This window comes from Bufo bufo, chromosome 2 (assembly GCF_905171765.1).
Source record: "Bufo bufo chromosome 2, aBufBuf1.1, whole genome shotgun sequence".
NCBI classification, from domain to species: Eukaryota; Metazoa; Chordata; class Amphibia; order Anura; family Bufonidae; genus Bufo; species Bufo bufo.
In genome coordinates this window covers 343,435,071-343,507,159 of record NC_053390.1, presented here as the reverse complement: position 1 = coordinate 343,507,159, position 72,089 = coordinate 343,435,071, and positions in this window count along the sequence as shown.

The window sequence follows — 72,089 nt, the reverse complement described above, 5'->3', positions numbered from 1 at the left end:
TATTAAATAATAAATGGTGCACATTGTTTGATATTTCTCTTGATTATGAGTCAAACTGTTTCTCTTGATGCTGTGTCACATGTAAAAAGCAATGTAAATTGAGACTTTTACACTTCACACAGACCTATGCTACATTTAACTGGACATTTTTTTTCTTTTTCTTTTGCTTTGATATTGTAAACAAAGGAAATTATGGCTCCAGAAATATAATGTGAAAATAAGACTAGTGACAGCATATACACTGCTCAAAAAATAAAGGGAACACTTAAACAACACAATGTAACTCCAAGTCAATCACACTTCTATGAAATCAAACTGTCCAGTTAGGAAGCAACACTGAGTGACAATCAATTTCACATGCTGTTGTGCAAATGGGATAGACAACAGGTGGAAATTATAGGCAATTAGCAAGACACCCCCAATAAAGGAGTGGTTCTGCAGGTGTTGACCACAGATCACTTCTCAGTTCCTATGCTTCCTGGCTGATGTTTTGGTCACTTTTGAATGCTGGCGGTGCTTTCACTCTAGTGGTAGCATGAGACGGAGTCTACAACCCACACAAGTGGCTCAGGTAGTGCAGCTTATCCAGGATGGCACATCAATGCGAGCTGTGGCAAGAAGGTTTGCTGTGTCTGTCAGCGTAGTGTCCAGAGCATGGAGGCGCTACCAGGAGACAGGCCAGTACATCAGGAGATGTGGAGGAGGCCGTAGGAGGGCAACAACCCAGCAGCAGGACCGCTACCTCCGCCTTTGTGCAAGGAGGAACAGGAGGAACACTGCCAGAGCCCTGCAAAATGACCTCCAGCAGGCCACAAATGTGCATGTGTCTACTCAAACGGTCAGAAACAGACTCCATGAGGGTGAAATGAGGGCCCGACGTCCACAGGTGGGGGTTGTGCTTACAGCCCAATACCGTGCAGGATGTTTGCCATTTGCCAGAGAACACCAAGATTGGCAAATTCGCCACTGGCGCCCTGTGCTCTTCACAGATGAAAGCAGGTTCACGCTGAGCACATGTGACAGATGTGACAGAGTCTGGAGACGCCGTGGAGAACGTTCTGCTGCCTGCAACATCCTCCAGCATGACCGGTTTGGCATTGGGTCAGTAGTGGTGTAGGGTGACATTTTTTTTGGAGGGCCGCACAGCCCTCCATGTGCTCGCCAGAGGTAGCCTGACTGCCATTAGGTACCGAGATGAGATCCTCAGACCCCTTGTGAGACCATATGCTGGTGCGGTTGGCCCTGGGTTCCTCCTAATGCAAGACAATGCTAGACCTCATGTGGCTGGAGTGTGTCAGCAGTTCCTGCAAGACGAAGGCATTGATGCTATGGACTGACCCGCCCGTTCCCCAGACCTGAATCCAATTGAGCACATCTGGGACATCATGTCTCGCTCTATCCACCAACGTCACGTTGCACCACAGACTGTCCAGGAGTTGGCAGATGCTTTAGTCCAGGTCTGGGAGGAGATCCCTCAGGAGACCGTCCGTCACCTAATCAGGAGCATGCACAGGCGTTGTTGGGAGGTCATACAGGCACGTGGAGGCCACACACACTACTGAGCCTCATTTTGACTTGTTTTAAGGACATTACATCAAAGTTGGATCAGCCTGTAGTGTGTTTTTCCACTTTAATTTTGAGTATGACTCCAAATCCAGACCTCCATGGGTTAAAAAATATTTAATTAATTCAGATCTAGGATGTGTTAGTTTTGTGTTCCCTTTATTATTTTGAGCAGTGTATAACGTAGTTTCTCCTATTATATGCTTGGTCTCAATATATTTATTTTGAGGAATAACTCTAACACAAGATATAGGTATACACATTTTCTCATTTATTGTTGGGGTAGACATTCACAAAAGTAATAATTACCATTCTGCTAGACAAAAAAAATATTTTTTATGAGCTCCATCAATTTACTGTAGGTTGCACAACATAATTATGTCTTAAAGGGTTTTTCTGGTTTGCATCGACATCATTTATAAAGGTAGCTGTAATTTTGTAATGTATTTATTTTACCTTTATTGCTCCTATCCTCTGTTTTGGACTGTGGTCACATGACCATGTCCATGCAGCTCTTTCTTATTTCTTGTGATGTGATGTCCATGGTTGTGTCAACAGGGGCAGTGACAGGGGAGTGTCTATGTAACTGGTTGGGAGGAGCTACAGTATATACTAGCTGGGTGTTAGGGGCAGTGACAGATGCAAAGAAAGTGATGTGGAGTCGCTCTCACCAGAACTTATGGTCATCCGGAATGCAACAGCCTGCCTGGAGTCCTAGATCCATCAGGACTCCAGAATGTACAGTCCAATGAATGAAGATGGAGGCAGCATGTCCGGTACAAAAAATCCCTTTATTGGGAGCCGCTTAGGTGAACAAACGTGCAAAGGGTTGTTACGTTTCGGCTAATACATAGCCTTTATCAAACTATGTGTTAGCTATGTGTTAGCCGAAACGTAACAACCCTTTGCACGTTTGTTCACCTAAGCGGCTCCCAATAAAGGGATTTTTTGTACCGGACATGCTGCCTCCATCTTCATTCAAGGGGCAGTGACAGGGGAGTGTCTATGTAACTGGGTGGGAGGAGCTACAGTATATACTAGCTGGGTGTTGTTAGGGGCAGTGACAGGGGAGTGTCTATGTAACTATCATCATTGTTAGGGGCAATTCTGGAGCTGTGGCAGAGAAAGGAGAAGTGCATCATGGGTTTGGTTGGATGCAGCAACAAGAAGTTCTAAATATTTAGGATGTAAAGAAAACAGTGTTTGGTTTATATGGTGAAAACGGGTCAACGGAGTCCAAACTGGAGAAAAAGAACCATGGGGAAGATAGGCATGAGGAAAGCAACTGCATGAATTAGTCTGTTAAAGACCATAGTAATCCTGGATAACCTCTTTAAGAACTATTCCAAGACCCCTAAATATAATACTATACATTATATACAGGTTCATTGTACCTTAGGTTTAAAATAAAGGGTTGCTCTAACCCAAGAAGAAAGGACAGTCTAGAAAGCCCTAACTGCTTATAGCATGCCAAAGATTAGCACAACATTGATACATTATCTGCTGCAGGCAGATGAGATAAAAAAAAATGATACAGATACAATTTGTTTCTCCACTACTTTATATTCAGTCATTTTTAATGAAGCAACTACATTAAGCACAACTTGGTTCAGCTTTAATGTAGTTATGATGAATACATATGACTTGATTAAAAATGATAAAGCAATGCAGTTTCAAAATAATTGCCTTGTAAGATTAAACGCCGTAAATGACATGGCTGGGAGAAAGTTGGCCTTCTGACCTTCGGCTCTCTCCAACAATATATTCTAAATGTATGAATAATAATCACAGCAAGATGGGCAGATTTAGAATTTTACAATAGTTAATTAAAATATGGGGACACAAAAGCATAATCATCCTTGTACATTTAAAGAAAAAATAAGAAAAAATTTCCAGTGCCAGCGCATTTAAAACAATAGAGGATTTTATTTAGGTTCTGGGTAAATGTGTTATGGATTGATGACAATATAGGGAAAGAGCATAGGTGTATTCAATTCCATTTATCCACCCTTTTCCTTAATGTAAAACCATTGAGTATTAAGCACATTGTACCCTTGACTTTCATATCCAAAGTCACCTATCCTTCTCCTTACCGATCTGTAGCTAAGTCCCCTGATATACGATTACATAGAACCACTTTATATTAGAGTAAGATGGTTGCAGGGCAAAGTAAATTCTGGACACAATGGGGACAAGGGGAATACAGGCATATAGGACATTTCCCCTGATTCTACCAAACAATAGTCCATTTATTGAAAGGACACATTCAATAGAATCTTACTTCTTAATGTGTATTTTTCTATATTTGGTGGGAAATCAATATTTGTATGCTAATAGAAATACAATTTTAAGTACATCCAAGAACATCTGCTAATGTGGATGTTAATAGCTTTCCTGTACCCTGTATCAATATTAAAAATCTGAGCATGGCCAATGTCCATATTGTAGATTGACTCCTTTGACTTCCACCTTTCCACATCTACAATGACTTCCTTAAGAAACGATGCAGAATGGGAAAATGACCTATTTTTGCTTGCTACCAATATGAATGCAACCTTGGGCAATATACACTCACCTAAAGAATTATTAGGAACATCTGTTCTATTTCTCATTAATGCATTTATCTAGTCAACCAATCACACGGCAGTTGCTTCAATGCATTTAGGGGTGTGGTCCTGGTCAAGACAATCTCCTGAACTCCAAACTGAATGTCAGAATGGGAAAGAAAGGTGATTTAAGCAATTTTGAGCGTGGCATGGTTGTTGGTGCCAGACGGGCCGGTCTGAGTATTTCACAATCTGCTCAGTTACTGGGATTTTCACACACAACCATTTCTAGGGTTTACAAAGAATGGTGTGAAAAGGGAAAAACATCCAGTATGCGGAAGTCCTGTGGGCAAAAATGCCTTGTGGATGCTAGAGGTCAGAGGAGAATGGGCCGACTGATTCAAGCTGATAGAAGAGCAACGTTGACTAAAGTACCCACTCATTACAACCGAGGTATGCAGCAAAGCATTTGTGAAGCCACAACACGCACAACCTTGAGGCGGATGGGCTACAACAGCAGTAGACCCCACCGGGTACCACTCATCTCCACTACAAATAGGAAAAAGAGGCTACAATTTGCACGAGCTCACCAAAATTGGACTGTTGAAGACTGGAAAAATGTTGCCTGGTCTGATGAGTCTCGATTTCTGTTGAGACATTCAAATGGTAGAGTCCGAATTTGGCGTAAACAGAATGAGAACATGTATCCATCCTCTGATGGCTACTTCCAGCAGGATAATGCACCATGTCACAAAGCTCGAATCATTTCAAATTGGTTTCTTGAACATGACAATGAGTTCACTGTACTAAAATGGCCCCCACAGTCACCAGATCTCAACCCAATAGAGCATCTTTGGGATGTGGTGGAACGGGAGCTTCGTGCCCTGGATGTGCATCCCTCAAATCTCCATCAACTGCAAGATGCTATCCTATCAATATGGGCCAACATTTCTAAAGAATGCTATCAGCACCTTGTTGAATAAATGCCACGTAGAATTAAGGCAGTTCTGAAGGCAAAAGAGGGTCCAACACCGTATTAGTATGGTGTTCCTAATAATTCTTTAGGTGAGTGTAAGTGTTTTTCTGTTTGTGGCGAAACCAACCTCGCCACTGGGTGCTGGAGAAACCTGATTGCCAGCTTCTTGCCCGCATTATGGGCCCTCTCATCAGCCCATGCTAAACTTAAACCCCATGGCGATTTGACTGTGTTTGTGGCATCTGAGCTCTGTTCGGATATTGAGCGTTCAGATCCAAGCCATCTGCGGATATGTTAAATGTCTATGCTTTATGCAATAGCTGCACAGTTAAATATTCTTATTTCTTCTATTGTCTTTTGCTACCATGTGGCTAATAAAGTTTTGCCTCTGCCCTTGGAGATAAATTGGATTACTTCCCAATTGTCTCCAGGACAGAAGACATTGTGTAAAACTGTGTATTCCCCTGCCTGTGATAATTACATTAACCCATTGTGTAAGGTAATTGTATCACAGGCAGAGGGGAGGATTTTGTGTGGGAGTGTCTGAGTGTATTGTACGTGTTTACTGGTTGTTTTACAAAACCCTGTGGGTGGTACTAATGTGTATATAAGAACAATAAACACACAGCTCTGGCTGTCCACTGCTTCACCCTCAACACAGAGCTTGGTCTCGTTCTTGGGGGGATTCACTGTATGCTATTAGAGACTGATTGCTAGGAGTGTAAGCCGCTTGGGTGCATTTCCTATTCGTCTGCTATCAGCTATTTGTGAGGTTCCGTTCCGAGTTTGGAGCATTCCCTTGTATGCCGTTCGGGAGTTTGGTGTTCTGTAAGTAGCTGTGCCTGTAGCTCTGAAAGGGGAAGATCGCCTAAATGGTTTTAACCCCTTTTATGCCCGGGGTGCCGTAACAATTGGTGGCAAGCGGCGGGATTGTTCCCACAGGAGACACCATTCCATGGATTTTACAATTTGAGGGCAACGCATGTCCTAGTACAGCGACTCTGACAGCACCAGAATGGAACCAGCAGTGGAGTACGATGAGAGTGTCATGGATGACCGAGATGCAATAAGGAAAGGCATCTGGTACCAGGCACTGGGTATGGAGGAGTACCAGCAGGTCGGGAGGTTCCCCAAGGAAGACCAGCGGTTGCGGAAGCGAGTAGCCCTGCGGATGCACTTCCTGGTAGAGCAGCCCCTGGAGGAATGGGTGAAGGAACTGGAACACTTAGTATGGCAGGAGATGTGGCTGGAAGATGCCTACCAGGCGCTCTGGTGGTATGGGGCACAGTACCTGCCATGGACAGTCGAGCATGACAAGCCAGAGGGAGAGGAGTTGGATGGTCCTGGCTTTTTATGGGAGACTTTTTCAGAGCCGGAATTTGGGAGCCCTACACAAGCCCGGTTCAGGGACCTCTTTGAGTGGCGGGAGAGCAGGTATGACTGGGACGACACTCACAAAATTGAGCAAGACCTGGTCCACCTGGTGACCCGGGAGATGGAGCTGGAACAGGACTACCAGCAGCTGTTCCACTCCAGTGAGAGGGCTCAGAGAGAGAGCAGAGTGTCAGACCCAGGTCCAGAGCCCTTCAGCTGGGAGGATATTGTGGAGGTTTACTGGGAAGAACCCCAGGTGGCCGGTGGAGGTGGGACCGAGGTCTCTCCACCGATCCTGCAGGGAATTGGGAGCCCAGTCTCCATTCCCCAGTGGCAGGCTGATTTACAGGGGGCAGAGACAGTCGGTCCTGTCCCCCAGTGGCAGAGTGTCCTACAGGGAATAGAGAGCACAGTCTTCTTGCCCCGGCAACAGGACACTGTATTGGGAGCGGAGACAGTCGGTCTCCCTCCCCAGAGGCTGGAAGTACAGTACAGACCAAAAGTTTGGACACACCTTCTCATTCAAAGAGTTTTCTTTATTTTCATGACTATGAAGGCATCAAAACTATGAATTAACACATGTGGAATTATATACATAACAAACAAGTGTGAAACAACTGAAAATATGTCATATTCTAGGTTCTTCAAAGTAGCCACCTTTTGCTTTGATTACTGCTTTGCACACTCTTGGCATTCTCTTGATGAGCTTCAAGAGGTAGTCCCCTGAAATGGTTTTCACTTCACAGGTGTGCCCTGTCAGGTTTAATAAGTGGGATTTCTTGCCTTATAAATGGGGTTGGGACCATCAGTGGCGTTGAGGAGAAGTCAGGTGGATACACAGCTGATAGTCCTACTGAATAGACTGTTAGAATTTGTATTATGGCAAGAAAAAAGCAGCTAAGTAAAGAAAAACGAGTGGCCATCATTACTTTAAGAAATGAAGGTCAGTCAGTCAGCCGAAAAATTGGGAAAACTTTGAAAGTAAGGGCTATTTGACCATGAAGGAGAGTGATGGGGTGCTGCGCCAGATGACCTGGCCTCCACAGTCACCGGAACTGAACCCAATCGAGATGGTTTGGGGTGAGCTGGACCGCAGAGTGAATGCAAAAGGGCCAACAAGTGCTAAGCATCTCTGGGAACTCCTTCAAGACTGTTGGAAGACCATTTCAGGGGACTACCTCTTGAAGCTCATCAAAAGAATACCAAAAGTGTGCAAAGCAGTAATCAAAGCAAAAGGTGTCTACTTTGAAGAACCTAGAATATGACATATTTTCTGTTGTTTCCCACTTGTTTGTTATGTATATCATTCCACATGTGTTAATTCATAGTTAAGATGCCTTCATAGTCATGAAAATAAAGAAATCTCTTTGAATGAGAAGGTGTGTCCAAACTTTTGGTCTGTACTGTATGTATGGGAGAGGAGCTTGTTACCCCCTCTCCCCATTGGCAGTGTGATTTGCAGGGAATAGGGAGCACAGTCTCCATCTCCCAGCGGCAGGCTGAGTTACAGGGGGCAGAGACAGTCCCCCAGTAGCATATTGAGTTGTTGGGAATTGGGAGCCCAGTCTCCATCCCACAGCAACAGAAGGATTTGTTGGGAATTGGGAGCCCAGTCTCCATTCCCCAGCGACAGCTTAATGTACCAGGGGGAGACAGTAAGCCCCACAACCGTGCAGATGGGACCGTGGTCTCTGCAATCACAGAACAGGGGGTAGGGACAGTCGGTCCTGTCCCCCAGCAACAGGGCTGTTTAGCCAAAGGGGAGACAGTCTGTCTTCCCCCACAGCAGCATGGTGGTCTATCTAAAGGGGAGAGAGTCGGATTCTCCCTACAACAGCAGAGCTGTGTATCTAAAGGGGAGACAGTCGGTTTCCCCCTCCAACAACCAGGCTCCAACCAGGCTACTTCCTTGGTAGCGCTGGCACGAGGGCAGAGTACCGCTGGTCTCTGCCCACTCAGCAACCCACCAAGGCAGTCTACCAGTCCCCCACACAGCCGTGGTGAGGCACCTGGACATGGACAAGTTTATCCCTTGCTCAGGTGTAGTAACCATTTATTGTGAGTGAGCTGTACTGCTGTTTCTATTTTGTGGGTGGGCTGCTGGACTAACAAGGGCACTGACCGGCAGAAGGTCAGATACCCTGTTAGTCTGTTTGGAAAAAGGGGAGAAATGTGGTAAAACAACCCTCGGCACTGGGTGCTGGAGAAGCCTGGTTGCCAGACTCTTGCCCCAGCATTATGGGCCCTCTCATCAGTCCATGCTAAACTTAAACCCCATGGCGATTTGACTGTGCTTGTGGCATCTGAGCGCTGTTTGGATATTGAGCGCTCAGATCCAAGCCATCTGGGGATATGTTAAATGTCTATGTGTTATGCAATAGCTGCACAGTTAAATATTCTTATGTCTTCTATTGTCTTTTTCCACCATGTGGCTAATGAAGTTTTGCCTCTGCCCTTGGAGATAAATTAGATTACTTCCCAATTGTCTCCAGGACAGAAGACATTGTGTAAAACTGTGTATTCCCCTGCCTGTGATAATTACGTTAACCCATTGTGTAAGGTAATTGTATCACAGGCAGAGGGGAGGATTTTGTGTGGGAGTGTCTGAGTGTATTGTACGTGTTTACTGGTTGTTTTACAAAACCCTGTGGGTGGTACTAATGTGTATATAAGAACAATAAACACACAGCTCTAGCTGTCCGCTGCTTCACCCTCAACACAGAGCTTGGTCTCGTACTTGGGGGGATTTACTGTATGCTGTTAGAGACTGATTGCTAGGAGTGTAAGCCGCTTGGGTGCGTTTCCTATTCGTCTGCTAGCAGCTATTCGTGAGGTTCCGTTCGGAGTTTGGAGCATTCCCTTGTATGCCGTTCGGGAGTTTGATGTTCTGTAAGTAGCTGTGCCTGTAGCTCTGGAAGGGGAAGATTGCCTAAACGGTTTTAACCCCTTTTATTCCCGGGGTGCCGTAACACTGTTCTTCATACCTACCATGAAGAACATCAGTGGGGTAAATGGACCCTAAATTTTTGAACGGGCACCCGGCCCCCACCCATCAACCCCCTCCTCCCGTGCAACACTCAATCCTGTGGCCAGTTGAGATATCTCACTAGACCAGGCCTGGTAGCAGCTCCATCCATTTCCTACACATATACTGTATACTGTATGTCATGGCACTGTGTATACTGTCACTGTTTATAATGTCATTGTATAATACTGTTAAAGTGGCTCTGACAATAAAATCTTTCAGTCCTTCTCTAGGGTGGGCCCCTTCTAAGTTTGGCCCTGTAGAAGTCACTTCCCCTGCTTCCACTATAGTTAAGCCCCTGAAGAACATGGCATCTTTGTTTTTTTTTTGCAGATGTTATATTATCAATCTCATATTAGTCTACTTGGTACTGACTTTGAAGATTTATAGTGGTGAGCTTCTCTGGCATAATCATACCATACAATACATGGATGTTACAGCAGTTCATTGCTGTCAGTAAGGGAGGGAAGGCTCAAGGTGGTCAGTAGATCATTGCACCAGTTTCCATTTAAAAAGGGGTTGTTTGAAGAGGCTATTGTTCCACCTAAATGTGATAGCATAAGTGAATGTAATAAAAATACTTTTAATCAGGGTATAATGGGAACAATTAGCCAGCTATGGCTCCTCTCTATGACCTATGTCAAAAACTCATTTGCTTGGGTAGTGAAGAACTAGATTAAAACACCACAATAGGAATAAAATTATTGTGGATTAGTCATGCCACAGTGGTTACATTTTCTGAACTCCTAGATCCAATACTTTAGCACTAAGAGCTGGAACTATTAGTCACAGTGACAGGTCAAGGTTTAGACTAAGGATAAACAAATCAGTTTGGACCAAACCAGGTTCAGTCCAAACTATGTGTAACAGTGGCTGCTGTGCACCGCTGTTCCCCTGCTTATTGCCACGGTCTCGGGCACTGTGTTCAGCGGTGTTATGCGGACGGTGCTTCCCATTCACCTCTGCAGTCCTGGGCTCTGTCTGTGTGGGTGCTGTTGTTCTGGGATCCACTCCACAGTTTGCTCTCAGCCCTGGCCACAGCATGCTTGCTGCTTGTTTCCTGCAGCACTTCCTTAAGGGCCGGTGCGTGTCATTTCCTGGGCTTTATGGGTTAGGTTATATGTCTTTGCTGACCTATCCTAGCCCTCCTGCGCATATATAAGTGACTCACCCCCCCCCCCTTCCCAGATGCCTCAGTGTCAAGGTTCTTGTATCCTGCTAAGCTTCCTGTTTTCCGCTAGTGTTCCTGTGTTCCTGACTCGTATCTGTATTCCTCGACTCTGCTACCTGTTAGATCCCTATCTGCTTGTCTTGACTCTCCTGTTGCCGACCCAGATTGCCTGACCTGTACCTGTGCTGCCTGCCCTAACCTTTTGCCTGTCTGACTATGCCTCTACCCCATCCTTCAGTCCTGCACCTCTGATACCTTTCTCAGGTACCTCCTCATCCACCTGTACCAGCTGCCCCGTGTCCCTATCCTCCTCAAGAGGTAGCGACCTGGTGTTCCCCTCAGGAAAGTCCATTGCCACCATCAGGGGTACTGTGAAGATCCAGGGCTTCACTTAGACAACGCCTCTAGAGAAGGTAGGATACGTGGAACAGTGGGTTCACACCCGCTGGTTCGTGACACTTTGCTATTTTTTGGATGGCAGATGAAACCATATATTTTCAGGTTCGTTTTATATAAATCCACTAAAATAACATGGAGGGGATAAAAGCACTAGGAAGGAAGAAGAAGGGTTCTCAAATGACCCTTAGAGGTAGTGATGGGGGGAGCTTGCCCTGATTGGCTCCCAGGTTGACAGATAGCATAGATGAGTCAATCAGTGCTGCAGCAGGAAGGGAGGTGCCCTAGCAAAATGAGCAGAACACCTTTCTGTGCTGGAGGGGGCAGAGCTAGCGCCTGAACTGACTGGACACATGCAGCAGTAGCTTTGTCAGTTAAATCGCCCTTACAGCTTGGTTTTCAGCTTGTTTGATCCAGGATGGTAAAGATTGGAGGCTCTAAAGCTGGCGATTCTTCCAGCCAACACAGAACCTCAAATACCGAAGGGGAAATGGACAAATTTATTAAAAAAGCGGCCTCTGCCGCGAGAGAATCCAAGATGGTGCCGACCTCGCCGTACCAGACGGAGGCACCTGATACCGCTCACGGAGGTGAGGATGATGCAGACACCCTGCCCATCTCCCGTACGTACCTCAGAGAAGCCCTCACCTCCTCCCTGGCATCTGCTTTGGAGCCCCTGAGCTCCGATCTCCTGGCGATCAAGCAGGACGTCCGACACATAGGACGCAGGGTGGAATCGCTGGAGGAGTCACAAACCGCCATCATACAGCACCAAACTGCGGTAAAACACAACCTCCACGTGATACAATCTAGCATGAACTTCCTCTATAATGCTTTAGAGGACCAGGAGAATAGAGGGAGGCGCAACAATTTGCGCTTCAGGGGTATCCCAGAATCGGTTACCCCTGGTGACATACCCAACACTATTGTCCAAATATGCCTCTCCCTCCTGGGCCCAGACTCCGCACATGAAGTGCTTCTGGAAAGAGCCCACAGGGCCCTAAAGCCCAAGCCAGCCTCCACAGCCCCTCCTAGGGACATAATTTGCAAATTTCTACATTTTCCTGTAAAAGAGGCTGTCATCTCCAAAGCTAGAGAAGCAAAATTTGTCAAATGGGATGACCAAGACATCCTCATATTCCAGGACCTTGCCCAATCGACCCTGAGGAAGAGACAGGCGCTAAAGCCATTAACAGATTGGCTCAGATCAAAGAATGTCCCATACAGATGGTCCTTCCCTTTTGGACTCTCTTTTATGCATGAAGGTCGCAGAATAAACATCTCCTCGTTCCAGGACTTGGATCAAGTATTTGAACATCTGGGGATTGAACCACTAGGAATACAGAACTGGGACCCTGTCCAGGATTTAGCTAACCTGCCTAACCTCCCACCTCTTGTGCTCTGGGAAAAACAGCAAACCCCTAAACCCCAAAGGGGCGGAAGAGGAAACTCCAAATCAACACCCAGAAGGCTCACAATGGGAGAATGAGATGATCTCCTCCCAGCTGGTTCAATACCCCTCCATTGGGGCCATACCACCCCAAATTCATCTGCTGCCTTCTCTTTCTCCTCTTCCTGTCACTCCTCCATCTTTCTCACTCTTCTGACACTCCTCCTCTGATCCCTTTCTGGATCCCCATCTTAAACAAGGGCGATACACCATGTTACAGTATAACCCCCCTCCTTCTCCTTCTCTCCTTACTTTTACTGATCTCTTACTTCTCACCTCCCTTGCTCTTAAAATACATCACTGTAATGTTTTGTATAATGTTTAACCCCCACTGGGAGTTGTGCTGCTCTCTACTCTTTGATCAGCACACGCTCCTGTTTAATATGTTAAACATGGCAATCTGAATCTCTCCTTCTCCAAATTTCCTGGTTGGTACCATTGTGGGGCTGTGGGTGCCGCCTCGAGGGGGGTTAGTATTGGCTTTCATAAAGGGCTAGCTTTCCAATATAAATCACACATCCAGGACCCTGAAGGTAGATACCTTCTCCTAAAGGGCCTAATAGGGCTGACCTTATTCACATTGGTCAATGTATATGCTCCAAATAAGGACCAAGTTAGGTGGCTCTCCTCCCTCTTTTCACTGATAGAAGCTCACAGAGAAGGGATATTGATTATAGCAGGTGACTTTAACTTGGCCCTCCATCCTCTCATAGATACCTCCTCCAAGAGATCTTCTATCCCCTCAAGAGCTTTCAAATTACTACAAACCAAACTCTTTAATCTAGGGGTACTGGATACTTGGCGCTGTCTCAATCCTAACTCACTTGACTACTCCTTCTATTCCTCAGCAAATAATTCATATAGCAGGATAGACTACATCTTTATCTCAAGAGAACACCTGCAATCCTGCCCTTCAGCCAAGATTGATGATATGACTCTCTCGGATCACTCCCCAGTATTCTGTGATGTTCGTCCTGCTTCCAGGTCGGGTAAGAATATTAATTGGAGGTTCAATGAGTCCTTGCTGGGTAACCCCAACCACAAATTCCAAATCTCCTCCTTCCTAGACGACTACTTCTCTACCAACCACACCTCAGACATATCCCCCCAGGTTTTGTGGGATGCCCACAAACCCTATATTAGAGGTAGATTAATTGGCCTCTGCTCTTTCCTTAAAAAGGAATCGGAAAAAAAATGCACAACTCTGTTGTCAAGAATACACATTTTAGAAAAATCCCAAAAGCAATCCCTACTTGCTCAGCAGCTGGCAGAACTCTCTTCTCTCAGAACCGAATTGAAGAACCTTCTGAATGAACGTTCGGCCAAGTATTTTCTGTCTGCCCAACAGACGTTCTTCGCCCACGGTAACAAAGGATCAAAATTTATGATGCAGAGAATCAAACAGAGAAGGGGATCCCGCCACGTCCAGAGCATCAAATCCCCCCAGGGAGATCTTTTATTCAAAGCAGAAGAAATTGCCGAGCAGTTCAAACTTTTCTATGAGTCACTGTATAATCTACCTACCTCTAAACCCCCAGATCCCTCCCAGGGGGAGAGAAGCCAATATCAACTTATTCCTGAAATCCCTCAGACTCCCGACCCTTACAGTATCCCAGCGAGACTCCCTAAAAAAACCATTTACATTCTCTGAATTGACATTGGCTGTCAACTCCACCCCTAAAGGTAAATGCCCAGGCTCTGACGGCCTTCCTTTATCATATTATTCGGCTTTTAGAAATTCCCTCCTTCACTTCCTTCTAACCATATGTAATCTCTCTTTGTCGAACCACTCCATCTCCACTGATATGACTAGAGCCATTATCACAATCATCCCCATAGAGGGCAAGGATCCATCAATGTGTTCCAATTACCGACCCATTTCACTACTCAATGTAGATCTTAAATTATTAGCTAAGATGCTTGCCACTAGATTACAAGACCTTCTACCCAGCTTGATTCACCCTGATCAGGTGGGATTTGTCAGGGGTCGTGAAGGAAAAGACAACACCACAAAAGTCTTAAATGCCCTATACTATGCTACTCACAAATCCACCCCACTGGTCTTGATTGGCACAGACGCTGAAAAAGAATTCGACAGAGTAGACTGGTCCTACATCAAGTTGACTTTGTCTAGATTTATGATCTCCGAACCCTATATCAATGCAGTGTTCTCTATGTACACCCACTCCTCGGCGTCCGTGTCGGTCAATGGAATCTTATTCTCTCCATTCCCAATCAGGAACGGAACGAGACAGGGATGCCCACTTTCCCCCCTCCTCTTTGTCCTAGTGATGGAGACCTTCTTGCAAGCTCTCAGACAAGAAAGTAAAATTAGAGGCCTATCTGTGGAAGGTTGTGAGTTCAAACTTGCTGCTTTCGCAGATAATTTACTGATCCTTACAACTAACCCCTGTAAAGCTGTGAACACCATCCTCTCGATACTTAGCCACTTTGGCTCTCTATCCAACTTTAAAGTAAACCTCTCCAAATCCCAGGTGCTACATGTTGGCCTCTCACCCCCTGCTCTCTTGTCCCTCCAGAAAAACTCCCCATTTAACTGGCACACCCAACAACTAACATACCTTGGGGTGAAGATCACTCCCTATTTATCTGATTTATTTAAAATAAATTACAAACCCCTTCTACTTTCAATGGCCGCCCAACTGGATTCTTTGGACTTCCCATACCTGTCCTGGTTCGGGAGGAAGAACATCCTCATGTCTCTGGTAATCCCAAGACTAACCTACCTGATGCAAGTACTCCCTATTGAAATCCCTAAAACCTATTTTATCACCCTGAATGAGAGGATCCACAGATATATATGGCAGGGGAAAAGCTCACGTATTTCATTTGACACGCTTACCAAGCCTAGAACTCACGGAGGTATTGGTTTGCCTGATCCTGAAACCTACATGAAGGCCATCCAGCTCTCCAGGGCCGTGGACTGGATTAGAAGCCCCTCCCATAAAACATGGATTGTTCTAGAGAACACTTTTCTCCACACCCCTGCCCGGGCCCTCCTGCTGGCTGACAAACCACCTCCATCACCTAGCTTGATACCCAACTCCATGATCCGTAATACATTGAAGGTCTGGAGGTGGTTCTCGGCCAGTAGCGGGGCTTTGGCACTACCCTCTCCTCTCTTACTGTCACGGCTGAGGATGGGGGAAATCCTCAGCCGTGCGGTGACGGAAGATGTCCAGTCGCTACTCGCCAGGAACACAGAATCAGGGAGCAGGTCACCTCCTGTTGCATCCCTAACGCTGACCCTGTCTCCTACCTGCATGGGCCGACCTTGATGGTAGGAGGACCCATGCGCAGGAACCTCGGATCCCTGACTTACCCTCCGACCGGTCCCTGGGCTAAGGAGCAGGGTAAGACAACCCACTCCTCCTAGGCACGGAGGAGCAGGAGTCTCACTGGCCAAGCAGCATGAAGAAGGGGGGTACATAAACATGACTATGGATAAGACAGGTGAACCAAACAGTTCCACACAAACCTGTCTCAGCCTTGCTGACTGGAACCCGTGCTAAGGAAAGGCTGTCCACACAGACAAAGGTAAACAGCACACACATGAAGACACACAGGGACCAGGACATCCATAGCTGCACAAAAACCAAAGACACAAGACATCAACAACACATCACGGTATTAGAACTTATGACTGGAAGGGTGGCCCTTACAAGAAGATGGAAATCACAGGAGGCTGCAACAGCAAAGCATGACTGAAGCAACCTACTGAGCCATGCCAAAGTGAGAGGCTTTATAGGCCTAAGAGGCCACACCCAACGGTCAGACACACCCAGTGACATCACACACACTGGGAAGGGAGTTAACCCTTCCAGCACCACAGGAAAGGGAAAACACCAACTTAAAGGGAAAGTGTCCAACACGACAAACACACTGTGGTTGTTGCCGCAGGCAACGACATGGGTGGCAACCGTGTCCTGGGAGTCAGCCCGAAGGCCGGGACACTGCCACCACATGTACACACTACAACCAAACGTTGCCACGGGCAACCACAGAGAAGGGAAGATGTCAGTGCACACCAAACATAAAACAGAGTGCACACAGACATACAAAAGTGCATACATACACGCACACAAACTCCAAAGGGACCGCACACATACCTGTTGTCCGCGGCAACCGCACTTGAGGCAAACAACATCAAGCCTCAAGCTGCGGTTGAAACAACAACCCAAACCGCGGGCAACTGTATGCGGCTCCCAAGGAGTCATGGCCAAAACCGTGGCCGTGACACTTACTTGTTAAGGATGTTTTTGCTCTAGCCCCTAAAGAGTTAAGGTAAAGCTGTCCTACTTCTTTAAGGTACTCCAAGCTCCCCCTATCCAACATTTTGGATCCAGAAGGCTGTATGCCTACTGAAGCTGAGCTTCACTTGAAGCTGGTATTAACCACCCAAAATTATATGCCTACGTGTTTTCTTAGGTCGAAAACACTACTTCTCATAAAAAACACTCCCCCCCGAGAGAGGTTAGCTGGTTTGAGAGGCTGATAAGCAATCTGCTGCCCCCTCCCAAAACAATATCAACAATATATAAGTCTCTTAAGACATCTCCCTCTTGTCTAAAACCTGCTGCATTAGGTCTTTGGGAGAGGGATTTAAAGCAGACCTTCTCGATCTCTGAAACAGCTAAAATTTTGCTTGCGCCACACAAGATCTCCAGATGCATCCGCATACAAGAAAACAGTTACAAAATTCTACTACGCTGGTACAGAACCCCCGACAAGACCTGTCTTTATAGACCAGGATCTCCAGATGTTTGTTGGAGATGCCTCAAAGAAAAAGGTACCTACTTCTATGTCTGGTGGTCTTGTGAGCCTATCAAGGCCTGGTGGTCTGAAATAGTAAAAGTTAGCAATCGGATCTGCAAAACCTCCTTGCCCTGCACCCCAGAATTGGTCTTGCTTACTCTCGGGGTGGGAGGAACAAACTTACATAAGGTTTCTCTCTTCTCTCTACTATTGGCAGCGGCCAGATTGCTCTTGCCATCCCACTGGCTCTCCCCTGAAACCCCAAAGTTAGATCATTGGGTAAATAAGGTCGACCAGATATATAGATTTGAGGAAATCTCTCACTGGGAATTAAGGTCAAGGTCTACCTTCCTCCAGATATGGTCACCCTGGAAAAGTTATAGGAACTTCCCATGACCCCCCTCTCTACTCCACTCTACCTCACCTGAGATGTAGGAAACTTGCTTTACCACTAGTCGTACACTTACTAAAGTAATCACTCCAAAAAAATCCCATGTCTAACTGTTGTTACGGTTATGTTATTGTCTATACACACCCCTTTGCCTATGCTCTTCGGTTTACACCGATCATGATATGTATCTATTACCTTCATATGTGGTTACTACTTTTATGACTTTAATTGATACTATGCAATGTATGGCTATATTGAATTACTTGACAAAAAATAAAAATTGTTAATTAAAAAAAAAAAAAAAAAAAGAACACCATTCTGCGCTGGGCTGTGAATGAGGGTGATTGGGTGTTAGAGTGTCTGCCAGGAACACAATGTTAGGGAGTCAGGGACGGTGAAAAATCAATCAGAGACAGTTAGAAATCAATCAAGCTTATTGCCAGGGACAGTAAAGGGAAAGGCTTGTATTGCAAAGAAGAAGAGGAATTGTGTGCGTAGCATAAGGAGACAGGAAAGCTGTCAGCCAGGGAGGAAGAAGTGAGGAGCTGTGGCCACTGTGCCTAGTAGCAGAACTGCAGCTGCTGCAGTGCAGAACTCAAAGCCTTCAAGCAAATACTTAAATTTTTTCCCATTTTCACAGAAATCCTTTTTTTTGTGGGAATCAGTTTAATTAAAGGGGTTAATTAAAAAAATGTCCCCCATACGCACAGGCCCCTCACACTGAATCTACTTACCTGGCTCCCTGCTCCCTTTGCCACTCCTGGTCCTCGCACCGCCGCTGCTGCTTCTCCCAGTGCACGGATGAAAACATTCTGTGTTGGGGGGGAGCAGACATTGGCAGGCATTGATGGGGACAAGCCTCCTTAGCTTCACCCACGATGCTAGGGAGTCTTGTCCCCTTCACCACCTGCCATTCGCGCACGGTTAGAAGCAACAGCGGCGGTGTGGGGACCAGGAGTAGTGCAGGGAGTGGGGAGCAAGTTAAGTAGATTCAGTGTGAGGGGCCCGAACATATGGGGGACATTTTTTAGTCTCGGCTAACCCCTTTAAGCTGCATATATACAGTCAGGTCCATAAATATTGAGACATCGACACAATTCTAACATTTTTGGCTCTATACACCACCACAATGGATTAGAAATGAAACGAACAAGATGTGATTTAACTGCAGACTGTCAGCTTTAATTTGAGGGTATGTACATCCAAATCAGGTGAACGGTTCAGGAATTACTACAGTTTGCATATGTGCCTCCCACTTGTTAAGGAACCAAAAGTAATGGGACATAATAATAATCATAAATCAAACTTTCACTTATTAATACTTGGTTGCAAATCCTTTGCAGTCAATTACAGCCTGAAGTCTGGAACGCATAGATATCACCAGACGCTGGGTTTCATCCCTGGTGATGCTCTGCCAGGCCTCTACTGCAACTGTCTTAAGTTCCTTCTTTCCCTTTTCCCTTCAGTTTTGTCTTCAGCAAGTGAAATGCATGCTCAATCGTATTCAGGTCAGATGATTGACTTGGCCATTGCATAACATTCCACTTCTTTCCCTTAAAAAACTCTTTGAAGATAAAAGAGAGATAGGAGGCAGCGCCTCATGTGTGGTGTAGTATAATAATTGGTACAAGAGGTAAGTAAAAACTCTTACCAGACGATGTTGTGAGGAGTCACAACACCTATATGAAGCTTGTGCTGATTTTCCCGATCAGCGTGCGGGGTGCCTGCGCTGCTGCCTAGGTTCCAGCCCCGTGCCTTGGAAGCATTCGTCGGGGAGAAGTTCGTTGCAGAAGAAGAAAGAAAATGAACCTTTTGGATGGCGCTGTCAGCAGGAGTCAGAAGCAGGTAGGTATTGATAACACAATACTTTTTATTTTCAGTCAACGTGTTTCAGGGGCGGAGAGCCCCCTTCATCAGGACAGTATACAACATCCTGATGAAGGGGGCTCTCCGCCCCTGAAACGCGTTGACTGAAAATAAAAAGTATTGTGTTATCAATACCTACCTGCTTCTGACTCCTGCTGACAGCGCCATCCAAAACGTTTATTTTCTTTCTTCTTCTGCAATTAAAAAACTCTTTGGTTGCTTTTGCAGTATGCTTTAGGTCACTGTTAGAGTTAAGCGAACACCTGGATGTTCGGGTTCGAGAAGTTCGGCCGAACTTCCCGTAAATGTTCGGGTTCGGGATCCGAACCCGAACCGAACTTCGTCCCGAACCCGAACCCCATTGAAGTCAATGGGGACCCGAACTTTTGGGCACTAAAAAGGCTGTAAAACAGCCCAGGAAAGAGCTAGAGGGCTGCAAAAGGCAGCAACATGTAGGTAAATCCCATGCAAACAAATGTGGATAGGGAAATGAATTAAAATTAAAATTAAAAAAATAAAAATGAACCAATATCAATTGGACAGAGGTCCCATAGCAGAGAATCTGGCTTCACGTCAGCAGAGAATCAGTCTCTTCATGCCATAGCAAAGAATATGGCTTCATGTCAGCAGAGAATCAGACTCTTCATGCCATAGCAGAGAATCTGGCTTCATGTCAGCGCAGAATCAGTCTTCATGTCATAGCAGAGAATCAGGCTTCACGTCACCCACCACTGGAACAGGCCACTGTCACACATTTAGGCCCAGGCACCCAGGCAGAGGAGAGAGGTCCCGTAACAGAGAATCTGGCCTTATGTCAGCGCAGAATCTGTCTTCATGTCATAGCAGAGAATCAGGCTTCACGTCACCCACCACTGGAACAGGCCACTGTCACACATTTAGGCCCAGGCACCCAGGCAGAGGAGAGAGGTCCCGTAACAGAGAATCTGGCCTTATGTCAGCGCAGAATCTGTCTTCATGTCATAGCAGAGAATCAGGCTTCATGTCACCCACCACTGGAACAGGCCACTGTCACACATTTAGGCCCCGGCACCCAGACAGAGGAGAGCGGTCCCGTAACAGAGAATCTGGCCTTATGTCAGCGCAGAATCTGTATTCATGTCATAGCAGAGAATCAGGCTTCACGTCACCCACCACTGGAACAGGCCACTGTCACACATTTAGGCCCCGGCACCCAGACAGAGGAGAGCGGTCCCGTAACAGAGAATCTGGCCTTATGTCAGCGCAGAATCTGTCTTCATGTCATAGCAGAGAATCAGGCTTCACGTCACCCACCACTGGAACAGGCCACTGTCACACATTTAGGCCCCGGCACCCAGACAGAGGAGAGCGGTCCCGTAACAGAGAATCTTGCCTTATGTCAGCGCAGAATCTGTCTTCATGTCATAGCAGAGAATCAGGCTTCACGTCACCCACCACTGGAACAGGCCACTGTCACACATTTAGGCCCCGGCACCCAGACAAAGGAGAGCGGTCCCGTAACAGAGAATATGGCCTTATGTCAGCGCAGAATCTGTCTTCATGTCATAGCAGAGAATCAGGCATCACGTCACCCACCACTGGAACAGGCCACTGTCACACATTTAGGCCCAGGCACCCAGGCAGAGGAGAGAGGTCCCGTAACAGAGAATCTGGCCTTATGTCAGCGCAGAATCTGTCTTCATGTCATAGCAGAGAATCAAGCTTCACGTCACCCACCACTGGAACAGGCCACTGTCACACATTTAGGCTCCGGCACCCAGACAGAGGAGAGCGGTCCCGTAACAGAGAATCTGGCCTTATGTCAGCGCAGAATCTGTATTCATGTCATAGCAGAGAATCAGGCTTCACGTCACCCACCACTGGAACAGGCCACTGTCACAGATTTAGGCCCAGGCACCCAGGCAGAGGAGAGAGGTCCCGTAACAGAGAATCTGGCCTTATGTCAGCGCAGAATCTGTCTTCATGTCATAGCAGAGAATCAGGCTTCACGTCACCCACCACTGGAACAGGCCACTGTCACACATTTAGGCCCAGGCACCCAGGCAGAGGAGAGAGGTCCCGTAACAGAGAATCTGGCCTTATGTCAGTGCAGAATCTGTATTAATGTCATAGCAGAGAATCAGGCTTCACGTCACCCACCACTGGAACAGGCCACTGTCACACATTTAGGCCCAGGCACCCAGGCAGAGGAGAGAGGTCCCGTAACAGAGAATCTGGCCTTATGTCAGCGCAGAATCTGTCTTCATGTCATAGCAGAGAATCAGGCTTCACGTCACCCACCACTGGAACAGGCCACTGTCACACATTTAGGCCCCGGCACCCAGACAGAGGAGAGGGGTCCCGTAACAGAGAATCTGGCCTTATGTCAGCGCAGAATCTGTATTCATGTCATAGCAGAGAATCAGGCTTCACGTCACCCACCACTGGAACAGGCCACTGTCACACATTTAGGCCCAGGCACCCAGGCAGAGGAGAGAGGTCCCGTAACAGAGAATCTTGCCTTATGTCAGCGCAGAATCTGTATTCATGTCATAGCAGAGAATCAGGCTTCACGTCACCCACCACTGGAACAGGCCACTGTCACACATTTAGGCCCAGGCACCCAGGCAGAGGAGAGAGGTCCCGTAACAGAGAATCTGGCCTTATGTCAGCGCAGAATCTGTCTTCATGTCATAGCAGAGAATCAGGCTTCACGTCACCCACCACTGGAACAGGCCACTGTCACACATTTAGGCCCAGGCACCCAGGCAGAGGAGAGAGGTCCCGTAACAGAGAATCTGGCCTTATGTCAGTGCAGAATCTGTCTTCATGTCATAGCAGAGAATCAGGCTTCACGTCACCCACCACTGGAACAGGCCACTGTCACACATTTAGGCCCAGGCACCCAGGCAGAGGAGAGAGGTCCCGTAACAGAGAATCTGGCCTTATGTCAGCGCAGAATCTGTCTTCATGTCATAGCAGAGAATCAGGCTTCACGTCACCCACCACTGGAACAGGCCACTGTCACACATTTAGGCCCAGGCAGAGGAGAGAGGTCCCGTAACAGAGAATCTGGCTTTATGTCAGCGCAGAATCTGTCTTCATGTCATAGCAGAGAATCAGGCTTCACGTCACCCACCACTGGAACAGGCCACTGTCACAGATTTAGGCCCAGGCACCAAGTCAGTGGTGTAGTACAGTCGATATGAACCACATGAAGTTTCACCAAATATCCAGTCTGCAGGTTTGCAATAGGGTCATACCAATATACAGGAGCTGCAGCAATGATCACTTGTTAAATATAGTTCCATATATTCATAAGCTGTTAGCAGAGAGTTAGGACATGCTAAATAAACCTCTTCAAATGTGCTATTAGATAACTGAGGAAAGTTTTAACAGACAGAGTCTTTACAGTGGACTCTTCCAGAAAGCCCCCTGTGTATTCTGCTACTTGGTTTGGTCTCCTCAGTGCAGACATTTACTGTGAAGGAGGTAGGATCTCTGTCTAAGTTCTCTAAAGCTAAAGTTCATTTATCTATTGTAAAAAGTTATAATATATACCCATAATAGTTCTGTAGAATGTAAAGAGGTGACTGTATGTTTTTTAGCAGCCTTTAAACCCTGCAGCACATGCTAGGCTGAGTAGATGATGTACAGTTAAAGAGACATGTGTTCTTCCTAAAATGGCTGCAAGACATGCTGTATTCCAGGTCACCCTGCTGCAATATCTTTGTAAATGATTTTCTCTTGTTCATTTTTCTGTATGCTTTGTTATATCCTGTAACATGTATGTGGGAATGTAATATAATGACTGCCTGTTATGATATAGGTGGGCTGGTGACCTGGCTGTATACCACATAGTGGCAGTGTTTCCCTGTTGTATTACAGGCTCCAGCCAAGTGCACTACACCTCAATAAAGCTTTAAACCACAGAAGACCTGAGTGTCGTCCCTTAGAGTCCACTTAGAGTTTATGCCTGGAGGAGCTGGTGACCGAGTGAGTGTGAAAGCTGGAGGTGTCGCAGATGGTGCAAGGAAAAGAGGGTTACATTTGGTGCCGTGACTCGGATGTCATCATTCTGCTCAAAGTGACCAGTGAAGATACCTAAAGTCACCAGTGTGCGAGTTCTGAGGTGATTGTGCCACGGCGGAGCTGCTAGGCGGCAGATTGACCTTATTAGCGGTTTATATCCTCTCAGGAATAGAAGATGAGCCAGAGCCCGTGGAAGAGCACGTGCCAGGGGGCAGCCCAGCCAAGGACAGCCTGGACAGGAGCAAGAGGCTCAAGAACCTAGACGCATTGAAAGACCCCAGCAGCCACCAGCCGAGCCTTTGCTTGTGGGAAGAGGGCGCCAGAGAGGCCCGCCAGTAGTGGAGAGACCTCCGACTGATGTTCTGCAGCTTTCACCTGGATTTGACTTCCATGACCTTGGAGTGAACACCCGGCAGACCATTGAATAGAAATGTGAGACCTGTTTTTTTTTTGCACTGTGTGACAGGTTAAGGTTTAATCACAGAATCAGACTTCTATCTGCACGGTAGCGTGTGTCTTAGGTTTTTCTGAATGACACTATCAGTACCTTCAATGTAAGATATCCTTTTTGGGATAGATTTCAAGTAGGCCTCAAATACCAGAAACTAGTTATTTTGAGAATGGCAAATTTGGGAATGCTTTTTCAACCCAGAACAAAAAGTCTGCTTTGACGGTCACTACAAATAACTTGACCAGCTAAAACTGTGCAGATTTGGTTGAATAGAGATGTGAGACCTGTTTTTTTTTGCGCTGTGTGACAGTTATAGGTTTAATCACAGAATGACACTTCTATCAGCACGCTAGCGTGTGTCTTAGGTTTTTCTGAATGACACTATCAATAACTTCAATGTAAGATTTTCTTTTTGGGATAGATTTCAAGTAGGCCTCAAATACCACAAACTAGTTATTTTCAGAATGGCAAATTTTGGAATGCTTTTTCAACCCAGAACAAAAAGTCTGCTTTGACGGTCACTACAAATAACTTGACCAGCTAAAACTGTGCAGATTTGGTTGAATAGAGATGTGAGACCTGTTTTTTTTTTGCGCTGTGTGACAGTTATAGGTTTAATCACAGAATGACACTTCTATCAGCACGCTAGCGTGTGTCTTAGGTTTTTCTGAATGACACTATCAATAACTTCAATGTAAGATTTTCTTTTTGGGATAGATTTCAAGTAGGCCTGAAATACCACAAACTAGTTATTTTCAGAATGGCAAATTTGGGAATGCTTTTTCAACCCAGAACAAAAAGTCTGCTTTGACGGTCACTACAAATAACTTGACCAGCTAAAACTGTGCAGATTTGGTTGAATAGAAATGTCAGGTCTATTTTTTAGGCGCTGGGTGACAGGCTCAACTTGCCCCTGATGTAATATATGGCCAAAAAATAACCACACTGTTGATGGTTAAATGCACTTGGGTGACACAGGCTCAGCCTGCAGCTGATGTAGTATATGGCCAAAAAATAATCAGACTGTTGATGGTTAAATGCACTTGGGTGAAACAGGCTCAGCCTGCAGCTGATGTAGTATATGGCCAAAAAATATCCAGACTGTTGATGGTTAAATGCACTTCGGTGACACAGGCTCAGCCTGCAGCTGATGTAGGATATAGCACAAAATAACCACACTATCGATGGTTAAATACACTTGGTGATAGCTCGTGCTGGCGCACCACAAGTCACAAAATGGCTGCCGATCACCCCAGAAAAAAAGTGATCTAAAAACGCTCTGGGCAGCCTCAAAAAAGTGAGCAAGTCAATAATAGCACTTCAATGATCCACAGCTGCAGATCGATCACAGAATGAAGTCTTTTGGAGGAGTTAATCTGCCTAATCTCGCCCTAACGTCGCAGCTGCAACCTCTCCCTATGCTTGAATCAGCAGAGTGACGTGCAGCGCTACGTGACCCAAGCTTATATAGAGGCTGGGTCACATGCTGCACTGGCCAATCACAGCCATGCCAATAGTAGGCAAGGCTGTGATGGCCTCTTGGGGCAAGTAGTATGACGCTTGTTGATTGGCTGCTTTGCAGTCTTTCAAAAAGCGCCAAGAAAGCGCCGAACACCGAACCCGTACCCGGACTTTTACGAAAATGTTCGGGTTCGGGTCCGTGTCACGGACACCCCAAAATTCGGTACGAACCCGAACTATACAGTTCGCTCATCCCTAGTCATCAATATCAGATCTGCGGGGGTTCAACATCTGGCACTCCCACTGATCAGCTGCTTGAAAAGAAGGTGGCACTCCATGCGAGTGCTGTTTCCTGTTCATTATGCTAGACTTTGTTTCAGAAGTGCAGTGAAATAAAGTGTAATACAATAATTACTAGCTCCATTCAATTGGATTGTAATTACACTGTGCCACTGCTGCAAGAGAGATAACAAAGTGTAAGGGCTCATGCAGATGAACGTAAGGGCTCCATGCCCATGCTGCGGACTGCAAATAGTGTTCTGCAATGCACGGGTAGCGACCGTGTGCACTCCTGGTGCGGATGCAGTCCCACTGACTTTAACGGCCCGTGATGCGCAAAATATGACAAAAAATAGGACATGTCTTATCTTTTACAGTGTGGAAGCACGGACACGAAATCCCACTGAAGCACTTCGCAGTGCTTTCATGGGCTTCTGGTCCATGCCTTCACACTGCAAAAAATAGGAGATTACCAATGTATGGCCGTATCTGGCGCATCACTGATCCATTCAAGTCAATGGATCTGCATCCGCACCACGAAGTGCACACGGCCAGTGCCTGCTTATTGCGTACCGGCCTTTTACAGTCCGCAATACAGGTGCAGAGCCCTTACGTTTGTCCTGATGATAGGTCATCAATATAAAACCCCTGCACAATCCCTTTAAATGTCTTGCCCTTTATATTGTCTGCCTGGTACCTGTTGTCCAGCTCCTAACTCTGACCCTAGAATACACTCCCTGCTATGCCCACATTTTTTTATCCTGATATCTTGCATTCTGACTACTATCCTGTTCACAATTTCAGGCAATATTCCTGATTATACTACTACTGTCTCAGGGCTACTGGCCACTGATCCATAACTGTTCTAGGGATCATGACCTGGTGATCATTCTGTGATAAAGTCCAAACCAACCTGTGAGGGTTAAGGGTGAAAAACAAAGATCCCTTTGACTCTCAACCCCAGTTTAGCCAGCAACAACAGGTTGCAGTATTCAATCTGCATTTGTGGCACTTAAACATAGTTCATAGTATACTGTAGTTTGAAGCACTGTAGCAGAATACTAGAGTATGGTATTAGTCTTAGTATAGTATAGTATTACTAGAGTATAGTATTATGTTTTTGTATTTATTTCATGCTAAGAATGTCATTATCCACTTATTTGTTTTAGTTCTTATTCCGAAGAGTGCCGTTTTTGAGAGAAATTATACTACTCATTTTGGTACACAAAACTGCACTGTATTGTATGGTGAAAACCAAAGTGCCTTGAATAAAAAGTTTGCTAAAAGCAAGAAATTTGAGCAGTTCATTACATGGTCAAATATAAAATACACACACAGTCTAAGCCATGCCTGCTGGCAATGCGAGCGCATCCATAGTTAAGGAGTACTCGCTCTGTTTCCCCCCACATTAAGCTATTGAGGGTTCAGGAGTGTTTGATTATTGCGGGCTAAGTGACTACTCAGCCTGCCTATTATAAAGGCAACTGGTGTCCTGGTCCAATGGTGTGAAAAATCCCTGTACCTATTGTTTCTGATCCAGGAATCTGCTGGCAAGATACCTTTGCCAGTTTTAGGTTTTATTCCTTTGCTGTGCTCACTCCTGATTCTATTCTGTGCATATTGGATTGCTATTTGTTTTGACCTTGGCTTGTCTTTGACCACTCTCTGCCTTTGATTTGGTACTGTGACTCCCCACTGGTTCTGACTTCAGCTTAGCTTTTCTGACTATCCTCTGTCTTCTGATTTGGTACTGTATTTTCTGCCTGGTTCCAGCCCAATCCCATACGACCACATTTTTGTGTTTTCTTGTTTGTATGTGTGATTGTCTTGCACTTAGCAGAACAGGGAACGTTGACCAGTTACCTGCCTACTATGCTGACAATTATTATTATTATTAGTTATTTATTGATTTTACACCTTGTGTCCCCCATAAGGTCATACAAGACATTTGGGTGACTTTTAAAATTACATTTGTTTCTTATAGCTGATTTTTTCGAAAACTGGGGCAGACATATTAACAAGTACAAGAAGAGTACAGACTCATGACATGTACTGCAGTGCTGAACTAAGTATGGTAAGACCCAGCAGCTCATGCAGTTACCCGCGACCCTGTGTTCACGTGATCGCTAGGACCCTCAACAGGATGCAGCTTTGCCACCCCCTGATCTGTGTACACAGTGCTAATGAAGAGCTGTGTTTACATCAGTGAAAAGTGATAGGAAGGTAAAAATGTCTCTGCCTTTTCAAAGGGGAACCCAGCCTTCACTGTTGTCCATTTTCCAGGAAAAATGAGCAGCCAACTGCAATTACTAGGGATGAGCAAATCGAACTTTGCATCCAAGATCCATAGTCGATTCACTTCAAACTTTGTTTTAATGCTGTATGGAGATACGTCTCTGTACAGCATTAAAATTTATGGGCTCCAGGGAGGAAAATCTGTTATTTAGGATTTGGGATTTTATTTTTCAACTTGAAAAACATTTTAAAATTTGGTTCTAAAGTCGGCTTCAGAACCGAGGTACCAGTTGGTAACAAACCGACTTCGGATTCCTGTTTTAAAATGGTTTTCAATTTTAGAAATCTAATGCCAAAGAGAGTGATGGGCTCATAACTCACTGGAGCCCATACATTTGAATACTGTACGGAGATGAATCTCCATATAGTATTCAAACGAAGTTCTGAGCTAAACGACTTATGATCTAGGATACAAAGTTCGCTTTGCTCATCACTAGAAATTACCCCAGCAAAGTTAACCTTTGCCTTAGGTTTTGGGAAAAGGACCTGAGGCAATCAGCTCCTAAGGAGAAATGCATTGGTACACGCCTCTTAATCATTGAGTTCAATTGTTTCATTTAGTCCCATTGCCTCAGGTGTATAACGTCCAGCCTCTAGCCAAGCAGTCTGCCTTTCTAAACGTTTGTGAAAGAATGGGTTTTTCTAAAGAGCTCAGTGAATTCCAGCAATATTAGGATATCACTGTTGCAACAAGTCAGTTAATGAATTTGATCCTCTGCTTGATATCCCTCTACCAACTTTAAGTGCTATTATTGCAAAGAGGAAACGTTTAGCAACTCAGCCATGAAGTGGTCGACCATGTAAAGTTATAGAGCCGGGTCGCCGAGTGCTGAGGAGCATAGTCCATAAAAGTTACCACAATAACTGCAGAGTTACAAACCTCCTCTGCCATTAACATCACCACAAAAACTGTGAGTCGGGAGCTTAATGGCATGTGTTTGCATGGCTTAGCAGCTGCCTGCAAGCCTTACATCAGAGCACAATGCCAAGTGTCAGATGGAGTGGTGTAAAGTATGCCACCACTGGACTCTGCAATAGTGGAAACATGTTCTGTGGAGTATTGAAACATGCTTCTCTATCTGACAGTCTGATCGATGATTCTGGGTTTGGTAAATGCCAGGAGAAGGTTACCTGCCTGACTGCATTGTGCCAACTGTAAAGTTTGGTGGAGGAGGGATAATGCTATGGGGTTTATTTTTAGGGACTATCCTAGGCCCCTCAGTTCCAGAGAATTCTTAATGTTTCAGTATACCAAGACATTTCGGCCAATGTTATGCTTCCAATTTTGTTGGGTGAGTTTGGTCTGGAAAAACTTGACTGGACACAGAGTCAGACAGGCATCTGGACTTCTCTGCAGGGAATGTACCAGTTTGCTACCTCTTGTAGTTGGCTGCTGACCCACAGGGATCAAGAGACACTAGTGCGTAGCTTGGAAAGGGACCGGAAAATCTCATAATCAGTAACAGGCCAGGGTCAGGGCAGGCACTCACATGTGAATCCATACAGTCAAAGCAGGCAGCTCTGGGTCAGTACGATAATCAGGAACAGGTCAGGTCAAGCAGCAGTGGGTTAGAAACCAGGAATTGGGCAGTGGTTGGTACACGAGCAGACAAGAATAAATAGAGTACCTTTGCAAGATCTAGTAAGCTAGTAAACCTATTACTCAGGCACCTTCTCACAGAGGAAGATGCCTTAAGTACTCCAGGGTTGCCACCTTTGTCTGATGAAGATTAGGGTGCATGCAAGCCCTTTAATAGTCATGGAGCGTGTGTGCCCTACAGGCATACTGGAGAGGCCTAGCTGACAAGCGCAGGCTGCATCCTGCAGAAGGAGACTTCACATGGGATCTGGACCCACTGCTGGAGGGCAAAGGAGGGCCAGTTGTTCCAGACCGCCGGAACAGAAGCAGCGATGATAGCACAGTAAGTGGAGCAATGTTCTTGTCTACCTGGGGAAGCAGAACAACAATGGGCACAGGCCCCCAACATGACACAGCCAAATCGGATCTGAAAAGAATTTTAAGAAATTCCATCATCACTACTAAGAAACCAAAATATGTTATACTAGTTTTGTTATGAGTAGAGTTCCTGGTACACTAAAGAATTGGTGCATGACACAGATAATCACATTCAGCTCTGCTACATTTGTATATAGATGAAAAACATCTAAATTAAGACATGGATCAGTCTTTGCAGACATTCAGAATTCAGCCTCCAGTTACACTGCTTCTTTGACTATTGTGACTTTCGACTTTTCCTCATGTCAGAGAACTGTCACAGTGAATTGGTTTGATTGCGGCAGCTTTCTATCTAGGGTTCCCACTATGACAGGAAAGGTCTCTGCTCACCCTCCTTTCAGTTTCTCAGCAGAGAATTTAGTGGCTACCCTACGGATTTGCTGCTTGCCTGGCACTGGGAGGAGATGCCAGATGCTGCATGACACTGTGCAATATGTCTTCCGTTCTCCCTTCACTGTGCTCTTTGTGTCAGACTACATATTTTCACTAGAGAATTTGAGACATAAAGAGAAACAACATAACCCCTTGCTGCGGGCAGTTTGGTCTGAGTGCCTCAGACATTAGACTGAAATAGCGTTATGGGGGTAGTTTCTAGCAACACCTTATAACATCATTTCATGCTGCTTCATTATCATTGTCAAGGCTCCCATAAGATACCCAGCTAGATATTACTTTGTACAGGGTGAGATTTTGTGATACAGACAAGCAAGATTTTAAATTTCCTCTTCTCTAAGCTATGTCAGAGCAGTTAAGACAATTGGTGCCTTCATTACGTATTTCTATTTGGAGTCCATAATTATCAGTTATTCCCATTATGTCAAATCTTTTACTATTTTCTTTTTTTTCCCTAATGTACAGCTCAACTTATTAATCACTTAGTGACTCAGTTATCATTAACAACAGTTAAGTAAAGTACAGTAGTTACTACATGGATATTCTAGTAAAGTATAAGAAGGAGAACGTTAAAGTCTATGTAGACCTTTGGAGGCAATTTTACTCATTTTTAGCTAAAAAATCATATTTTCAATTGTCTTTAAAAAAAAAAAAAATATTGAGCCATTCTGTCACAAAGGGTTAACTGTTTTTCTAACTGTGTCACTGGTACTTTCACTTTGTGGTGTCATCTAGTAATCCTTAACTCTAAACTGCTATGAGGTCATAGACACTTATTTAAGCCACACTCTTATTAGTAAGATAATAATTGAACTTTAATGAGTGTTTATAAGGTCAGAGAGCAGAGATAAGGAGCCCATCAGCTCCCCAACTGACGGAAAAGACACAAAATCCAAAGGCTGCTACTACAGCATCTCAGCTCTGTACAGAAAAAAGGATGCCATATTTTTAATAAAGAGCACCTGAAAAAATGATTTTTTTGTTAAAATAACTACAATGCAATAATAAAATTTAAAAAAAATTCCCCAGCCCAAATTCAGCCTTTAACACCTTAAGGACCTAGGATGAGAATGCTCATCCTAAATGGCCGATACTTTGCACCCCAGGATGAGCATTCTCGTCCTGCTGTCCTTTTTCCCCCCCATGTGCGGTGCCGCGATCAGCAGCACGGATCCGGCTGTTACTGACAGCCGGATCCCTGCTACAACCACCAGCATCGGTGATAACGCCGATGCTGGTGGATCAACCCCTCAGATGCCGCAGTCAGCGCTGACCACGGCATATTGGAGGTTTGCGCTCCCTCTCCTTAGCCATTGGGTCCCCGCTCTGCGGTGGCGGTGACCTGATCGTTGCCATGGCAGCCCCAAGCGTTTCCAAGGCCTTGGGACCTGGCATGTACGGAGGCCTAGCTCCCAGGCTGGGTCTCATAGGCAAACTATCAGTGTATTAGGAAACAAAGAGAGGATTTGCACCAACAAGAAATGCTACTGACTAAACAGGGGAGTCATACATGCAGGTATTAAAAGCTGAGACTTCCGCCAATATGTTCCAGTAAGGAAGATATCAGAGCCCATCACTGCACCACGTCACGGTCACTCAGCATGGCAGAGGGTCCTAGCCGCTGCTCTAACTATGGTGTGAACACAGTCTGGGGGTGTTGTAATTCAGCACACAGCCAAGCCTCCACACAAAGGCCCAGCATGAATACTGTGGCAGTGCAATGTGAATGAGGCCAGGCCGTGAGCCACACCTATACCAGACCATGTGATGGAGGTTACCAGGTGCAACAGAGTGTCCAAACACACCCAAATCTAACAAGACAAAAACACAGAAATGAAGTGGCAATTCTGGAGGAGCTGCTCAGCCCCTGACACTGTGGCGTGTCTATTTAATGGAGGAGCAGCCCCACCGCATGTGGACCGCAATAATCGACTAACCCCAGCAAAATATGCATACAATGGAGGACGTCGACGCGGTCCACATGCACCACAAGAGCAAACTACACAGAATGTAGTAAATAAACATAGGAAACAAAGAGAGGATTTGCACCAACAAGAAATGCTACTGACTAAACAGGGGAGTCATACATGCAGGTATTAAAAGCTGAGACTTCCGCCAATATGTTCCAGTAAGGAAGATATCAGAGCCCATCACTGCACCACGTCACGGTCACTCAGCATGGCAGAGGGTCCTAGCCGCTGCTCTAACTATGGTGTGAACACAGTCTGGGGGTGTTGTAATTCAGCACACAGCCAAGCCTCCACACAAAGGCCCAGCAGTGTCAGGGGCTGAGCAGCTCCTCCAGAATTGCCACTTCATTTCTGTGTTTTTGTCTTGTTAGATTTGGGTGTGTTTGGACACTCTGTTGCACCTGGTAACCTCCATCACATGGTCTGGTATAGGTGTGGCTCACGGCCTGGCCTCATTCACATTGCACTGCCACAGTATTCATGCTGGGCCTTTGTGTGGAGGCTTGGCTGTGTGCTGAATTACAACACCCCCAGACTGTGTTCACACCATAGTTAGAGCAGCGGCTAGGACCCTCTGCCATGCTGAGTGACCGTGACGTGGTGCAGTGATGGGCTCTGATATCTTCCTTACTGGAACATATTGGCGGAAGTCTCAGCTTTTAATACCTGCATGTATGACTCCCCTGTTTAGTCAGTAGCATTTCTTGTTGGTGCAAATCCTCTCTTTGTTTCCTATGTTTATTTACTACATTCTGTGTAGTTTGCTCTTGTGGTGCATGTGGACCGCGTCGACGTCCTCCATTGTATGCATATTTTGCTGGGGTTAGTCGATTTTTGCGGTCCACATGCGGTGGGGCTGCTCCTCCATTAAATAGACACGCCACAGTGTCAGGGGCTGAGCAGCTCCTCCAGAATTGCCACTTCATTTCTGTGTTTTTGTCTTGTTAGATTTGGGTGTGTTTGGACACTCTGTTGCACCTGGTAACCTCCATCACATGGTCTGGTATAGGTGTGGCTCACGGCCTGGCCTCATTCACATTGCACTGCCACAGTATTCATGCTGGGCCTTTGTGTGGAGGCTTGGCTGTGTGCTGAATTACAACACCCCCAGACTGTGTTCACACCATAGTTAGAGCAGCGGCTAGGACCCTCTGCCATGCTGAGTGACCGTGACGTGGTGCAGTGATGGGCTCTGATATCTTCCTTACTGGAACATATTGGCGGAAGTCTCAGCTTTTAATACCTGCATGTATGACTCCCCTGTTTAGTCAGTAGCATTTCTTGTTGGTGCAAATCCTCTCTTTGTTTCCTATGTTTATTTACTACATTCTGTGTAGTTTGCTCTTGTGGTGCATGTGGACCGCGTCGACGTCCTCCATTGTATGCATATTTTGCTGGGGTTAGTCGATTATTGCGGTCCACATGCGGTGGGGCTGCTCCTCCATTAAATAGACACGCCACAGTGTCAGGGGCTGAGCAGCTCCTCCAGAATTGCCACTTCATTTCTGTGTTTTTGTCTTATCAGTGTATTAGGCTGAGTTCACATGGGCGAGATTTTCGCGCGAGTGCAATGCGGGAGGTGAATGCATTGCACCCGCACTGAATCTGGACCCATTCATTTCTATGGGGCTGCGCACATGAGCTGTGATTTTCACGCATCACTTATGTGTTGCGTGAAAATTGCAGCATGCTCTATATTGTGCGTTTATCACGCAACGCAGGCCCCATAGAAGTGAATGGGGCTGAGTGAAAATCGCAAGCATCCGCAATCAAGTGCGGATGAGGTGCGATTTTCACGCATGGTTGCTAAAATGACAGTCTATTCACTGTATTATTTTCCCTTATAACATGGTTATAAGGGAAAATAATAGCATTCTTTAATACAGAATGGTTAGTAGGTGGTCAATTGAGGGTTAAAAAAAAATAAAAAAATTAACTCACCTTCTCCTCTTGATCGCGTAGCTGCCGGTCTCTTCTTACTTCTTCAATCATGAGCTAAAGGACCTGTGGTGGCGTCATATCACATGGTCCAATCACATGATCCATCACCGTGGTATGTGATTGGACCATGTGATCTGACGTCACCACAGGTCCTTTAGCCGGCAGCTCATGATTAAAAAAGTAAGAAGAGACAGTCAGTTTTTTATCACGCAGGTGCAAAACGCATTGCACCCGTGCGATAAAAACTGAACAACGGAACGCAATCGCAGTCAAAACTGACTGCAATTGGGTACCTACTTGCGCGGGTTTGCCGCTACGCATCTGGACCTTATCCGGACACGCTCGTGTGAACTCAGCCTTAGGCCTCATGCACACGACTGTTGTGCGCATCCGTGTCCGTTGTTCCATTTTCCGTGATTTTCTGCGGACCCATTGACTTTCAATGGGTCAGTTGAAAACTCAGAAAATGCACCGTTGTTCATCTGCGTCCGTGATCCGTGTTTCCTGTCCGTCAAAAAAATAGGACCTGTCCTATTTTTTTGACGAACAACGGTTCGCGGACCCATTCAAGTCAATGGGTCCGTGAAAAAACAAGGATGTACACAAGATTGTCATCCGCGTCCGTGATCCGTGTGCGTAGACTACTTTTGCACAGACGGATCCGCAGATCCGTCTGCATAGAGCTTTTTCAGATCTGAGTTTTCACATTGTGAAAACTCAGATCCGACAGTATATTCTAACACAGAGGCGTTCCCATGGTGATGGGGACGCTTCAAGTTAGAATATACTAAGAACTGTGTACATAACTGCCCCCTGCTGCCTGGCAACACCCGATCTCTTACAGGGGGCTGTGATCCGCACAAATAACCCCCCCTCCCCTCCCCCCCTAATTAAAATCCCCCCCTCATCATTGGTGGCAGCGGAGAGTTCCAGTTTAATCGCTAGGGCTCCGATCGGTTACCATGGCAACCAGGACGCTACTGCAGTCCTGGCTGCCATGGTTACTTAGCAATTTTAGAAGCATTAAACTTACCTACGCTGTCTGTGACCGGCCGGGCGCTCCTCCTACTGGTAAGTGACAGGTCTGTGCGGCGCATTGCTTATAGCACAGACCTGTCACTTGCCAGTAGGAGGAGCGCCCGGCCGGTCACAGACAGCGCAGGTAAGTATAATGCTTCTAAAATTGCTAAGTAACCATGGCAGCCAGGACTGCAGTAGCGTCCTGGTTTCCATGGTAACCGATCGGAGCCCCAGCGATTAAACTGGGACTCCGATCGGAACTCTCCGCTGCCACCAATGATGGGGGGTGATTTTAATTAGGGGGGAGAGGGGAGGCCACACTGGCCACCAATGAATTTAATACAGGGGAGGGAGGGGGGTACGCACTGGCCACCAATTAATTTAATACTGGGGAGGGAGGAAGGGGGGCCGCACTGGCCACCAATGAATTTAATACAGGGGAGGGAGGGAGGGAGGGAGGGGGGCTGCACTGGCCACCAATGAATTTAATACTGGGGAGGGAGGGGGGCCGCACTGGCCACCAATGAATTTAAAACTGGGGAGGGAGGGGGGTCTGCCCCCTGCTGCCTGGCAGCACCTGATCTCTTACAGGGGGATATGATACACACAATTAACCCCTCAGGTGCGGCACTTGATGGGTTAATTGTGCGGATCACAGCCCCCTGTAAGAGATCGGGTGCTGCCAGGCAGCAGGGGGCAGTCATGTACACAGTTCTTAGTATATTCTAACTTGAAGCGTCCCCATCACTATGGGAACGCCTCTGTGTTAGAATATACTGTCGGATCTGAGTTTTTGATGATGGGGACGCTTGGTGACATGAAGGAAAATATACCATCGGATTGGAGAAAACTCTGATCCGATGGTATATTAATAGGGACTCCTGACTTTATATTGAAATAAATTGCACCATATTGTGTCAACCTCAAACGGATCCGTCCCCATTGACTTGCATGGCGGACATCAAAACGACTTTTTCCTTCATGTCTGGTGATCCTCCAAAAATCAAGGAAGACACACGGAAACAAAAACGGAAACGGATCACGGAACAACGGAACCCCGTTTTGCGGACCGTGAAAAAATACTGTCGTGTGCATGAGGCCTTACACTGTGTAATACACTGATAGTCAATGCAATACAATACAGATGTATTGTGCTGCATTGAAACAGGGATCAGACCCTGTAATGTTGATGTCCCATAGTGGGACAAAAAAAAAATATTAAAGGTGAAATCAAAGTGTTTTTAACAATAAAAATATTAAAGTTTCAATGAAAAAAAAAGGCCACTTTCCCATAAAAAGAGACATATAAAATTGGAAAAAAAATAAAATAAAATAAAATAAAAAACAGACATATTAGGTATGACCGCGTGCATAAAAACCTGCACTATAAAAATATCACATGATCCACCCTGTCTGGTCAACACCGTTAAAAAAAATGAATAAAAACTGTGCTAAAAACAGCCATTTTTGTCACCTTTTATCACAAAAAGTGTAATACCAAGTGATAAAAAAGAAGTAATTACCCTAAAATAGTACCAATAAAACCGGCATCTCAACCCGCAAAAAATGAGCCCCTACCTAAGACAATTGCCAAAAAAATAATAAAACTATGGCTCTCAGACTATGGAGACACTAAAACATGATTTATTTTGTTAAAAAAATGCTTCTACTGTGTTAAATGTAAAAAAGATTTAAAAAAAGTTGACATATTAGGTATCTTCACGTCCGTAACAACCTGCTCTATAAAAATAACACATGACTTAAGCCCTCAGGTGAACACCATAAAAAACACCACACATCACAAAAAGTGTAATACCAAGCGATCAAAAAGTGCATATACCCTAAAATAGTGCCAATCAAACTGTCATCTCATAACAAAAAAATTAGCCCCTATATAAAACAGTCGCCAAATAAAAGTAGTCATATTTGGTATTGTCGCCTCTGTAACAACCTGCTCTATAAAAATACCACATGCTCTAACCTGTCAGATGAACATTGTAAATAACAAAAAACAAAAACCGTGCCAAAATAGCTATTTCTTGTTACCTTGCCTCACAAAAAGTGTAATATAGAGCAACCAAAAATCATATTTACTCTAAAAATAGTACCAACAAAACTGCCACCTTATCCTGTAGTTTCCAAAATGGGGTCTTTTTTTGAAGTTTCTACTCTAGGGGTGCATCGGGGGTCTTCAAATGTGACATGGAAACTTAAAATTATCCCAGTGAAATCTGCCTTCCAAAAACCATATGGCATTCCTTTCCTTCTGTGCCCTGCCGTGTGCCCATACTGCAGTTTACGACCACATATGGAGTGTTTCTATAAACTAAAGAATCAGGGTAATAAATATTCAGTTTTTATTTGGCTGTTAACCCTTGCTTTGTTACTGGAAAAAATTGATTAAAATGGAAAGTCTGCTAAAAAAGTGAAATTCAGAAATGTCATCTACATTTTCCTTTAATTCTTGTGGAACACCTAAAGGGTTAACAAAGTTTGTAAAATCAGTTTTGAGTACCTTGAGGGGGGTAGTTTCTAAAATAGGGCCATTTATGGTTTCTATTATGTAAGCCTCACAAAGTCACTTCAGACCTGAACTGGTCCTTAAAAAGTGGGTTTTGGAAATTTTCGTAAAAATTTTAAGATTTGCTACTAAACTTCTAAGCCTTCTAACGTTCCAAAAAAGAAAATGTCATTTACAAAATGATCCAAACATGAAGTAGAAATATGGGAAATATAAAGTAATAACTATTTTAGGAGGTATCACTATCTGTTTTGAAAGCAGAGAAATAGAAATTTTGAAAATTGAGAATTTTTCTAAATTTTTGGTAAATTTGGTATTTTCTTATAAATAAAAATGAAATATTTGTACTCAAATTTACCACGTAAAGTGACACATGTCAGATTTGCAAAAAATGGCCTGGTCCTTAAGGTGAAAAATAGCAAGGTCCTTAAGGGGTTAAAGCATTTTAGTAACTACCAGAATGTTTAGCATGAGTTATAATGAGTAAATGTGAGCTAACAATTTTTGAACTTTACTATGATTTGAATGATCTATTTATTTTTTTACACTATTTTTACTGCTTATCACAATTTTCCACTTATCAGCATTTCCATAATACTTTTTTGCAAATTGCTAAATAGTCACAGTATATACAATACAGTATATGTATGAATAAATAGGAGGGAGGGATAGATTAAATACATCTTCCACATTGTTTCCTAAGAAGTGTAGAAACCATCCACCAGTAGTACTGTGGAGAGAAATGTAAAATTGGAAATCCGATAATTAGTACAGTAAGTGTGATTGTTATTGTTGTCTGAAGTGGTACTGAAAATAAAGAGACATTGGTACAATCTTTTCGTTACTATGTGTGTAAATTGCTATGCCACAAAAATTGCATCTCTGATGTACAGTACAAGTGCATTCTATTAAAAAACATATACAGTATGTTCTTTAAAGGTAAAATCAGGTATTCCACTATCCACCAAGGTTGACTTGTTAATAAGTAATCCAATCGCAAAAGAAATTTGAACCCACTGAAAAATAATACAGACCTGAACAGATATACATTTGTTTTTCAAGAATGTAATGAAATATTTCTCCACCCATGTTATGTTAACCTCTCATTATTTAAGCCTCACAGTTGTCCTAGCATTAGCTGTACAGTGTATGACTTTGGTAGCTGTTCCCATATCATATGTGATCCAGCTTTCAACCTAACAAGTTCTGAAGGTTGTTGCATTTGGTTGTCACTATCTGGCCACTGTTTGCAACCATTTGCCATTTTGTGGGCACTGGATAGAAATCGGAGTAATTTTTGGCTTAATCTACAGTAGGCAGGGGCGGACTGAGAACCCTCAGGGCCCCCGGGCATAATAAATCAAGGGCCCCCTTACAGGCCCCACCCATGTTCTGCTGCAAGCCCCACCCTTTTCCTGCCTCCATGCCCCGCCTCCAGCCACACCCTACACAATCTTTAATAAGATTTCAAAGTTAAAGTGACACAAAAGGCACCCAGACCACTTCAGCTCATTGAAGTGGTCTGGGTACAGTGTCCCTTTTGCAAATCGAGCTGCAATGTTCTAGAGAAACTGCATTGTTTACATTCCAGCAATAAGTCAGCCTCTAGTGGCTGGCAGCCACCTGAGGGCTTCTTGGATTAAAACAGACCTTTGGTCTGGTATCTGACGCTGGACGTCCTCACACTCTGCATTATGACCTCCTGGGTCAGATTTTTCCCCATAGGAAAGCATTGATTCAATGCTTTCGTATGGGGTGATCTAATCTCAGCGTCCATTAGTGAGCCTCTGTTAGAAACCGTCCCCTCCAGGCCCCAGTATAGACTACAATTGAGGGATAATGGGCCATGGAGAGGGGTCTTTCTAGCAGAGGCTATCTCAGTGTCCTTTAGAGAGTGTGTTTGAAAGAATCCCCTCCCATTAGAGACTACAATGGAGTCTAATGGGGCCTAGAGGGGGGTCTCTCCAACACTCTTGTTCCTATTCACAATATAGCAACACAACATAGCTCGCTGATACCTAGGCCAAGTTGGCTCCTCTTACCTCAATTACGGTTGCTGGCTGGCAGGCTGTGGGCTTGCTGGCTGCGGCTGGCAGGCTTTGGGCCTGGCTGGCTGGCCTGTAATCCAGAGAGGGATTGTAGAAGCTATGTAAGTAGTCATAAAAGACAGTAGAAGGGCCTGTTGGACAGTGGATGATGGTTATTTGGAGGGAGAATAACTATTGTGAGAGGACACATATCTGGGCATAACTACTGTGAAGGGAGCACATATCTGGGCATAACTACTGTGAAGGGGGGGAGGCCCTTTACAGTAGTTATTAATCCCTTTCAGCAGTCCCCCCTTGAGTGAATGGGGGACTGCTGAAAGGGGTTAATAACTACTGTGAAGGCCCTAGCCGTCTGGGCAACCCCACAGATCATCCCCCTACCCACCTTGTTCCACTGATCCGCTACTTGCGGGCTACGTGGGCATGAGTTCAGTCACTTCGGTGCGCAATCCCATCCTGCGGCGCGTGATCCCGCGAGACCCGTGACCTACAGTGGCGGGTCTCGCGGGATCACGCGCTGCAGGACGGGATTGCGCACCGAAGTGACTGAACTCATGCCCGCGCAGCCCACAAGTAGCGGAACAATTACAAGAGGGGTGGGGAATAGCCAAATTAAAAAATATTTTGAACCAAAAAGTGTGCTTTTGGTGGGTTTTGAACTAATGCTGGTCTGTGGATGGCACTGTTATGGGGGCTCTGTGGATGGCACTGTTATGGGGGCTCTGTGGATGGCACTGTCATGGGGGCTCTGTGGATGGCACTGTTGTGGGGGGGGGATCTGTGGGTGACACATATATAGCACCTTATGCTATATATGTGTCATCCACAGATACCCCCATAAAAGTGTCCCTGTGAGTTAATGACCCCCAATACAGGGTCTGGGGGCCAGCATCTCATGTTGTAATGGCAGCGGGGCCCGGTGCAGTCACTGTATTCTATTACACCGGGCCCCGCTCACTGTAATATTGAGGCATTAATGTAGGCAATAGGCATTAAACAAGAGAAATCCTCTGCGATCCTCTCCCTCTCTGTACTCACAAACTCCCGTAGCAGGCAGGCCGGGCGGCAGTGCAACTCACTGACGTCACGCGCCTGCTCCTCCCACTTTATGAATGAAGCAGGCGGAGCAGTCTGCAGCCCGGCCTGCCTGCTACTGAGTTTGTGAGTACGGAGAGGATCGCAGAGGATTTCTCTTGTTCACATATGAATATTAGTATTACAGTGAGCGGGGCCCGGTGTAATAGAATGCAGTGAGTGCACCGGGCCCCGCTGCCATTACCAGGCCAGCATAACATTCGGAATCGGGGCGCTGGGCATAACACATTATGTTATTCTGCGGCGGGCCCCCATCCCGGCCGGGCTCTCGGACCAGTTCCGAAGTGCCCGACCGGTCAGTCCGCCCCTGCAAGGAAGCCCATATGACTCCTCCTTTGATTTATGGCAACCTGTGTATAGTAGGAGGAGAAGATTTATGATGTTTTGGATGCTGGACATCTCCTATGTCAGAAAGAAGATAATTAACCTTTTATTGTCAAAAGTAGCAGAAGGACAGCATCTAGACAAGCCCCTGCCAGGGTTACAGTGTTGTCAAAGCACATGTCTGTGTGTTGAAGAGACTTCTTAGCTGTACAGGAGTCTATACTGCATCCCACCACTACTTACAGTGATGGTTGTGTGCGGGAGGGCCTGATGAGGACCAACAGCCTAAGTTGCTCATGCACTGGCTGCCACTAGAGAGAAAGTGCATGCATAGAACTATGCAAAAAGCACAAGTCGCTATTAGGAAGTGGCTGACTCCAATCAGAGAAGATGTTTCTGCACTTTAATCACGTTTGATTGTACAGAGCTGGTATCTGACCATTATTCAGTGTGAACCGAATATTTGCATGTCTTCTGTGTTTTATATCCACTCCTGCTTTTGGCTACCAATTCATAAGCCATTTCTGATGGGACCATACAGCCTTAAAGCTGCTACACAGACAGGATCAGTTGTGCTTTTCATTTTTCCTTCCTTCTGACAGATCAGAAGAAGTGTCAAATAAATGATGATGTCAGCCTGTCCAAAAGCCAAAATAGTGGACCAGTCATGAAGTGGGGAAGGGTGGGAACAGCATGAGAAGTCCACAGAGTGGACCCATGACATAGTGGTGAGGTGGAAGCAGCATGAGGAGCCCACAGAGTGGCCCAATTACAGGGTCTGGAGGTGGAAGCAGTATGAGGAGGCCACGGAGTGGCACAATAACCGAGTCTGGAGGTGGCAGCAGCATGAGTAGGCCACAGAGTAGCACAATGACAGAGTCTGGAGGTGGCAGCAGCAATATCAGGAGGAGGCAACAGAGTGGTAAAATGACCGAGTCTGGAGATGGCAGCAGCATGAGTAGGCCACAGAGTGGCACAATGACAGAGTCTAGAGGTGGCAGCAGCATGACTAAGCCACAGAGTGGCACAATGAAAGAGTCTGGAGGTGGCAGCAGCAGCATCAGGAGGAAGCCACAGAGTGGCACAATGACTGAGTCTGCAGGTGGCAGCAGCATGAGTAGGCCACAGAGTGGCACAATGACCGAGTCTGGAGATGGCAGCAGCATGAGTAGGCCACAGAGTGGTACAACGACAGAGTCTGGAGGTGGCAGCAGCATGAGTAGGCAATAGAGTGGCACAATGACCAAGTCTGGAGGTGACAGCAGCATGAGTATGTAGCGGTCAGAGGAGGGAGAGACCGCACAGCAGGATTCAAGTACAGTACAGCGGACAAGGGGACTGAAGCAAAAAACTGCTTTATTAAAGAACCAGATGTAACTGCCGGAAAATCGGATTAACGGTATAAACAGGTTTACACAGATTACATAATGTTGTACTGGAATACGCTTCTATACTCTTTCACCAAAAAAACTTAAAGTGAAGTGCGTATATATTTTTCTTCTAGTACTGAAATACGCCCCTATACACTTTCACTAGAAATAAATGCAACAGTGCAGTGTGCATATATTTTTCTTTTTTTACTGTAATACTAATGTTGGGCAGGAATATTCGAATTGCGAATTTTAATCACGAATATCGCCACTTCTAGAATTTCCAAAGATTTACAATATAGTGCTATATATTTGTATTCGCGAATATTCTATTTTTTTTTTTTAATCCATGATCCCTCCCTGCTTCTTGCTTGTTGGTCAATGAGAAGGCTGCAATGTCTTTGTCTGAGCTTAGCAACATCCCTAGCAACCAATAGGAAAGTTGCCTACCCCTTACTATATAAGAACCTCCCGAGCAGCCAATTTCTGCAGTTTTTTGCAGTTCTGAAAGAGACAGCAGTGTCATTGCTGTGCTCTGTGCTTTGCTGTGTCATTACATTAGTTAGTTAGTTAGCTTATATATATAATACAGAGAGTTAGTGGGAGATAGTCAGTGTAGGTTAGATAGTGATATAGTGTAGCTGATAGGGTTATTCAAGGTGTTAGGTAGTGTGATAGGTTCTGTTGTCCATACATACATGCTACAGACATAGTGCTGTGATGTCACAAGTTCACAACAATACTTGGTGCACCAATCAGTAATATGTAGTCAGACTTGCTAAAATGTGAAGTTGACCGTATTGCGTCAAAATATGTGCATTATTAATTGCCGATTTGCGCAATCGCAAATATATTGGAGCACTCTATCGGCATATAAAGCTATTGTAATGTTCTGCTGTGCCAACCATTTTCTCCAGTCTCAGGAAACTTCTAGCGAAGTTGCAGCAAAGTTGATTGATCCACGCCTGTATTATGCACGCAATACGCGCATATTACATTGCTGATTTTTACAATCAAGAAAATAATGGCGAAATCGCGAATTTATGACAAATATTCACCCAAATATTCGTGAAATATTGCGAATTCGAATATTGCCCCTGCCGCTCATCACTTTGTAATACGCCCCTATATGCTTTCAACAGAAATAACTGCAGAATTGAACTGAGAATATGTTTATCTTGTTGGACTGAAATAGGCCACTATAAGCTTTGACCAGAAAAAAAACTTAAAGAGTGAAGTGCGTATATATTTTTCTTGTAGTATTGAAATACACCCCTATACGCTTTCACCAAAAAAACATAAAGAGTGCAGTGCGTATATATTTTTCTTTTTTTACTGTAATACGCCTCTATATGCTTTCAACAGAAATAACTGCAGAAGTGAACTCAGAATAATTTTTTTTTGTTCTACTGGAATACAACCCTATACGCTTTGACCAGAAAAAAATTAAAGAGTAAAGTGCGTATATATTTTTCTTTTAGTACAGAAATACGCCCCTATACGCTTTCACCAGAAATAACTACAACAGTGCAATGCGTATATATTTTTCTTTTTTTACTGTAATACGCCCCTAAATGCTTTCAACAGAAATAACTGCTGAAGTGAACTGAGAATATATTTATCTTGTTCGACTGAAATAGGCCACTATACGCTTTGACCAGAAAAAACTTAGAGTGAAGTGCGTATATATTTTTCTTGCAGTAGTAAAATACTCCCCTATACACTTTCACCAGAAATAACTGCAACAGTGCAGTGCGTATATATTTTTCTTTTTTTACTGTAATACGCCCCTATACACTTTAAACAGAAATAACTGCAACAGTGTAGTGTGTATATATTTTCCTTTTTTTTTTACAGAAATGCACCCCTATACGCTTTCACCAAAAATAACTGCAACAGTGCAGTGCGTATTGTAAGAAGGTACAAGGAATCATAGTAGATCATAGGTACGTGTCACCGAGGTTCCTGGCCTCGGTGGAGTAAGAGCCGTTTTTTATGTGTCAGCAACAGTTGCTGTTTGACACCTTAATACTTAGTATGGCTGTATAGCTGATCCGGGACGGCTCTTACTGGGAGTAGTCAAAGTGCTGGGTGGGTGACTACTCCCCATGTACCAGGCTGGGTTTTTCCAGGCCTAAAAAACAGCCAGCACTGCCAGTTGAGGAGGATTACCTCAGTCTGACAGTGGAGCTCAGGAGGTGTGTGTGCTGGGATCTGAGGCTTGTGCCCTGCTGGAGGGCTGAGACCTGTCTGTAAGGGAAACGGGCCCCTAAAAGCCTGCTATGGACTGCTGAAGGCAGAACTGCCAACAAGGTGATTTTTTGCTATGTGGACTTTCCATTGTGTGTGAGCTAACACCAAGACTGCAAAGTGGCATTTTGTCTATGCTTTATGTGTGAATAAACACAGAACTTTGATTTAAGAACTGGTAATTTGCCTCTGTACTACGTTCGCACACTCTGTCTACCAGAGCGAATGCCCACAGTATATATTTTTCATGTTGTACTGAAATACGCCCCTATACGCTTTCACCAGAAATAACTGCAACAGTGCAGTGCGTATATATTTTTCTTTTTGTACTGAAATACGCCCCTATACGCTTTCAACAGAAATAACTGCAGAAGTAAAATGCGTATATATTTTTCTTGTCATACTGAATAAGATACTAAGATATAAGCCACTAAAGGCTTTTCAACATAACACTTGCAGCCCAATAACAAAAAGCTGGAATGACAGAGCTGTCTAATGACTATTTGGATCTCCAAATAATCGTTCCCTGCACTTGTAAATCACTTTCCTATCAATGTCTTTAGTGCCTTCTGACGTCTCTCCCTGCACTAAGATGCTGTGAAAATATTCCTATCCTTTCCCTGCACATATAAATCGTTTCTTTTTCCACAATTGTTTTTCCACTTGCTGTCCCTAGCGCCTTCACACGTCTGTCCCTGCACTCTGATTCCTGTAAAATAGCAGAATCTAAAATTAGTATTTATAGGGCTGCGATATCACAGGGCTGGCTGGCTGCTGATTGGCTGCATGCAGGCATGTCAATCTGGGTGATCCCGCCTTCCCAGAGTTCCTTGCCTCATGTCCTCAGTCCTCACACGTGTAGCGGCCATTTTAGGAAAATTGCGATTTATTACCATGAAGTGAGAGGAAATTCGCATTCGTTGCAAATCAAATTTTCCTGAAATTCGGATCGAATTCCACTTCATCAGCTTCGATTCGCTCATCTCTAATAATTATGCAAAGAAGGCAGTATACCACAACTGTGGCTAACATTGTGGCTACCCATAACTGACATCAGGGGCCATATGGTTAGCATTTGAGGTATATTGACACCACTCTTGGGGGTGAAAACTGTGCAAATGCATATTTGTGCATCTATGAGTGTATATACTGTGTATGTCTGCATATGTGTATATATAAACACACGTGCCTATATATGTGTGTAGGTACAGCTTTGGTACAGTAGGTGTGATTATACACTATATGGACAAAAGTGTTGGGACACTTACACATTATACCTGCAGGAGCTTTTATGACATCCCATTCTAAATCCAATAATATGGGATTAATATGGGGATTGTCCCCACTTTCCAGCTAAAACAGCTTCCACTCTTCTGGGAAGGTTTTCAACAAGATTTTAGATTATGTCTGTGGGAATTTTTGCTGATTCATCGAGAAGAACATTTGTGAAGTCAGACAATGATGTTGGATGAGGGGGCTTGACGCGCAATCTGTTCATCCCAAAGGTGTTTGATGTGGTTGAGTCCAGTTCTTACACACCAAATTCACCAAACCATTGCCTTTATGGACCTTGCTTTGTCCACTGTGACACTGTCATGCTGGAATAGAAGGGCCTTCCCCAAACTGTTCCTACAAATTTGGAAGCATGCAATTGTCCAGAATGTCTTGGTATGATGAATCATTAAGATTTACCTTTACTAGAACTAAGGGGCCTACACTCAGGGTTGCCAACCATACATAAATTTCTGGACAGTCCGTAAGAATAGGAGCCTTTTTTCCTGTGTCCGTGAAAAAAAAAATGTGTCCGTGATTTTTTGGGAGGCTGGTATTTGATTAGAATATTTCAGTGGTAGTTATCATTTTTTTTTACAGCTCACAGTAAATGCTGGTAGTGAGTTATCAGTATATTGAGTTATAGACAGGTATTATAGAAATGTTATAATTCATTATGGTTTTCCAATAAAAAATATTGTCTGTCTGTCTGTAATTTGGGGCAAGTTGTCTAGAAAAAAAAAAAAATTCTGGTTGGCAACCCTGCCTATGCCAACTACTCAAAAACAACCCCATAGCAAAAGGTCAGAAATTGATGGAAACACCACCGAAATGGTTCAGGAACAGCATGGGGAGGATGTCTGTATGCATCTGGGACTCCAAGGTCACTGCTGGGAACAATGTTGTCCGAGTAGCATGCCACATTTACAGACTGACAATAATACGCACAAAACAGAAGATAAAATCGATTTTAGAGGAAAAATTGTTAGTAAACATCCTTTCCTGTATATTTACTTGTATATAAAGTGCAAGTGCTGCCAAAAATTACAAGGAAGAGGCACTCCGATACAACCTGTATATCACATAAAGGAGGGCCTCATTCACATTGTGGTACAATTGTTCAGGTAGTGGGACTCCTACACTCCTGAAGCCTATGCATTAAGTGAAAGGGCTTTCAAACATTACAAGGAACAAGCACTCCAATACACCCTTTATTACACATAAAGGAGGGCATCATACACCCTTTAAAAATTATGATTGATGGCCTGCTAGTGACCCTCAAAAACATTAGAAGCAAGGGCCTGCTGGTGACCCTCTAAAACATTACAGGCGAGGACCTGCTGCTGAGCTGACCATCTTAAACATTAGGGGTGAGAGTCTGCTGCAGAGCTGACTCTCTAAAACATTAGGGGCAAGTGCCTGCTGCTGAGCTGACCATTGAAAAAATTATGGGTGAATGCCTGTTGCTGAGCTGACCCTTGAAAATATTATGGGCGAGTGCCTGCTGCTTAGCTAACCATTAAAAAAATTATGGACAAGGGCCTGCTGGTGAGCTGACCCTGTAAAACATTATGGTTGAGAGCCTGCTGGTGAGCTGACCCTCAAAAACATTATATGCTAGGGCCTGCTGGTGAGCTGACACTCTTAAAAATTGTTGGTGAGAGCCTGCTGGTGAGCTGACCCTCTAAAACATTACATACGAGGGCCTGCAGGTGAGCTGACCCTCTAAAACATTATATGCGAGGGCCTGCAGGTGAGCTGACCCTCCAAAAGATTGTATGTGAGGGCCTGCAGGTGAGCTGACCCTCCAAAAGATTGTATGTGAGGGCCTGCTGGTGAGCTGATCCTCTAAAACATTACATGTGAGGGCCTGCAGGTGAGCTGGACATCTAAAAGATTGTAGGTGAGGGCCTGCTGGTGAGCTGACCATCTAAAACATTAGGGGTGAGAGTCTGCTGCAGAGCTGACTCTCTAAAACATTAGGGGCAAGTGCCTGCTGCTGAGCTGACCATTGAAAAAATTATGGGTGAGTGCCTGTTGCTGAGCTGACCCTTGAAAATATTATGGGCGAGTGCCTGCTGCTTAGCTAACCATTAAAAAATTATGGACAAGGGGCCTGCTGGTGAGCTAATCCAGTAAAACATTATGGTTGGGGGCCTGCTGGTGAGCTGACCCTCAAAAACATTATATGCGAGGGCCTGCTGGTGAGCTGACACTCTTTAAAATTGTTGGTGAGAGCCTGCTGGTGAGCTGACCTCTAAAACATTACATACGAGGGCCTGCAGGTGAGCTGACCCTCCTAAAACATTATATGCGAGGGCCTGCAGGTGAGCTGACCCTCCAAAAGATTGTATGTGAGGGCCTGCTGGTGAGCTGATCCTCTAAAACATTACATGCGAGGGCCTGCAGGTGAGCTGGACCTCTAAAAGATTGTAGGTGGGGCCTGCTGGTGAGCTGACCCTCTAAAACATTATATGTGAGGGCCTGCAGGTGAGCTGGACCTCTAAAAGATTGTAGGTGAGAGCCTGCTGCTGAGCTGTCCCTCTAAAACATTATATGCGAGGGCCTGCAGGTGAGCTGACCCTCTACAACATTAGGAGCGAGGACAGACTAATAAGCATGATGATATGATGAAAGAGGAGGAGGACGAGAAAAGGAAGATTGAACCATATACCCTTTTTTGTGGTGGAAGGAGTGCATGGGAATACAGTGTATTCAGTACATTTTAAAAAACACATTTAAAGTGCCTTTATGTTCAGCCGCTTTCCTCTGGTGGAGTACAGAAGTTAGGGGCAATCCAGGCCTTGTTTATTTTTATAAGAGTCAACCTGTCAGCATTTTCAGTTGACAGGCGGATGCGCTTATCAGTTATTATGCCACCAGCAGCACTAACTACCTGCTATGACAAAACGCTGGCGGCAGGGCAGGCCAGCACCTCCAAGGCGTAGAGCGCCAGTTCGTGCCACGTGTCCAGCTTGGTCACCCAGTAGTTGTAAGGCACATAGGGATCATTGAGGACGCTGACACGGTCGGCTAGGTACTCTTTCACCATCTTTCAAAATGTTTCCCTGTTTGTGGCACTAGGCCGCGCATCAGGGTCAGGGTGCTGGCGGGTTGTCATGAAACTGTCCCAGTCTTTGGAGAGTGTTGCCCTGCCTCTGTTGGAACTGCTATGTGTTCCCCTTGTCTCCCCTCCTCGGTTGGCCAAGGAACTACATACTCTGCCGCCAGCGTTATCAGCTAGAGATTTTTGGAGCAATTTTTCAACAAGGACCTTCTGGTACTGCACCATTTTGCTCTTCCTCTCCACCACAGGATTGAGAGATGAGAAGTTCTCTTTGTAGCGGGGGTCGAGAAGGGTGAACAACCAGTAATCGGTGTAGTCCAAAATGCGTAAACGGGTCACGGGAAAGGCAGCCTAACATAAAGTCCGCCATGTGTGCCAGAGTCCCAACAGGCAAGATTTTGCTGTCATCATCAGGAGGATGACTCTCAATCTCCTCATCCTCTTCCTCCTCTTCTACCCATCCACGCTAAACAGATCGAATTAAACTTCTATGGGTACTACCCTCTGTAGCGGAGGCAACTGTCTCCTGCTCCTCTTCCTCCTCCTCATCATCATCCAATTTGAGCTGAGAAATGAACTGAGTGTGGTCTGGCTATCACCCTGTGTAATTTCTTCCCTCATTTCCACCTCTTCCACATGCAAAGTGTCGGCCTTAAATTGTGAGCAGCGAGTAGTGTTGATCAAGCATGTTCGGCCGAACACCAGTTCGGCTCGAGCATCTTGATGCTTGGCAAATGGCGGTATTCGGACGAATACCGCATGTGCTCGAGCGCAATGCTCGAGTCTCCTCTCCGCACGTTTTCTTGGCTAATACACAGCCAATAAACGTGCAGGTAAGTTCTGCCCTCACTGTAATGCCGTAGCCATGTGGTTACTGGCATTACAGTGATTGGCTGGCCGGAAACAACGTCATGGGGTGCTATATAGCACCAGATGACACGTGTTCGGCTCAGTCTTAGTCAGGGAGAGCTGTGCTGAGGAAGGGACAATGAGTGTAAGGAGTGATATAGGAATAATTTTATTAGAAAAACATTTTAGAGACCTACCGTAGAAGTCCTTTTAAGGACTATTGTTGAGTGTGTGGCAGCAATATAAATTTTTTGCGCATCCTGTGCTAAATAGCGTGAAATAGTTAGGCCGCTGCAGAAAGTGACATTAGTATGCCCCACATCTCCTGTGTAAAGTGTGCGCATCCAAAAAATATCTGTGACATCCATTGTACTTTTTCCATAGATGGTGTCCGCTGCGGACAGTGACATTAGCTGCGCCACAATGTAAAGTGTGCGCTTCCCAAAAAAAAAAAGTGACATCCAGTGTCCCTTTTTCGGTAGAACGGTGTCTGCTGTGTACAGTGACATTAGCTGCGCCACATCTCCAGTGTAAAATGTACGCATCCAAAAAAATATCTGTGACAGCCAGTGTACTTTTTCCGTAGACGGTGTCTGCTGTGGACAGTGACATTACCTGCGCTACATCTCTAGTGTAAAGTGTGGGCATCCAAAAAATATCTGTGACATCCAGTCCTTTTTCCGTAGACGGTGTCCGCTGCGGACAGTGACATTAGCTGCGCCACATCTCCATTGTAAAGTGTGCACATGCAAAAAATATCTGTGACTAGTGATGAACGAACATCTGCTGGGACGGTTCGCGATCTCGCGGGTCCCATTCATTTAAATGGCAGCGAACTGAAAAACCTCCAGATCATATTTGCAGCCCCACAAAATACTTACTAGATGTGCACACATAGTCCCACAACATGGACACTTACATACCAGAAGTATTAAGCGAATCTGCAATCTGCAAGCATTATTTTTTTATCTGCGAAATTTCGGCAAAGTATTAATCGCAAGAGCACATGCGCTAGGAAGGCGTGGCCTACAGCAACTGGTTTGCACCGACTAGAAATTAGATGGATGTGATGGTTGGAACCAAGTTCAGCGACAAAGAGGAAGAACTCCTGGTGACTGTAAGTAATCTTACATTAAAGTAGTGTATTTAATTACATTTCACCTGCATGTCTCAACAATCGCTTTATATGCAAAAGAGTGTTATAAAAAAAAATCGCCAGTGCGACCTTCTGCGATTCAAATTTTTCTTAAGTGCACAAAACTTTACATTTTATAAGGTCGCACTAGATATTAGTGATTGTTGCACTAAGTATTCCTGTGACATCACACCCACTCTGTTAGTAGCATATTTGTATGGAAAGCATAGATATATATTTCACATGCACATTGCACATCCATTGTCATGCCGCACACTATATACCGCACACACACACTATATACCGCAAACACACACTACACTGCGTGCAGAATTATTAGGCAATGAGTATTTTGACCACATCATCCTCTTATGCATGTTGTCTTACTCCAAGCTGTATAGGCCTCGAAAGCCTACTACCAATTTAACATATTAGGTGATGTGCATCTCTGTAATGAGAAGGGGTGTGGTCTAATGACATCAACACCCTATATTAGGTGTGGCATAATTATTAGGCAACTTCCTTTCCTTTGGCAAAATGGGTCAAAAGAAGGACTTGACAGGCTCAGAAAAGTCAAAAATAGTGAGATATCTTGCAGAGGGATGCAGCACTCTTAAAAATCGCAAAGCATCTGAAGCGTGATCATCGAACATTCAAGCGTTTCATTCAAAATAGTCAACAGGGTCGCAAGAAGCGTGTGGAAAAACCAAGGCGCAAATACTGCCCCTGAACTGAGAAAGTCAAGCTATGCAGCCTGCCAAGATGCCACTTGCCACCAGTTGGCCATATTTCAGAGCTGCAACATCAATGGAGTGCCCAAAAAGCACAAGGTGTGCAATACTCAGAGACATGGCCAAGGTAAGAAAGGCTGAAAGACGACCACCCTCTGAACAAGACACACAAGCAGAAACGTCAAGACTGGGCCAGAAATATCTCAAGACTGATTTTTCTAAGGTTTTATGGACTGATGAAATGAGAGTGAGTCTGATGGGACAGATGGATGGGCACGTGGCTGGATTGGTAAAGGGCAGAGAGCTCCAGTCCGACTCAGACGCCAGCAAGGTGGAGGTGGAGTACTGGTTTGGGCTGGTATCATCAAAGATGAGCTTGTGGGGCCTTTTCGGGTTGAGGATGGAGTCAAGCTCAACTCCCAGTCCTACTGCCAGTTTCTGGAAGACACCTTCTTCAAGCAGTGGTACAGGAAGAAGTCTGCATCCTTCAATAAAAACATGATTTTCATGCAGGACAATGATCCATCACACGCGTCCAAGTACTCCACAGCGTGGCTGGCAAGAAAGGGTATAAAAGAAGAAAATCTAATGACATGGCCTCCTTGTTCACCTGATCTGAACCCCATTGAGAACCTGTGGTCCATCATCAAATGTGAGATTTACAAGGAGGGAAAACAGTACACCTCTCTGAACAGTGTCTGGGAGGCTGTGTTGCTGCTGCACGCAATGTTGATGGTGACAGATCAAAACACTGACAGAATCCATGGATGGCAGGCTTTTGAGTGTCCTTGCAAAGAAAGGTAGCTATATTGGTCACTGATTTGTTTTTGTTTTGTTTTTGATGTCAGAAATGTATATTTGTGAATGTTGAGATGTTATATTGGTTTCACTGGTAAAAATAAATAATTGAAATGGGTATATATTTGTTTTTTGTTAAGTTGCCTAATAATTATGCACAGTAATAGTCACCTGCACACACAGCATAACCCCCTAAAATAGCTAAAACTAAAAACAAACTAAAAACTACTTCCAAAATATTCAGCTTTGATATTAATGAGTTTTTGGGTTCATTGAGAACATGGTTGTTGTGTAATAATAAAATTAATCCTCAAAAATACAACTTGCCTAATAATTCTGCACTCCCTGTATATATATATATATATATATATATATATAATATGTACTAGCAGAAGGACGGGTATATTTCATCTATTTAATTTAATGTTTGTAGTGTGTCGTTAAAGATATAGACAGCATCTCCCATAACAGTGACCTTTACAGCCCCTTTAAAATGACCTCCACAGTGCCTGCCCCTTTAACAGTGACCTCCACAGTGCCGCCCCTTTAACAGTTACCTCCACAGCGCTCGCCTCTTTAACAGTGACCTCCATGGCGCCCCTTTAACAGTGACCACCACATTGTATAAATGAGTAGAAATCCAGCTCACCAATTCAGTCGTGCAGCGGAAAAGCCAGGTCAGCTCAACGTTAACTTAATTCAAATAAACAGATTTCCAGCACGAAGGAGATAAAATCTTGCATGTTCTTTATTGAATATTCCAAACGTACACGCGGTGCAGTGAAAAAGGTCCCTCCATGTCCCTGGTCAGACCGACATGTTTCGAGCCATACATCAGATACATCAGTTGTCTGGGAAGGTTTTAGACTGGGTCTCAGCTCTCTAGGAAGTACCATTCCTGAGATATTCCCAAAAAATGACCTGCATTAGCCAATACAAGCCTGCAAGTCTTTCTCTTTATATCCCAACTGCCATACACATGGTCACATGACCCTTATCAACCAATAGAAGCTCGTAGGCCCTTAGACTTGGATGGATTTTTTTGCGACTGTCGTGTCGCAGTTGAAGCATGTCGCATGTCGCAGTGCGACACCATAGCCTATCATTATAAAAATTGTTGAGACAAAATATTGCGCAACCCATGTTGTTGTGTAGCCCTAGCATTAAAGGGGCAGGGTGCTGTGGAGGTCACTGTTAAAGGGCGAGCACTATGGAGGTCACTGTTAAGGGACGGGTGCTGTGGAGGTCACTATTAAAGAGGCAGATGCTGTGGAGGTCTCTGTTAAGGCAGCATGGTACTGGGCGGTCACTGTTAAGGAAGCGGGGTACTGTGGAGATCACTGTTAAGGGAACGGGGTACTGTGGCAGTCACTGTTAAAGAGGCGGGCGCTATGGAGGTCACTGCTAAAGGGGCAGGGAGCTGTGGAGGTCACTGTTAAAAAGGCGAGCGCTGTAGAGGTCACTGTTAAAGGGGAAGAGCACTGAGGAGGTCACTGTTAAAGAAGCAGGCACTGTGGAGGTCACTGATAAAGGGGCTGGCACTGTGGAGGTCACTATTAAAGAGGCAGATGCTGTGGAGGTCTCTGTTAAGGCAGCATGAAACTGGGCGGTCACTGTTAAGGAAGCGGGGTACTATGGAGATCACTGTTAAGGGAACGGGGTACTGTGGCAGTCACTGTTAAAGGTACGGGTGCTGTGGAGGTCTCTGTTAAGGGGGCAGGGAACAGTGGAGGTCACAGATAAGGGGATGGTCCCCTATGCAGGTCAGTGTTAAGGTACGGGGTGCTGTAGGGGTCACTGTTAATGGGGTGGGATGCTATAAAACTCACTGTTAAAGGGTTGGGCTGCTGTTAAGGTCAAAGTTAAGCGGATGGGCTGCTGTGGAGGTCCCATTGTAAGGAGGCAGGGCATTGTGAAGGGGGTCAGTGTTAAGGGGAGGGGGACTGTGTAGTTCACTGTAAATAATTTGGGGTGCTGTAGAGGTCACTGTTATGGGGGATACTGTCGATATATTTTAATGACACGCACAAACATTAAATGAAATAGATAAAATATACCCATGCAAAGCTGGGTCCTTCTGCTAATATATCTATCTAATATATAAAGCTGAGTGTATGTGTGTGTGTGTATGTCTGCTAAAGGAATCCGCACCGTCGTTTTTCACAATCACGAAATATGGCACACAGGTACATCAGGTGTCCGGGAGGTTTTTTAAACCAGGTCTCAGCTCTCTAGGACATACTGTTCCTGAGATATTCTTAAAAAATGCATTAGCCAATAGAAGCTTGGTCACATGAACCTTATCAGCCAATAGAAGATCACAGGTCCTCCAGTCTCCACATACACAGTTTTACTCCAGGTTTCCATAACAACCCAGCCATTTTCTTCACTGCTGTAGGAGAGCTTTAAAGGGAATCTGTCACCAGGAAAATCGCTATTGAAGTAAAGCCATGGCCTAATAGCACTTAGTACCTTATTTTAAGATGTGCCTTTGTTCCAGCAATAGATGTGTTTATCCTCTGAAAATCCAGTTTATTTACTAACATAATAACTTAGTATATAAGGCTGAAAAAAGACATTTATCCATCCAGTTCAGCCTGTTATCCTGCAAGTTGATCCAGAGGAAGGCAAAAAAAAAACAGTGAGGTAGAAGCTAGAGTTGAGCGGACACCTGGATGTTCGGGTTCGCCGGGTTCGGCCAAACTTCAGGTCAAAGTTCGGGTTCGGGACCCAAACTTGACCCCGAACCCGGACCCCATTAAAGTCAATGGGGACCCGAACTTCACTTTATTATTTTCCGTTATAACTTGGTTATAACGGAAAATAATACTATTAGCTTTTTCAGATCTGAGTTTTCACGATAGTGAAAACTCAGATCCGATGGTATATTCTAAAACAGAGGCTTTCCCATGGTGATGGGGATGCTTGAAGTTAAAATATACCATCGGATTTGAGAAAACTCCGATCCGATGGTATATTCTAAACCCGAGGCGCTCCCATGGTGATGGGGACGCACCTCTGACAGGGCGCTGCCATCCACGGCACCTGAGGGGTTAATTGTGCAGGCGGCAGCTCCCAGAGGTCAGGTGTCGGGAATGTTTCTACCATGTTTGCATTGGTGGGCAGTGCGCCGCCCCCCTCCCCAGTATTAAAATCATTGTAGGGCAGTGCGCCCCCCCCTCCCCGGCCAGGCACTCCTTCTTGTAACTCACAGGTCTGTGCGGCGCATTGCATGCTTATAGCAATGTGCCGCACAGACCTGTGAGTTACAAGAAGGAGTGCCGTGCCGCCACAGCGCATGTAAGTATAATGCTGCTGAATAACTGAACATGGCAGACAGGACTTCAGTAGCATCCTGGCTGCCATGGTAATCGATCGGAGCCCCAGCATTACACTGCTGGGACTCTGATCGGAACTGCCGCTGCCACCAATGATGGAGGGGGGAGGGCGCACTGCCCACAAATGATTTTAATACTAGGTAGGGGGGGGTGCACTGACCACCAATGCAAACATTGTAGAAACATTCCCGGCACCTGACCTCTCTCTGCTCCGCTGTAACTCTGCCCACCCATCAATATTCACCTCCATTCATTCTAAAGCTCCTTGCCCGGTGACGTTACCGGACTGGAGGAGCAGGGCTTAGCGGAATGTCAGCCAGCCGATGTAACTCCGCCCCTCATCAATATTCACCTCCATTTATTCTAAAGCTCCTTGCCCGGTGACGTCACCAGACTGGAGGGGCGGGACTAAGCGCGATGTTGGCCAGCCTGGTTACCACCCCTCCATCCACTCTGCATAAATTACTTATGCTGCCAGTGACATCACCGGGCTCCCTGAGCAGCGGAAGAGGAAGCTTTGCTTGCCTGCAAGGGACCCAGTACGTCAAAGAGTAGAAGAAAACAGTAACTTCAGGCCATAAATTTCAAAGATGAAAACGGGGCTGCAGAAATCTGTGCCAAAGGTACTACATGCTTGTATGTAATGTGTATGCCACACTTGTACTATTAGAGCAATGTCCCCAATCCCAGACAACCCCTTTAAGGGGAAAAAAAATTCCTTCCCGACTCCATTCAGGCAATCAGATAACTCCCTGGATCAACGACCCCTCTCTAGTAGCCATAGCCTGTAATATTATTACACTCCAGAAATACATCCAGGCCCCTCTTGAATTCCTTTATTGTACTCGCCATCACCACCTCCTCAGCAGAGAGTTCCCATAGTATCACTGCTCTTGCCGTAAAGAATCCTCTTCTATGTTTGTGTACAAACCTTCTTTCCTCGAGGCGCAGAGGATGTCCCCTTGTCACAGTCACAGTCCTGGGGATAAATAGATGATGGGAGAGATCTCTGTACTGACCCCTGATATATTTATACATAGTAATTAAATCTTCCCTCAGTCTTCTTTTTTTCTAAAGTGAATAACCCTTATTTTGATAATCTTTCAGGGTACTATTGTTCCCTCATTCCCGTAATTACTTTAGTTGCCCTCCTCTGAACCCTCTCCAGCTCTGCCATGACTGCCTTGTTCACAGGAGACCAGAACTGTACACAGTAATCCATGTGTGTTCTGACCAGTGATTTGTAAAGTGGTAGGACTATGTTCTCATCACGGGCATCTATGCCCCTTTTGATGCAACCCATTATCTTATTGGCCTTGGCAGCAGCAGCCTGACACTGGTTTTTATAGCTTAGTTTGTTGTTCACAAAAATTTCTAGGTCCTTTTCCATGTCAGTGTTACCCAGTGTTTTACCATTTAGTATGTACGAGTGACTTGTATTATTCCTACCCATGTGCATAACCTTACATTTGTCAGTGTTAAACCTCATCTGTCACTTCTCTGCCCAAGCCCCCAATCTATCCAGATCCCTCTGTAGTAGTATACTGTCCTCTTCTGTGTCAATTACTTTACACAGTTTAGTGTCATCTGCAAAAATTAACATTTTACTATGCAAGCCTTCTACAAGATCATTAATAAATATATTGAAGAGGATAGGGCCCAGTACTGACCCCTGAGGTACTCCACTAGTGACAGTGACCCAATCTGAGTGTGTACCATTAATAACCACCCTCTGTTTTCTATTACTGAGACAGTTACTTACCTACATACAGACATTTTCTCCCAGTCCGAGCATTCTCATTTTATATACTAACCTTTTATGCGGTACAGTGTCAAATGCTTTGGAGAAGTCCAGATATATACGACATCCATTGATTCGCCGCTGTCAAGTCTAGAACTTACCTCTTCATAGAAACTGATTAAATTAGTTTGACATGACCGATCCCTCATGAAGCCATGCTGATTTGGCGTTATTTGCTTATTTTCATTGAGGTGCTCCAAGATAGCATCTATTAGAAAACCTTTTACCCACGACGGATGTTAAACTTACCGGCCTATAGTTTTCGGGCTCTGTTTTTGGACCCTTTTTGAATATTGGTCGTATAGAGTCCTTAAATATCAGAAATAAGGGTCTGGCTATGACATTACTTAACCACCTCCGGACCGCCTAATGCAGGATCGCGTTCCGGAGGTGGCAGCGCTGCGCAGAGTCACGCATATACGCGTCATCTCGCGAGACGCGAGATTTCGCTCAAAGCCGGCCCGCGCATGCGCATCGCGGGCCGGCAAAATTAAAAGAAGTATTTCGTCACCAGCCTGCCAGCAACGATCATTGGCTGGCAGGCTGGCGATTTTCTAAAAATCCAATCAAAAGTCATATAACAGATCATATTAGTAAATATGATCTGTTATATGGCTTGTCTGCTCCTGTGCTGGTCCTTTTCGTCGGTTGGATCCAGCACAGGAGCAGACTGAACTGTGAGTACACCAAACACTACACCTTAGCCCCAGATCACCCACCTGCACCCCAAATAACCCTTTGATCACCCCTTTGATCCCCCCTGTCAATCACTAGTGAAAGGAAAAAAAGTGACAGTTTACACTGATCACTTTTTTTCCTTTCACTGGTATTGGCTGTTAGGTTTTAGGGATAGTTTTAAGGCCCCTTGGTTAGGTAGTTAGCGTCAGTTAGCGCCCACCCCACGCACAGCAGTCACTTTTATTCGCTGTTTAGCGTATCGCTAATCAGCATTTGTACTTTTATAGTACTGTAAGTGATCAAAACTGATCACGTCAGATCTATAATAGAATTAGTGTCACCTTAGCTCGCCCTCCACCCAAAACGCAGTGTTTGCCCGATCAGGCCTGATCGGTCGCCCACACGTGCGTTCACACCACGCCCGCCCCACCGCAGTGACAAAACATATATATTTTTTGATCACTGCACATTCATTTTACCAACGCACTGCGGCGATAAAAAAATCAGTTTGATATTTTTTGTCAACCGCAGCAGCCTCCGGTACTTTCGCTAGCCTCCCCTTTGTAAGACAGGCTTGCTTTTTTGCTTGGGTAGCTCAGGGAATAACCCCTAAAATTTAGTAGTCCAAAATGTCAAACAGGGGGTATTCTTCTGAGAGGCCTACAGGATTCTGACCCAGTCGGATGAGGAGTGGGAACCCTCATCTGACGAATCTAGCGGGTCAGAATATGAACCTGTAGAAAGCAGTGGCTCTCTGACCAAAAGTTCGGACGAGGAGGTTGAGGTCCCTGGCAGCACCAGGCGTACCCGGTACCACAGGTTACGCAGGATCCGCTTTCAAGAGCAGCAGAGTCGGGGCTGTCGCTGCCGGATCACCGTGGTGAGGCATACACCAGCAGCGCAGCCCTTCCTGGACCTAGTACCAGCACTGCCGTACAACCTGGTGAAGTAGCGAGCACCAGAAGGGCAGTTGAAGCTGGTACGGTGGCACGTGCAGTAGTTACCCCGTCGCAGCCACCGCACAGACAGGCCCGTAGAGCCCCTAGAGTCCCTGAGGTGCTGGCAAATCCTGATTGGCAGTCACCAACTTCAGCCGCACCAGTAGTTCCCCCTTTCACCGCCCAGTCTGGAGTTCGGGTAGAGACGGCTCAAATCGGTTCGGCCCTGGGATTTTTTGAGCTGTTCTTGACTGCGGAGCTCTTGGACTTAGTCGTGGCAGAGACCAACCAGTATGCCACACAATTTATAACCGCAAACCCGGGAAGCTATTATGCCCAGCCTTTCCGGTGGAAACCAGTCCAAGTTTCCGAACTTAAAATTTTTCTGGGCCTTCTCCTCAACATGGGCCTGACAAAAAAGCATGAATTGCGGTCATATTGGTCAACGCACCCAATTCATCACATGCCCATGTTCTCTGCTGCTATGTCCAGGACACGATTTGAGACCATCCTCCGTTTTCTGCATTTAGCGACAACACCACCTCCCGTCCCAGAGGCCATCCTGCTTTTGACCGGCTCCACAAATTCGGCCCCTCATAGACCATTTCAACCTGAAATTTGCAGATTTGTATACCCCTGAGCAAAACATCTGCGTAGACGAGTCCCTAATACATTTTACCGGGCGCCTTGGCTTCAACAATACATCCCAAGCAAGCGTGCCCGGTATGGGGTCAAATTGTATAAGCTCTGTGAAAGGGCCACAGGCTATACCCACAAATTTCGGATCTATGAGGGAAAAGATCAGACCCTGGAGCTGGTCGGTTGCCCTGACTACCTGGGGAGCAGTGGGAAGACAGTCTGGGACTTGGTGTCACCCTTATTCGGCAAGGGGTACCATCTTTATGTGGACAATTTCTACACAAGTGTGGCCCTCTTTAGGCATTTGTTTCTAGAACGGATTTGCGCCTGTGGCACCGCGCGAACTAGTCGCGTGGGCTTCCCCCAACGGCTTGTAACCACCCGTCTTGCAACCGGGCAGAGGGCTGCCTTGTGTAACGAAGAACTGCTCGCGGTGAAATGGAGAGACAAGCGTGACGTTTACATGCTCTCCTCCATTCACGCAGACACGACAATCCAAATTGAGCGAGCAACCCGTGTCATTGAAAAGCCCCTCTGTGTCCACGACTATAATGCGCTCATGGGAGGGGTGGACTTCAATGACCAGATGTTGTCTCCGGATTTAGTTTCCCGCAGAACCAGACGCTGGTATAAGAAGGTGTCTGTATATTTGATTCAATTGGCGCTGTACAATAGTTTTGTTCTCTACAGTAAGGCTGGGAGAACAGGATCCTTCCTCAAATTCCAGGAGAGATCATCGAGAACCTCCTTTACCCAGGAGGTTCCGTGGGCCCCATCCACCAGTGTAGTTAGCCGTCTACACGAGCGACATTTCCCCAGTGTCGTTCCTGGTACCTCAACCCAACGTCACCCCGAAAAAGATGTTGTGTCTGTAGCAGGAGTGGAATAAGGCGTGACACCCGCTATTTCTGTCCTGACTGTGCTGACCACCCTGCCCTATGCTATGGAGAGTGTTTCCGGAAGTACCACACACAGGTACACCTAGCATAGGGATCACATCTCACCAGGACAGGCACACAGGGCTATTAGGGGCCCATTCACTCACAGCTGCTGCAAACCTCTCCTTTCACTGGATAAAGTGCATAACGTACTTCGCCACATCTTTGGGCGATTTGCGCTTTGCACATTGTCCCATGGGGAAGGAGAGGTTTGTTCTATAAAGGTAAAAAAAACTAAAAAAAAAAAAAAAATACCGGTAAGTAAAAAAGTTAAACGTTCAGTTAAAAAGGTTTAAAAAAGTTTCTATGTTCTGTTCAACAGTTAATAAATTTATTGCGTTGCGGCCTGGTTTTTCTTTTTTGTTTTGTTTTTTTTACCTTTCAGGTGGACCAACCGATCGACTAGCTGCAGCACTGATGTGCATTCGGACAGAAGCATTGCGCTGCTGTCAGATTACACGCAAGTCGGTGTATGCGGCGCTGCAAGACGAGATTTCTCCTCTGCAGTAAAAGATACGTTTACCGAGGCATATGAGCTGAGGAGGTGGCGGTGTTCATATACTTTGGCAAACACTTTGTATATATAAAAAAAAAAAATCCCGGCAATGATTTATTCATCCACATCGATTGATGTGAATGGAGAAATCTGATTTGCCAGGGCATACGAGCTAAGTGGGCATGGATGTTGGGCAGAGCTCCTATGTCCTGGCAGACGCCTTTCCCCTCCTTTTTCTTTTTTTGGCAGAGATTTTTTCATCCACATTGATCGATGCGAATGAAGAAATCTGTGCGTTCATTTTTTTCTTTCAGCCCAGCGGCTGAACGGAAAAAAAAAATCTCATTACCTGTATGCTCAATATAGGAGAATAGCAGAAATCCTAATGCTGGGCATACATGTAATGATTGCGGAGACCCTCAAATGCCAGGGCAGTACAAACACCCCACAAATAACACCATTTTGGAAGAAGACACCCCAAGGTATTCGCTGAGGGGCATATTGAGTCCATGAAAGATTGAATTTTTTGTCCCAAAGTTAGCGGAAAGGGAGACTTTGTGAGAAAAAAATTAAAAAAAATCAATTTCCGCTAACTTGTGCCAACATTTTTTTTTTTCTATGAACTCGCCATGCCCCTCATTGAATACCTTGGGGTGTCTTCTTTCCAAAATGGGGTACATGTGGGGTATTTATACTGCCCTGGCATTTTAGGGGCCCCAAAGCGTGAGAAGAAGTCTGGTATCCAAATGTCTAAAAATGCCCTCCTAAAAGGAATTTGGGCCCCTTTGCCCCACCTAGGCTGCAAAAAAGTGTCACACATGTGGTATCTCCGTATTCAGTAGAAGTTGGTGAATGTGTTTGGGGTGTCATTTTACATATACCCATGCTGGGTGAGATAAATATCTTGGTCAAATGCCAACTTTGTATAAAAAAATGGGAAAAGTTGTCTTTTGCCAAGATATTTCTCTCACCCAGCATGGGTATATGTAAAATGACACCACAAGACACATTCCCCAACTTCTCCCGAGTACGGCGATACCAGATGTGTGACACTTTTTTGCAGCCTAGGTGGGCAAAGGGGCCCACATTCCAAAGAGCACCTTTCGGATTTCACAGGTCATTTACCTACTTGCCACACATTAGGGCCCCTGGAAAATGCCAGGGCAGTATAACTACCCCACAAGTGACCCTATTTTGGAAAGAAGACACCCCAAGGTATTCCGTGAGGGGCATGGCGAGTTCCTAGAATTTTTATTTTTTGTCACAAGTTAGTGGAAAATGATGATTTTTTTTTTTTTTTTCATACAAAGTCTCATATTCCACTAACTTGTGACAAAAAATAAAAACTTCCATGAACTCGCCATGCCCATCAGCGAATACCTTGGGGTCTCTTCTTTCCAAAATGGGGTCACTTGTGGGGTAGTTATACTGCCCTGGCATTCTAGGCCCCAAATGTGTGGTAAGGAGTTTGAAATCAAATTCTGTAAAAATGACGAGTGAAATCCGAAAGGTGCTCTTTGGAATATGGGCCCCTTTGCCCACTAGGCTGCAAAAAAGTGTCACACATCCTGGTATCTCCGTATTCAGTAGAAGTTGGGGAATGTGTTTTGGGGTGTCATTTACATATACCCATGCTGGGTGAGATAAATATCTTGGCAAAAGACAACTTTTCCCATTTTTTTATACAAAGTTGGCATTTGACCAAGATATTTATCTCACCCAGCATGGGTATATGTAAAATGACACCCCAAAAACACATTACCCAACTTCTACTGAATACGGAGATACCAGATGTGTGACACTTTTTTGCAGCCTAGGTGGGGCAAAGGGGCCCATATTCCAAAGAGCACCTTTCGGATTTCACTCGTCATTTTTTACAGAATTTGATTTCAAACTCCTTACCACACATTTGGGCCCCTAGAATGCCAGGGCAGTATAACTACCCCACAAGTGACCCCATTTTGTAAGAAGAGACCCCAAGGTATTCGATGATGGGCATGGCGAGTTCATGGAAGTTTTTATTTTTTGTCACAAGTTAGTGGAATATGAGACTTTGTATGAAAAAAAAAAAAAAAAATCATCATTTTCCACTAACTTGTGACAAAAAATAAAAAATTCTAGGAACTCGCCATGCCCCTCACGGAATACCTTGGGGTGTCTTCTTTCCAAAATGGGGTCACTTGTGGGGTAGTTATACTGCCCTGGCATTCTAGGGGTCCAAATGTGTGGTAAGGAGTTTGAAATCAAATTCTGTAAAAAATGACGAGTGAAATCCGAAAGGTGCTCTTTGGAATATGGGCCCCTTTGCCCACCTAGGCTGCAAAAAAGTGTCACACATCTGGTATCTCCGTATTCAGTAGAAGTTGGGGAATGTGTTTTGGGGTGTCTATTTACATATACCCATGCTGGGTGAGATAAATATCTTGGTCAAATGCCAACTTTGTATAAAAAAATGGGAAAAGTTGTCTTTTGCCAAGATATTTATCTCACCCAGCATGGGTATATGTAAAATGACACCACAAAACACATTCCCCAACTTCTACTGAATACGGAGATACCAGATGTGTGACACTTTTTTGCAGCCTAGGTGGGCAAAGGGGCCCTATTCCAAAGAGCACCTTTCGGATTTCACTCGTCATTTTTTACATAATTTGATTTCAAACTCCTTACCACACATTTGGGCCCCTAGAATGCCAGGGCAGTATAACTACCCCACAAGTGACCCCATTTTGGAAAGAAGAGACCCCAAGGTATTCGCTGATGGGCATGGCGAGTTCATGGAAGTTTTTATTTTTTGTCACAAGTTAGTGGAATATGAGACTTTGTATGAAAAAAGAATAAAAAAAAAAATCATCATTTTCCACTAACTTGTGACAAAAAATAAAAATTCTAGGAACTCGCCATGCCCCTCACGGAATACCTTGGGGTGTCTTCTTTCCAAAATGGGTCACTTGTGGGGTAGTTATACTGCCCTGGCATTCTAGGGGCCCAAATGTGTGGTAAGGAGTTTGAAATCAAATTCTGTAAAAATGACGAGTGAATCCGAAAGGTGCTCTTTGGAATATGGGCCCCTTTGCCCACCTAGGCTGCAAAAAAGTGTCACACATCTGGTATCTCCGTATTCAGTAGAAGTTGGGGAATGTGTTTTGGGTGTCTTTTTACATATACCCATGCTGGGTGAGAGAAATATCTTGGCAAAAGACAACTTTTCCCATTTTTTTTATACAAAGTTGGCATTTGACCAAGATATTTATCTCACCCAGCATGGGTATATGTAAAATGACACCCCAAAACACATTCCCCAACTTCTACTGAATACGGAGATACCAGATGTGTGACACTTTTTTACAGCCTAGGTGGGCAAAGGGGCCCCTATTCCAAAGAGCCCCTTTCGGATTTCACTCGTCATTTTTTACAGAATTTGATTTCAAACTCCTTACCACACATTTGGGCCCCTAGAATGCCAGGGCAGTATAACTACCCCACAAGTGACCCCATTTTGTAAAGAAGAGACCCCAAGGTATTCGCTGATGGGCATAGTGAGTTCATAGAACTTTTTATTTTTTGTCACAAGTTAGTGGAATATGAGACTTTGTAAGAAAAAAAATCATCATTTTCCGCTAACTTGTGACAAAAAATAAAAAGTTCTATGAACTCACTATGCCCATCAGCGAATACCTTGGGGTGTGTACTTTCCGAAATGGGGTCATTTGTGGGGTATTTGTACTGTCTGGGCATTGTAGAACCTCAGGAAACATGACAGGTGCTCAGAAAGTCAGAGCTGCTTCAAAAAGCGGAAATTCACATTTTGTACCATAGTTTGTAAACGCTATAACTTTTACCCAAACCATTTTTTTTTTTTACCCAAACATTTTTTTTTATCAAAGACATGTAGAACAATAAATTTAGAGCAAAATTTATATATGGATGTAGTTTTTTTTTGCAAAATTTTACAACTGAAAGTGAAAAATGTCATTTTTTTTGCAATAAAATCGTTTAAATTTTGATTAATAACAAAAAAAGTAAAAATGTCAGCAGCAATGAAATACCACAAATGAAAGCTCTATTAGTGAGAAGAAAAGGAGGTAAAATTCATTTGGGTGGTAAGTTGCATGACCGAGCAATAAATGGTGAAAGTAGTGTAGGTCAGAAGTGTAAAAAGTGGCCTGGTCTTTCAGGGTGTTTAAGCACTGGGGGCTGAAGTGGTTAATTATCTTAGGATACGGGGGTGTATGCCATCTGGTCCCGGCGATTTGTCTATTTTAATCTCTTTAAGACGCATCTGTACTTCTTCCTGGGTCAGACAGGGCACTTTTAATGGTGAATTTACTTTTACATTCTGCATTTCATCTGACAGTTTATTTTCTTCAGTGAATACAGTGGAGAAAAAAATATTTAATAGCTTTGCTTTCTCCTCATCGCTCTTTGCAACTCCCCCCTCATCACTTTGTAAAGGGCCGACACCTTCAGATTTATACTTTTTACCATTTATTTAATTGAAGAACATTTTACGGTTCGTTTTGCTCTCTTTGGCAATTAATCTCTCGGTCTCTGGTTTGGCCACTTTTATTTGTTTTTTACATATTCAATTTTTTTCCTTATAGTTTTTCATTGCTTCCTCACTACCCTCCTGTTTTAGTGATTTTAAATTATTTCTTTTTATCATTTATTGCCTTCTTTACAGCTCTATTTATCCACATTGGTTTCTTCTTGTTCCTTAACCTTTTATTCCCATAAGGTATGCACATCTCACAATTAGATTTTAGGATACTTTTAAAAAATATCCCATTTTGTGGCTGTATTTTTAATTTTTAGGACTTTGTCCCAGTTAGTTAGGCCTATGGCCTCTCTTAGTTGGCTAAATTTAGCTTTTTTGAAGTTTGATATTTTTGTTCCTACCTGTAGAAACACTCGTTTGAAGGATAATTGGAAGGTTATTACTTTATGGTCACTATTTCCCAGGTGTCCCCCAACCTGCACATCTGTTGTTCTGTCAGGTCTATTATTATTATTATTATTTATTATTAAAGCGCCATTCATTCCATAGCGCTGTACATATGAGAAGAGGTATACATACACAATACAGACAATTGCACTAATCATAAACAAGACAAGTTACAAACTGCCCGTAAGGGCTTACAATCTACATGGTATGGGAGAAGGACACAGTAGGTGCGGGTGGCTATTTGGTTAATACTAAGTCCAGTATGGCCGTCCCTCTAGTCAGGTCCTGAACCAGTTGGGAAAGGTAATTGTCTTTGGTTATTGCCAAGAACCTGTTTCCTTTATGAGATGTACAGATTTAGGTTTCCCAGTTTATATATGGGTAGTTGAAGTCCCCCATAATAACGACCTTATTATGATTTGCCGCCTCGTCTATCTTGTTTAGTAGTAAATTTTCTGTGGACTCTGGTATATTATGTGGTTTATAATAAACTCCAATTAGTATTTATTATTGTTTTTAGCTCCATGTATCTCTACCCACAGTGACTCCACATGTTCATGTCCCTCACTTATATCTTCTCGAACTGTGGGCTTTAGACAGGACTTTACATAAAGCCAGACCCCTCCCCCTCTCTGGTTTTGATGATCCTTTCTAAACAGACTGTAACCTTGTACATTAACTGCCCAGTCATAGCTATCATCCAGCCATGTCTCAGTTATTCCCACTATGTCATAGTTCTCCTCACACATCACTAATTCCAGCTACCCAGTTTTATTAGTCAGGCTTCTGGCATTAGTATTCATACATTTAAGAGGTTTATTTATATTTTTAACCCAACACCTTTCCTTCTGAACTGTTCTAGTCCCTCCATCCATTCCTTCCCCAGTCCCATTTCCTTGCCCCTGGTCTCTATCTGCACTATCTTCCCCTCCTATAATGTATGCAAATGAGCCAGAGGGGCGTCACTCTTGCAGGAAGGAGCCCAGACACGCCCCCTGCCACAATGTGTCCACCCTCAAAAAACTTTAAAACCCCGCCCCCAGGCCCCACTAAGCCACACCTTTATCTGGTTAGGCTATGCCCCCTCCCATTCCTGAGCCGACAGGAATTGAAAAAATGAAGGTAAAAATCTACTTCTGTCGGGTGCAGAGGTGGGAGGGAGTGTGACTTTCTTCCTGTAGCTCACACTCAGACAGCACAGTCTTAGAGTGAGCTGTTCAAAAGGACATGCCCCCGATCCAGTAAAGGCCACTGTTAAGGGGGCGGGCCCCTGTGGAGGTCACTGTCAAGGGGGTGGTATGCTGTGAAAGTCACTGTTAAAGGGGAAGGCTGTAGTAAGGGTCAAAGTTAAGGGGGGTCGGCTGCTGTGTAGGCCCAATTTTAAGGGATGGGACACTGTGGGGGGGGGTCAGTGTTGAGGGGCGGGGTGCTGTAGATGTCACTGTTATAGTGGATAGTGTTGACTTGATATCTTTTAACGACAAACACAAACATTAAATGAAATAGATAGAATATTGGAAGACTGGCACTCTCAACACATGGAGTCATAAGGTTGCAGATCACAGAATTTAATATAGGTACATAAAAAGTTAGAATTAATAAAATATGCAATTCAATACACTATTAGTAAATAAACACACTCTGGTATCAGTAGTAACAAATGAATCAAGGTGATAAGTTCATTTTGTCAATGCTACAAGTCCATAAAAAATTAGCAACAAAAAAAGAAAGAGCCTCCCTTTTTGTTCCTAATAAAAAAGATCCAATATTGAAATACTTCAGTTATATTAAACTCTAGGTATGATATTCCTTTTCAAGCAGGCTATATATTTTAGCAGTTCAGAATATATCTGATAAAGCCCACTCTATAGGTATACTTCGGTGGTAATCAGTCCCTCCGGTATCTCAAGGTATATATAGTGCCAGCCCACTATATGGGCATGTCTCTGTAATAGTCCGGCACTCTCAGACACTGTACCGATGACAACCCACTGTGTGGGCTTACCTTCTCCTTTCTGTCGGACAGTCGTCCAAGTGTTCTAGGAGCTGCTGGAGGCCGGCGTGCCGGCTGTTCCTTGGTCAGCGTTCCACGTGGAGTCAGAGACAAAATCGTCGCTCCGGAAGTGACGTAGCGGCACTCGAGGTTTTGTTCTTTAGTATTTTCTTCGGCCAGTTGTATAAGGCATAAGCTCCGTTCCGTCCGATCAGGGATACAGTGCACTGTTATCCCGCAGAGTTTAAGGAAAATCTTCTTATAGCTGGGTCATGTATAGATCTTTATCCAGATCACTAGAAACCAAACGCGTTTCGAGGACACCTCTCCTCTTCTTCAGTGGTAATGACCCTACTCCATATTAGATTGGTTTTTATACTCCTGGTTGGAGATTCCAAAAGTCAGACATGGAGTATTTATCAACATCATTTTTTCTTTTTTTAGATGCATTGGATATCATTTTTTCTTTTTTCATATATATCCTCACCATTTTTTCCCATCCAGTATTTCATAAATTGCATTATTTTTCAATTTCTCTACTTGCGTTTTTATTGCGTTTTTAGTGCGTTTTTATTTGGCACATGCGTTTTTTTGGCAAAAGCTGTAGATCTTCTCAGGGTATAAAGTCCTTCAAGGATTTTGTTGCAGCAACTTTACTTAAGCTTTTATGATGATTTTTATCAACCATTTTTGTAGATCATGTTTCAATTATATCTAATTAATTCATTTGTCATCTTTCATCATATGTTATATACTAATCAACATCATAATACATATGATTAAAAAATTAAAAAATCATTATAAATGCGAGCTGCATAATAATAATTCCCATTAAATGTGACATCCTATTCGGATTGTTCAGGATATAATGGATGTTATCAAAATATTCATCCAATATCAACAGAATATAGGGGTTGAGTCGATTTTATACTTTAAAGTTGTGGAAATAGTTCTTTTTGGGATTGTAGATCATTTTCTAGGTATACAATATTCTGTAGGGAGAAGGGTACACATGTTTGTCTCCGAGAGAGAGCCGCAGCACTGATAAACAGTCAAGCATGCGATTCCCTGTCAGAGAGAAACATATGTCCCATAATATTAAAGAAAGCCAAAAATCTCCAAATCTGCATTTAATCCTCTAGGTATAAGACTTCCAAAATCATAAATTCGCTTCGATTCTGCCCTTGACATTTTTTTAATATGGTTGCCGCCCCTCCAGTCGTGATCTATCTGCTCCAGTGCTAGAAAAGAGAGGCCTCCACCATCTTTATTGTGAATTTCTTTAAAATGCCTTGATAAAGCATTATTTTCACAACCTTTGGCTATATTATTTAAATGTTCAGACATACGTATCTTTAACTGTCGTTTAGTCCTCCCAATATATTGTTTATTACATGGGCACTGGATCAGATAGATCACGCTGGAGGAGTTGCATGTCAAAAAGCCCTTGATGTCCATCGAAAATGCATTTTGGGTTGAGGAGATTTTTTCTGTTTTTTTAAAAAATTTGGTTTTTTTTACATCCTATACAGGAACCACATCTGAAAAAACCATCTGGTTTTAGCCAGTTTTGATTTATTTTCTTCTGCTTTCTTTTAACAGTTGGCGCTATCTGAATGCCTAAATTAGGCGCTTTAGTATAGGTTATGAGGGGATTTGCTGGGAGTAATGGACCAATAATCTTATCATGGAGGAAGTGATGCCAGTGACGTTTTATAATTCCAGTTATCTGTTTAGAGCAAGCGTTATACGGTAGAATCATCCTAAATTCCGAATTTTGATTTAGTTTCTGTACTTTAGTTTCATCAAAGAAAGTGGTTCTATCCAATTTTCTCACTTTGTCTAGTGCCTCATCCAATAATTTTTCTGGGTAAAGTTTTTCTTTAAACTGTGTTTTCATTATAGAAGCTTCTTTTTCAAATTGAGTTTCTTCCGTACAGTTTCTTCTAATACGTCGAAACTGGCCGAAAGGAATATTCAAAAGCCAATTTGGCAAATGACAGCTTGAGAAAAGGATGAACCCATTTTTTGCTGTAGGTTTGTGATAAGTGTTACAGACATATTTGTTTTCTCTCTTGGTGATCTGAATATCTAAAAAATCTGTTTTTTCTGTGTTTGGTCCAGCCGTAAAACACAGATTATATTTATTGGCATTCAGATCTTCCAGAAATTTCGATAAACCAATCTCATCTTTGCGCCAAATAAAAATAATATCATCTATATAGCGCCGCCATAGGACCAGGTCCCCCCCCAGTCTGGGACCGATGGTCTCCTGTTCCCATTGGGCCAAGAACAAATTGGCATAACTGGGGGCGAACCTGGTTCCCATGGCGGTGCCCCTCAACTGTAAATAAAAGTCCTCCTCAAACATGAAATAATTGTGGCGCAAGATATGGTCAACTCCCTCCACAATAAAGTCTATCTGTTCTGATTTGAGGGTGTTATCCCCTTTAATTGATTCTTAAGAGCCTCAACTCCCTGCTCGTGATCTATCACGGTATATAGTGATTGGACGTCTAATGTATTTATAATCCATTCTGGTTGGACGTCCAAACCTTCTAATTCTTTTATTATTTGTGTAGTGTCTCTGATATGAGACATAGATTTTTTAACAAAGGGCTGAAGTAAAGTGTCCAAATACTGCGACAGATTGGATGTCAGGGAACCTATTCCTGATATAATAGGGCGACTGGGGGGATTGGTCAAGTCCTTATGTACTTTTGGTAGACAGTAAAATATTGGCAATCTCCCCGGTGTGCCCATAATAAATCTATGTTCATGCTCTTGAAGGATACCCTGCTGTAATCCTCTGTCGCAGTATTGCTAATAAAGAAGCTCTAATGTTATCAGAGGGTCTGTCTATTGATCAATTTATATGTAGATTGATCTGTAAGTTGTTTCATACATTCATTGTGGTATTGTTCTTGTCCCCAAATAACTATGGCGCCACCCTTGTCAGCAGGTCGGATAATTATATTATGTTCTTTCTGGAGTTCCTGTAGGGCTTTAAACTCTCCTCTAGTTAGATTATTACTATTGTAATTTCTTTCTTTCATCCGTTCTAGATCTGTTTCCACATTTTTCTGGAAAGCCATCATTTCAGGACTTATTTTGGCTCTGGGAAATTTTTTTGATTTACACTTTAATTGAGTATGTGTAAATGGGTCACTTCGTTCACTATTAATAGCTACCGGATTTTTAAAAAAATATTTTTTAAACATAATTTTCTAAAAATTTTTGAATACCTATGTAGGTAATGAACTTGTTTAATTTAGTGGTGGGGCAAATTTCAAACCTTTGTTTGATAACGTGATCTGTTTGAACTAAGATTAATAGTGCTAGGTTAATTATATTGTCTGAATCCATATCCATAGTGTCTTCTGTGCTCGAATTTTCTTTTTTCCTCTCGTGTCTTTGTGATTTTAGAGGTGCTGTTTGTGATTTTGTTGCTGATTGTCTTGTGTGTAATTTTCTGTGTATTGTGTTCGTGT